The sequence below is a fragment of the Bidens hawaiensis genome, unplaced genomic scaffold, assembly GCF_021521415.1.
Source record: "Bidens hawaiensis isolate Kalapana, Puna unplaced genomic scaffold, B.hawaiensis_p1.1 tig00013347_1, whole genome shotgun sequence".
Classification (NCBI taxonomy): domain Eukaryota; kingdom Viridiplantae; phylum Streptophyta; class Magnoliopsida; order Asterales; family Asteraceae; genus Bidens; species Bidens hawaiensis.
The window spans coordinates 379,334-440,281 of NW_027492132.1; the positions used below are offsets into that span (position 1 = coordinate 379,334).

Here is a 60,948-nt window from a genome sequence, read left to right on the forward strand (position 1 = left end):
TCACTCTTCAAGTTGCACAACAATTTGTTGGAATCAATACCGTCATGTACTACAGTCCCACCATTGTGCAACTTGCAGGATTCGCTTCCAACCGGACAGCATTAGCACTGTCACTTATCACCACGGGACTCAATTCGTTTGGTACCGTGTTAAGTATGTTGTTCGTTGACAGGTTTGGAAGGCGGAAGTTGATCATTATCTCAATGGCTGGGATTATTACTTGCCTTGTGGCTTTATCAATTATGTTCTTTCAAGCTTCGGTTCATGCTCCTCATGTGGATATTATAGAGTCGAATCATTTTGGGGTTAATTATACGTGCTCGGATCTTAAAACATCATCAAATCCATCATCATGGAACTGCATGACTTGCTTAAGAGCATCCTCCAACTGTGCTTTTTGTGCCAGTAACGAAAATATTGTAAGTTTTAATCCTTTGGATATATTGTTTCATACCATTTAATACTTTATTGTCTAATAAACCAAACTGCAGTATAATCCTGGGGCATGTTTGGCTGTGGACACCATCACAAGAGACGCTTGTCGAGGACAACATCGAACATGGTACACCTACGGTTGCCCAAGCAAGTTTGGGATCCTCACGGTTCTACTCCTCGGGCTATACATCTTATGTTACGCTCCTGGGATCGGGACAGTGCCTTGGATAGTGAATTCAGAGATATATCCGTTAAGATATCGGGGCATTGGTGGGGGGATTGCAGCGGTTTCAAACTGGGTTGCAAATCTAGTTATAAGCGAAACGTTTCTAACGTTAACTGAGAAGTTGGGTTCTTCTGGTACGTTTCTGCTTTTCGCAGGGTTCTCGACCATGGGACTTGTGGCTATATTTTTTCTCGTCCCGGAGACGAAAGGGCTGCAGCTTGAGGAGGTTGAGAAGATGCTAGAGAAAGGATATCGACCGAGGTTTTGGTGCACTCAAGACAAAGATATCAAGCCTGCAGCGTCTTAGGTTTGGGTGGTGGTGCAGCTTGTTGCCCGCTTACCCATCTCTGTATTGTAGTTGTTCCTTTTGTTCAAAATATAAAGTAATAATGATATTCTTGTTATTAAAGGGAAGTAGATTAATACAAAACCGCATACAAAAATGAGAGAGTTATAATTTTATATGAACGTGATGATATCCTTGTTAAACATACTTTCAAAACTTAACATAAAGATGGATAATGCTTCAAAAACTAAACAAAAGTGCTTCCAACAAAACCTATTGTTGTTTGAGTTGTTGAGTTGAAACTCAAAACAATTTGTTTATTATGTTTTTATTATAGTTGAAACTCAAAACTCAAAATCTATTATTGGTTGAACGGTACACCGTCCCATTATAAGTGTTCACATTTCTTTTTTTATTTGTCTCATTACAAGTGTCAACTTTCAAAATTTATTAGCCAATTTTCAAGTTTACCCTTAAACACACACAACTAATATTAATAAACAATATTGATGAACTCACTTTTCAAGGGCATTATTGTCATTTGGTAATAAAAAAAGGTAATCATTTAATCCACTTTAAACTTTATGTTTTTCAAACATTAACACTTATAATGGGACAGAGGGAGTAATATGTTAAATGAAGTAGAATTTCAATGAAATGAAACACCATAACATGTCAAAGTAAATTAAAAAGATGATCACTAGTTCCCAAAAAACATGATCACTAATTTCACTTAGTGTCATCAACTTTCATTGTCAACTCAAATTTTTGTTCTTCAACTTTCTTCCTAAATGCAAGAGTGCTTGGCTTCATATCCACTGATATCCCAACAGGGCTAACTGTATATTTGAACTAATTGTCCCATGTGCAGATGCACAAACTATACATATTCACTGTCACGTATCACAATTACGTGGATAACTAACAAATTGGTATATGCATGAATTATTAACTATATTTGAAAATTAACTTTAATCTTTTTTTTAATAATAATAATAAATTTTTTTTTATAACCCAATTTTTTTATTGGCTCCTTTTATATTTCATAGAAACATCCAAACGATTTACAATGAAGTGGCAGGTAAGCGGGCAACAAGCTGCGCCGCAACCCCCTTTTGGATAGCAAACCCAATCCGACTAAAAACAAAGTTTTGATTCTTATGGGCTGATACGTTACTATACACAACTTTAATCTCATCGAACAATTTCCTCGACAAATTGTAATATACATGAATTACTAACTATTTAATACTTTTTTAATCAATCCATATAATTAATACACTAATTTCTAGTATACTACATAGATAAAGATGCATTAACCAGAACTAGATAATAATAATAATAAAAAGGAAAATTGGATTTTAATAATCCCAACTTAATGCAGTTGGCTGATAATAATCCCAACTTTGAAAGTAGCTGTCACTGGTCCCAACTTTCACACTATTTATTTTCATTGGACATCCGTTAAAAAAACTTAACGACGTTATGTTTTTTCCAAATTTCAAACTGATATTTTAGGGCTTTTGATCGGAATGAGAATACGAGTCGATTGATGTAAAACATACTTCCAAACAGTGGTCCAAACGACTAAAGAAAGCTTCAATTTCGGTGTTTAAACTTTTAATTAACAAAAATCAAGCTGTTTGAAGCGTCGTTTCGAGTTAAGTTTTACATCAATCGACTCGTATTCTCATTCCGATCAAAAGCCCTAAAATATCAGTTTGAAATTTGGAAAAAAACATAACGTCGTTAAGTTTTTTTAACGGAGGTCCAATGAAAATAAATAGTGTGAAAGTTGGGACCAGTGACAGCTACTTTCAAAGTTGGGATTATTATTAGTCAATTGCATTAAGTTGGGATTATTAAAATCCAATTTTCCTAATAAAAATATATTTCTTGGCCGACCAGATTTGTTTTTGAGAGTCCAATTTAATAAAAATCTAAAAGAGAAACCACTTGCCAGCGAAAAGAACCAACAAACAAAACACTATAAAGGAAAGAACAAGTTGAACATACACTATTTTCCCAATCTAAACCCACATATACGAGGAAAAGAAAAGAAACAACAAACAAAATACAAACTATAAAGGAAAGACAAAAAAGTTGAACCTACACTATGTCCATCCTTAACAAAGATTTATCCACAAAAATCCAATTAGTGACCATACAATACTACTACTCAATGCTACCAATTATTGTTGTTAAAAAAAATGTTGCTAATTATTCTTAGTACAAAGCTTTAATAGACCTCATATGTCCTATAATAATTGGCATAATTTCATCTCTTACACACACTACCGAAAAATGTTATCTTAACATGGTGATGATACCAAGAGCGGATCCAATACCTCGTTGAGTTATCTTTATTTCCTTGAAACGGGTGGGTTATTAAAAAATTACATCATTATCGCCCAACATGAATTACTGATGCCATAAGTTAGTTGTACCTTTAAAATTTGAAATAGGCTACCCAAAACTCGATTTGGAAAACCCGGTTTTGATTAGGATGCTACTTTTGTTATTTTCCAGCTAATATTTGTACATTTAGTTAAAACTATAAAGGGCATGCATGTTTTATCTAGATATTTTAATTTATTTGAAATATAGGATAGATCAAGTATTTCATATATACAACTTGAGTTATACAATAGCTACCATTGTTATTTATAAAATAAAAATCTTTCTAATAAAATAAAATAGAAACATAATAATAATAATAATAATAATAATAATAATAATAATAATAACCAAGATTAAAAGATAATCGTGTCTATAAATATCAACACCCAAAGCAAATATATCACAACGTAACACAACACAACACACACTTGTCTAAAAATATCAATCATTTTTGTTTAATTTCCTATAATGCATTCCAAATCCTTTTAACAATCTCTCTCCACTCTAGCTTCAACATGTAAGTTATCTTTCTTTCTTTATCGTACATTCGAATGTTTGTGTTTCGGCTTTCAATCTTTCGAAGATTTATGGTGTACCAAGAACATAAATGGCATGCAAAAAGTTTTTTTTTTCATGCAAAGCAGTAATCTTTGAGATAAAGAAATTACCTATAAGAATTTTACTTTATTTTTACATATATTGTAGTTTTTTTAATAAAATATATTATCTAGTATTTTAAAAATAATCTAATACTGCTACTACATCAACTTTTCATATATTTTCAAACTTTGAATCACTATCTTAGAATAAATATTAATCTATGAATCAAATCAGACAAAGAAAAGTGACTCATTTGTGATCATTTTTAATATGAAACTTTAAACTTTGGAATCTTAGATTGGTGTGATTGAAGTGGTTCAGACATGGCAAAGCTTTCACAATGTGTTTTCATAGTACTGTCAATGTGGTGTTGCACCGTCATTGTTGAATGTGATGCCATGAAATACAAAGACTCGACACAACCGTTAAATGTTCGGATAAAGGACTTAATGGATCGAATGACTTTGGCTGAGAAGATCGGCCAAATGGTACAGATTGAGCGACAAGTAGCTACACCTGATGTAATGCGTAACTACTTCATCGGTGAGGTCAAATTAATTACACTTTTATGTATATGTGTATATATATATATATATTTGTACTCATATATCTTAAACTGATCAACATTTTGATTTCATATATAGGGAGTTTGTTAAGCAGTGGAGCTAGTGTTCCCGCCAAAGAGGCACCACCCGAGATATGGATCAATATGGTGAATGGCTACCAAAGAGGATCATTATCGACTCGTTTAGGTATACCTATGATCTATGGGATTGATGCTGTTCATGGCAATAATAATGCTTATAATGCTACTATTTTCCCACATAATGTTGGCCTCGGAGTAACAAGCTAGTTTTGATTGAATATTTTTCGTTTAGTTAATATTTATTTAATTTCTAATTATTGGGATGTTTTTTATAGGGATCCTGAATTGGTTAAGAAAATTGGAGCTGCAACTGCTCTTGAAGTTCGAGCAACCGGGATTAACTATGCATTTGCACCTTGTGTTGCGGTAAATACTTTAAACATCCTTGTGACTGATATACCGACATTTGTAGCATGATACTTTTCTTGGCGTGACACTTTGATGCACATTAACAGATTTGTAGGGATCCAAGATGGGGACGTTGCTTCGAAAGTTTTAGCGAAGATCCTGATATTGTTCGAGAAATGACTGTGGTCATATCAGGACTTCAAGGGGATATTCCTAGTAATGGTCGAAAAGGTGTTCCGTTTGTTGATGGACAGTAAGCTTTGATACTGGTCTATATTTATTGTATAATTTTTACCATTATATAAGTAGTTGGCCAATGATACAATTTTGCAGACAAAAGGTTGCAGCTAGCGCCAAACACTTTGTTGGCGATGGTGGAACAACAAGAGGCATCAACGAAAACGACACAATCATAGATTTTCATGGTTTATTGAGCATGCATATGCCCCCTTATTTTGATGCAATTAGGAAGGGTGTTTCAACCATAATGGTTTCTTATTCTAGCTTGAATGGAGTCCGAATGCATAGAAATCGAGAACTTATAACTAGATTTCTCAAGAACACACTCAAATTCAGAGTAAAAACTAATAATTTTCTTGTTTAATCACAAGATTTTTTTATCTTATTTTACATTAGTAAAAAATGAACTTTTAAATATTTTGAAGGGATTTGTGATCTCGGATCTTCAAGGTATCGACAAGATGACAGATCCAATTCATGCTAATTACACTTGGTCAATTCTAGAAAGCATTGGTGCTGGCTTAGACATGGTTGGTTATAAACTTTAATTAAATTGCGGTGTGCTTATGAATCTTATTGTGACAAACTGTTGCAGATCATGGTTGGGAACAACTACTTTGAATTCATTGACGGGCTAACCTACCTCGTGAACAATAACTTCATCCCAATGAGTCGGATTAATGATGCAGTGAAAAGAATTTTACGGGTCAAGTTTGTGATGGGCCTGTTTGAAAATCATTTAACTGATTTAAGCATGCGGAAACACCTTGGAGTACAGGTTAGCTAAGATCTATTGTCATTTCAAAATAATATATGAAATGATATATTGACGTCGATTATCTGTTGCTGATAAAACAGGATCACCGAGATTTGGCTAGAGAGGCAGTAAGAAAATCTTTAGTGTTGCTGAAGAATGGAAAATACGTTGATCAGCCGATGCTTCCCCTGCCAAAAAAATCAACAAAAATCTTGGTAGCGGGTACTCATGCGGATAATATTGGCTATCAATGTGGTGGCTGGACTATTGAATGGCAAGGGAAAAGTGGTAATATTACTAAAGGTATGCATCATGTGTTACTAAAAACGGGCTTTTACTTTTATTTATACCATATTGGCTATTCACCTTCTATAATTGTGTTGACATGGCACAAGAATCTTGTAATCTTGTGCTGACATGGCGCAAGATTGACCTCTCTCTTGCGTTGTTGCGCTGACGTGACACAAGATATGTTTTTTTATGTGACCAGCGCAGGATGGACATATTCTCGTTTTTAGTGATAATTTTGTTTATGAAAAACTAAAAGTCAACCGCCATGATGTTAATATGATTTGGTCAAATGTATAATCTTATGATTTTCTCATAAATAAATATTTTTCTGCATGGACATTGAAAATAACTATCTTTCTTGATGTTAATAACAGTGGTAATATAGTAGCATATGAAAATAACTATCTTTGTTGATGTTAATAATAGGTACAACCATTTTATCTGCTGTGAAAAACACCGTTGACCCGACAACAGAAGTTGTATACGTAGAAAACCCGACTCCGGATTTCATCAAGTCCAACAATTTTTCATATGCCATTGTGGTGACGGGCGAGTATCCATATGCCGAGGCAAATGGAGATAACCAGAACTTAACAATCCCAGAACCCGGACCAACAACCATCATGAACGTATGCGAGTCAGTGAAATGTGTAGTTGTGCTAATGTCGGGCAGGCCTGTGGTGATCGAGCCGTATGTTGCTAGCATGGATGCATTGGTGGCTGCATGGCTTCCAGGGAGTGAAGGACAAGGTGCAACTGATGTTTTGTTTGGTGATTATGGCTTCACGGGTAAACTTGCGCATACTTGGTTCAAGACGGTTGATCAACTTCCTATGAACGTTGGCGACCCGCATTATGACCCGTTGTACCCTTTCGGATATGGGCTCACAACTGAACCTACCAAAGGATTTTAAGGAAGCTTTAGAGTTTAGTATGAACTATTAAGTCATGTGCTAAGCATTACTTGGGAGATGGCGGGACCCACCTGGGAACAAACGAGGGAAACACGATAATCGATCCCAAAGGGTTCTTCAGAATACACATGCCAGCATACTATGATGCTGTCATCAAAGGTGTGGCTACTATTATGACCTCATATTCCAGCTGGAACGGGTCAAAATGCACGCTAACCGTTTTCTTGTAACTGATTTTCTCAAGAACAGGCTTAAGTTCAAGGTAGAAATTCACATTTATCCACTTCGTCAGTTGCATTGAGTACTCCCTTAGTTACACAACACAAGCACCTAATGAAGTTTGTTTGACTTTGACTTTGACTTTGACTTTGACTTCAGGGGTTTGTTATATCAGACTGGCAAGGGATTGACCGTATCACTACTCCTGAACATGCTAACTATACATATTCGATCATAGCCGGGATGAACACCGGTATTGATATGGTATGTTTGTTTTTTTCTTGTTCTTGATTGTATACAAGTTACTAGAATTTAAAGTGCTGCGCGTGTGCAGTTCATGGTCCCATACAACTACACAGAGTTCATCAACGGTCTAACTTATCTAGTCAAGAAACGGTTCATATCAATGAGCCGTGTAGATGACGCAGTTAAAAGGATTCTAAGGGTCAAGTTCACCATGGGTTTGTTCGAGAAGCCGTTGGCTGATTACAGCATGACTAAGTACCTTGGAAGCCAGGTAACTTAACTCCTTTAACCTTTTTGTGATAAAATCTTTAGGATAAAAAGCATAAAGCCACTCAAAAATCGGTTAAAATTGACTGATCTAAAAAGAAAAATTATGTCACTCGGTTACTATTTTGTAAGCTTTTTTAAAGCGGAAACTTAAAAAAGTCACTAATTTTTTTTTTTAATTTGTGAACTCAAATATGAACAGGAGCACAGAGATCTGGCCAGGGAAGCAGTGAGGAAAACACTTGTATTATTGAAAAATGGTAAATCTATAAAGAAGCCATTGTTACCACTTCCTAAAAAGGCGTCGAAGATACTAGTTGCGGGGTCTCATGCTGATAATATTGGTTATCAATGTGGCGGATGGACAATCGAGTGGCAAGGGCTTTCAGGAGATATTACAGAAGGTATAGTTATGATCTAGCAAAATTTAAAAAATCTTGAACTATGCCCTTTGATCTTTTTAAAATTTTGAACTAAACCCTTTGATCTTTTTAAAAACCTAGAGCTATGATATTTTATAAATCTTGAATAAACCATTTGGTCCTTTAAAATCTTTTGATTTTTTTTACAGTCTTTACATTCTTGATCTAAACCGTTTAATTTTATATTTTTAAAAAAATCTTGAAGACTTGAACTAAACCATTTGACGTCGCTAAACCTCTTTGGTCTTGCAGGCACCACAATCTTATCCGCTGTGAAAAAACTGTTGACCCGAAAACTCAAGTGATCTACAATGAGAACCCGAGTGGTAACTTTGTCAAGTCCAACAAATTCGACTACGCAATTGTCGTGGTGGGCGAGCACCCATATGCCGAGACATTTGGAGACAGCGCGAATCTGACAATCCCAGAGCCGGGACCAAGCACCATCAAGAATGTATGCGGCTCAGTGAAATGCGTGGTGGTCTTGATCAGTGGCCGGCCTGTAGTAATACAACCGTATCTTAAAACCATAGACGCCCTTGTGGCTGCTTGGCTTCCAGGAACCGAGGGTCAAGGTGTCACGGATGTCCTATTTGGTGACTATGGGTTTACTGGCAAGCTTGCGCGTACTTGGTTCAAGTCTGTTGATCAACTCCCCATGAATGTTGGTGACTCACATTATGATCCGTTGTACCCGTTTGGGTTCGGGCTCACTACTAAGCCTAGGAAGAGTTTGTGAACCTGATTAGTGTGTTGATTGTTGAGTATTTTTTGTGGGAGTTTGATCTTCACACATCAAGTTTTTAGCAGCAACTCTTGTATTAATGTTGTATGAATAAAGTAATTAAATCAGTAGCTTTTGATGGCAACCTACAGATTCATTTGATTTGATATCCAATAGTCCAATATCAGTGATCATTTACACAGGCCCAATCCATTAGGTGCAATCAAAAGCCCAAAGAATCTTTGCCGTATACTCTTTTTTAACAGTATTAAAAGTGTTTTTTTTAGCTTATTATTACTTGTGTTGTTATACTGGATGCTTTTATAGTAATTAAAAAAACATCAGATATCGTAACAAAGATATACGCGGATGAAGGAGTTCACAGTTAAAACTAACTTAATTGTTTAAACCCAAGCAAGTCAGTTGATTTGTCGGTTCTGAAATATATATTGTTCGGTTCACTAAAGAATATTCAATTAGTATATGTGTTATACTCACTAGCCATCGTCGTCATTTTCAAAAACTAATGAAAGTTCACACTTTTGGAAAAAATGAATAATACTGGTCCACAACCTGCCAATCCCGCAAACCCAACCAACCTAGTTGGTTTGGCTTTATGTTGCTTGAAAATGGAAATCATAGTTAGCTGTTTGGTCTAGAATTTTAATCATAACAATGAATCCTAGGCCATCATTTTTTTTCAACTTCTTTTGAACTAAACTCTACTTGGCTTTACATGAGTAATCCAATTTGTTCCAATGTAACAAACATTTAACATTTTCTTTAAAAGAGAATACACGTAAGTGATCAACTTAATGTAAGTACACAACTGATTAAAATTCATAAGTATAAACAATGCCTCCTGAAATAAGTATCCATTGTCGTCCAGCGGTTAGGATATCTGGCTTTCACCCAGGAGACCCGGGTTCGATTCCCGGCAATGGAACTTTTTTTATTATATTTATTTGTTTTTACTTTTTTGTTCATATATTCATAGTTAAATCATCAATAAGTTGTTGCTCTGTGATGGTTGTTTAATTTATTCAGTAAGTAATAACAATTAACAAATCATTAGTTGAATGAAGGAATCCTAATAGAACTTCTCCTAACCCATAACTCATACATCACCATATAAAACGTATCGAAATCTACCGGCACTTCATGCCATTGAAAATGCTTCTGCACCTTCACCACATTCTTCTGCAGTTTCATATACTCATCAGAATCAGCAATCTTGTTCAGTATCTTCTTCAAGAACGCAATATCTTCCGTTGAAACAACAACCGAGAAGCTGTTCCAGTTCAAGACATCCCCAAATGGCAGATCATAATGGTCGGCCAAAACAACGGGGACACAACCATAGTAGATTGCATCACCTATACGAGCCGTGTTTACTTCAAACCCTTTTGCATGGATGCAAAACTTGCTTCCAAGAAGTGACTCTGAGTATGGTGTTTTCAGACGGTCTTGGTGGACTCTAATCTCTGAATCGTTCATCCATGTCTGAACCAATGACTCACGCACACGTGAGTTCATTGCTCCTGCATAAAATGCAAGCGTTTCCCTGCAACATCCAGGTAAAAGTAAAAACAAACGTACTTAGCAAAACCTTACTCATAGCAGGTTATTGGTAGGGTCTAGAGATGGTGAGATAAGTGCAAATAATTCCTCTATCCCAGTGTAAAATCTGTTAAATATATATAAATTATTAGTATTAAGATTTAGTTTTGTTTAGCCCCCGGCCGAGTTAGGTTTCTCTAGGTCTTTTTCTAGTTTGTTACATATATACTGAGTGTTACCCTATATTATAATTACATAATTCATTTAAAATATAGTCTGCTACTTTTTATAAAAGTAAAACTATGAATAATCATATAATCACTTCTTAGAACACAAACCAAAAGTTGTAAAAGTTGGGAAACCTTTTAGATGGGTGACGGGTGGGGCGGACTCCGGGTCTTGGCCATATTTGTGGTATAGATGAATCTTTATGCGCGGTGTACCCTTGCAAGAAATAACTTGAAGAACAAACAACTTGAATTGCATTGATCCTAACTTCGGGTGCTTTCTCCATTGCGGTCCTCCCAATAGAATGACACGCGGCATAGAAATGATCAGCACCACCAGTGCGGTTCCAAAATGGGTATTTGTGACTTATGTTAAAAATATAGTCTTTGATGAAGTTTTTTATGCCACCTACTCCAATTCTCTTATCATGTCTCATACTTGCAATAGAAAATGGCAAGAAAAATAGGTCTGCTTTAGATGGGTCTTGTGTGACAAAATGGCTCATTGAGAGTGCAATTTTGAAGTAGCTTTCACTCGCATAGTTGCCTCCCGGTGAACCGTGGTTGTCGGGCAAGAAAATATTGGCAAATGGGTCGGTTTTCTTGTGCGGGTAGATGTATATTTTTAAGGTCTTGTTCATTTGTTGATAATTGTCCAAGAAAATGTCTTTTTCATGGTACAATTCTTTGACCTCAAAAGGCTTAACTGGAATTAAAAAAAGTAGCAAAAAGATATTACAAAGTTAGTTAAAGAGTGAGGCTTCACTTGAATAAAGAAAGTGGCAAAAAGATATAATCACAAAGTTTGCTAGCTTTAGGACCATATTGTAGACCCTTGAATCCCAAGTAATGGTCAACATGTGGATGCTGGTAAGGGCAAAATTGTAATTATCTCACAAGAAAAACATGTTATGGTCTTGAAGGTGGCTGGATATAATGGACATAGACAACACATGACATTGACAATTCTGTTAAAGCATTTCTACTTTCTACTTTAGGAACTTGGCATTTATATATCATATATGATATCATATATGATTCTTTACTTGTATCAAGTTACGTACTAATTAACATATGACAATGGCTGCGCGTGATATATATACGTCTCATAAATTTAGTGAACATAGAACGTTATGGTGATAACGAATTAACAAAAGACTTTATATCTGAAAAGATAGATACCGTAACGTATTATATACATTATATGTACTGCCATCACAATCATTCGTAGCTTGTTGCATGGTATTGACTAATTATCACAACTTGATAAATTCGACCCACTGTTTTGTTAGCAAGACCGGTCAATCGCTTGTTTTATCAATCCATTATTCAAAAACTACTTGACATCATATATAGACAATTTTAAAATTGAACACGTATATAATTAATTTAAAATCAATCTTATAACTGTTTTATCTTTTTTGTGTAAACTTTAATAAAGTAAGTTTGAATGATAAATGGAATAGTAAATAAGATTTTAAAATAAAATAAATATGAAATACAATCCCGGATATACTTAAGAGTTCAACCGGTTTGATAACCATTTTAATGAACTAAATTCTGTAAAATAAATAATATACAAATTTTCTAAATTTAAATTTCAAAGTCCTCGTTTAGATTCCTCGTTTAGATTTAGTTTGAGCAAAAAGAATTTTCAAACTTTGCTCCAATGTTGTAAAAGTAAGTTTCCAATGCCGAGTACTCGCTACAAGATATGTTGCAGAGAGGAGTTTCTTTAATTCCGCCTAGTTACTAAGAATCGATTAGAGGTGGTCAACGTCAGCCAAAATTGCATATTGTCGGTGAACTTTGGCCGATTTTGACTTAAAAAAATAAACATAACTCGTAGTTCTTTAATATTAAAGAATAAATATCATTTTTTTTACTTAATGAATTAACAATTTTTAGAATAATTTATTATTTAAAAATATTTTTCTCTTTTTTATATTGAATTTCACCTAATTTGGTATAAATATTATTAAACTTATGATATTTGACATATATATAATATCCAAAATATCCAAAAATTAATTTTCTTTATATTTACCATGTCCGGGTACTCTCTGAGTATTCCCCGAGTACTTCGAGTACACCCAACTCCCCAGCCGCCTAGAATCCGTCTAGCAACTTTTACAACTTTGTTTTGCTCTAATTTAAACTAGGCAATTAAATGAAAAGATTATTCCCATTTTTATTAGAATTATCATACTTATGATATATCTCCAAACATTAAGGAAGAACATATCCTTTCCTATTGCTCTAGAACATCTTTTAAAATTAAGGGATATTTTCTAAATAATAATGCTTTTAAATCCCTAACTGAATTGACTAAAGTAAACAAATAAGCATGTGGCCAGCGATGAGTCCAAAAACGTCGTAGTTTACCTTTTGAGAACGTAGAATCTCCGGCTAAAAGTTGACCACCCTCATGCACCACCTCCCGCAACCTTCCACCGCTATCTTCATGTGGCGGTCCAGACTTATTATCGATCAAGAGTGTATGTTCTTCATGTAATACCCGAACAGCATCCTCAAGGATCGAGACAGGAGGATTAATAAATATTTCTGAAGAACGATCAAACGGTGGATTTAGGTCAAAGTGATGATCATCATGCTCATGTGTCATCATTAGATTTGAAGGAATATATGTAACAAAAAAGAAGATAACTTTTAAAATAATCAAGGTGGCTGATGTCATGAAGAACAAGCCTTTGAATGAAGCCGGCTTTATGATCATCGCCATTCGATGCAATTCTTCGAATTGAAGTTAAACTGACTTGGAATAGTTTGTAGCTAGAAATAGGAACATATATTATTTGAAGTAATATATATGTCACACGGTAGCACCAAGAATAGAGGCAAGGGAGAATATTTGATCTTTAAAGCAAAATGGTTGTTACATATTATCTATATACAGAAAGCTAGCATAAAAGATATATTGATGAGGAGGTGTGAAGATTATTCTTGAAGGTATATGCTATATGGCCATGTGTATATGTGTATTAATAAAAAATTATGTACACATGAACACCCAAACATAAGACAGATCAAGGAGGTATATAGAAGACTTGTTGGTGGGGCTGCTGTAAAGCTATGTAGATTAATCAAGATTGTGTGCTGAGTTATACCTAGACAGGTTACTACATGAATAATTCAAATAAATTATTGGATTTTACTATTCTAGATGACAAAAGGTTGACTAAATTGCTAAATATTAAATAGAATTATAGAAGCTTCAAACTTAGTACTTTTAATTAGTTTTTGATTTTATTATAAGTTGGTGTCAGTTTAATAAAGGGAGAATGAAAGGACATGTATGATAATAAAGTGAAAAAGAACACTAATCTAATCAATGTTGATTACATGATTTCCTTTATATTTTAAATTTTATTCTATTGAAAGAGAAAGGCTTAATTTTCGTCACTGTTTTTAAAAGGCGAGTAGGTGTCCTTTCTAAACAGCAAGGCATTTCGAGTTTTCCAAATTGTCGAGTATTGGATAGCTACTTTGAGTTTATTCATTTTTTGGATCCCATGACTCGGTTTACAAAAATCATAATGTCATTCATATTGGTGGGAGATGAAGGCAAGCAAGACACCTCTCCAAGTGTTGTGCCAATTCTACTACACATCGGCCGAATAATCACACCTAAAGAATTACCACATGGTCCTCATCAACCAACTTTACTTCTTATCGAGTTGTTTGGGTGTTGGGTGGGTTGGGGAGTCGGGGGGAGCATAAAAGCATAAAAGAGTATCCAATAAATAACTACAAATTAATATAATGTAATTATTTTTAACGACAATAAATATAAAATGGTAACCTTGTTTCTTTGAATATCATAAGTGAAAAATACATTATGAAATGTAGACTAAAATGTTCGTCTTGGTGCCTTTTTTTATAACCATGTTTTAATCAAACACGTTACGCTTTTAAACTTTAGGGTATTTAAATCAAAGCTCAATAACTCAAACAAAATTGTCAAACTTGGATTTGTTCAGATCAAAATGCAATATAAAGCATTAAACCTTATACTTCAACATTCAACATACGTGAGAGTATATTTCAAACATAACATGTTATAGATGAAATGCATAATTACTTAAATACTTGTTGCACACTTGCATATGATGGTAGGTAAGATACAACGTCAGGTATAGGAAGTGTGTTTTACTCCAAAAGGCAAACATTAATTTTATCGAACATAAATCCAATACATAAAATATTATATTACTTGTGTTATTGATTTGTTTGCTTATTATTAATTGAACGGATATATAATAGTAATAATAATAACAATGTTAGAGTATAATTTTACTTAAATTTGCAATAAACTTTTGGTCCCCGCGTTTGAGGATTCATCGTGGACATCAAATTGGAATTTTTTTTATTTTTGATTTTTTAAAGGCAGCATCAAATTGGAATTAAGTTATTTTTGTAGACAAACGTAGAGTTAACGTTCAATTATTGTAGCTTACATTTGACCAAAAAAGATGCTAATAAATAGAATAATATTCATATTACACGAATAATATATAAAGTAATTTATCTATTATAAACTATTGCAAGTTTGCAACCAAACATGATCCAGTAAATACTATTTTGACTCTTCTGATATTTGAAATTCTTCTATTTGGTAATAAGCAAACGAACCACTTTTATACTGCGCTGGTACGTAACGGTGATTAAGAAAACTAAGTTATTAATTACAAAATAATTATTTTACAATACATAAAAAGGCTAAAACACAAAGATACTTCGAAGCCCCTCCCCAGTGCCACGTAACTACCGGGGGCTTTGAAGCCCCCAACCAACAATGCCCCGTTGTGGTTTAATGCCCATTGGCGCCCATATATATATATATATATATATATATATATATATACACTTGACGGGTGCCCGCGCGATGCAGCGAGAAACAAATATCTTTGTAATTATGTAGCAAGTTTATGGGTGTTTGTTGTTCGATTTGAAACCAAAAAACGTTCAAACCGGTCATTGGTTTGATTTCACCATTGATTTTTTTAATTAACTTTCGGCCGGTCGTTTACAAAAGGTTCGTTTCGGTTTCCGACGACAAAAACCGGTTACTAACGGTTTGACTCACGGTTTAATTTAAAAACCATCAAAACCAAACCAGATCGCAAATGCCCTTACGTAAAATGTTATTTTTTTTAATTTAAAAAACTGTAACAATATGATAGTCAAATTAAAGAGAAAAACATGCTCGTTTTTATGGTGTAATTTCTTTAAAAAACTATTTGGGCATGCAAAAGTTATTAATGTTTAAAAATCATGAGGGAAGTTGAGTTAAAAATGAAAATAAAAATCACAAAAGAGTAAAAGATCAAGGATCATAGTTGTAATAATTATTGTAATTTACAAAAGTTAAGTAAAGTATAGGGGTTAATATTGTAACTATTATTTAGTAACCATATTTAACTCTTGTAGTGGACAAGTTTGCCCATGTCGAAGATGTATTAATGGTTGTACCATGTGTTGAATAATTTGTAAATCCTTTAAATCTAAGGTGTCTTAATTTACCCTTCTTTCATACATTATATATAGTATAGATATACATATCACATATGTATGTGTGTGAGAGGTTGAGAGAGGAAAGTAAGGGGCCCCACCAATTTGTTCAACGGCGCCGGCCGTTCAAACGATCCCACCCTCGCCGCCCAGCCTTCAACGGCGCCCCACCGAGGTGTTTCGCGCCCTCGTCGCCCAAAAATTCCCCTCCTCGGCGCCCCATAGCGGATGGTCTTATATCTAAGAATATATTAACTTGAAAATTTACCCAACATCTGCACACGTTCTATCTCTTACGATAAGAGTTGTTATATACAAACATTTTCAAAGGAGACCTTTGATTTCGATAAACACGACTAGTTAATCACCGTGAGTCACTTAGCTAGGCCAAATCTAGACAAAAAGGATTTGCATGCAACAATTCGAAACCACGATTATTAAAACACGTTAATCATGTTCCAAACAAAACTTGAAAGATACTTCTTGTGGAACCTATGGAACAAGCTTTGAAAATATTTATTTTCCGAATATTTATTTTATTACATGTGATATTTGTTTGTGAATTAACGAGTTTAAAATTTTATTTGACATCCTGTTGTTTATTCAAAACCTACTTAAAATTATTAAAATTATGTAACAAACCATAACTGATCTAAACTAAATTAGAACTTGTGGTTTCATATATAAACCGTTTTTACTTAAAAAAGTTTTTTCTTAAATGAACTTTAATAACCAATCAATACCCTGATAGTGATACCCGCACATCTTAATTTTAAAGGATTCAAGTTGCAAGTAGTGGTGGAAAGAATCTGCGAATGAGACATCTCTCTATAGTCTATATAATGGTTCGCTCACGTATTCACGTGCTTATCTTTTCATCTTTACATTTGATTTTGATTCATGTGAATGTATCCAACTTCATTGTTATAAGGGGGTGTTTGGTAGAGGGATTTAATTGGGGAGAAATGGAATTAGAAATATTTCTTTTGTTTGTTTTCCACTTTTCATTTCTATTTCTTTTTCTATTTCTCTAAAACTAGAGAATTCCATTTCTCTTTAAAACAAAGAGAAATCCATTTCTTAGCAGCCTTCTCATAGCATGTCACCACCTCGTCTCCGGCTACCACCTCGTCTCCGACCACCACCCCGTCTCCGGCCACCACCTCGTCTCCAAGTCTCCGCCTCGTCTCCAAGTCTGCAACCGCCACCTCGTCTCCAAGTCTGCAACCGCCACCTCGTCTCCGCCGTTCGCAGTGGTGAACACAGAGATGGTAACCAGTTGTAGGTTGCAGGTGGTACGGGTGAACGGAGATTAGGGTTTCAAGTGGTGGTTCGTGGTAGGTTAGGGTTTTCAGATGGTCGGGTGATTGTGGTCGCAGGTGGGTGACAGTGGTGGTGGAAATCGGCGGTGGTCGCAGGTGGCTTCTGATTATCATCATCATCATCGCCACCACAACCACCACCACAAAATCTCCAAAGAGGCAGTGATGACAGATCTGAGCCTCCTTTTTCTATATCTTATGTTCCAAAAATTTGAATCTTTTTAATTTCTTGTGTACTGTGGTTGAAGAAGGGGATTTGGTGGCGGCAGCCGGTGGTGGTGGGCTGTGGTTGAAGAAAGGGCTGTGGTGGTGGTGCTGATGGTGTGGGGCTGTGGTGGTGGTGCTGGTGGTGGTGGGGCTGCGGTGGTGAGTGGTGTCAGGTTGGGTGGAGGTGGGGTTGGGTATGGTAGAGTTCTCTGTTTATTTTCTCGTGTACCAAACAAGAGAAATGATTCTCATTCTCCATACCAATTCTCTTTCTCTACAATTCCTTTTCCATTTCTATTTTCTCTCATTTTCCATTCTCTGTACCAAACACCCCCTAAGTTCCTTTTTTTTCAACATACATATCTACGTAATCAGGGCCGGCTTCGAAAAGTCGAAAATTTTTTTGGATAAAAGACGAAAATAATTTTGGGCCTTAGGTAAAAAAAACATTTTTTTTAAACAAATTAATTTTAAATTGGCTTACTTACTACTTATTTATGATTTGAGTTGTGTAAAAAACTTGTATATAAAAATAAACATAAAAATGTCACTACAACTAGAACCCACAACCTCTGATTAGATGTCATATCTCTTTGCCACTAGACCAAGCTAGTGGTTATGAAATTATGTTGAAACATTGGTTATACATAAAAAAATTTTATAAAAATACATAGAAAAAATATAAAAAAAAATTCGGGCCTAGCGGGGTGTCGGGCCTATGGCCGTCGACTACCCGGCCACACCCCTAGGCCGGCCCTGTACATAACTAAAAACAAATTTGATGGTTGGAATACGCACTTGAATATCGTCATTGTGGTTATGTTTGACAGGAAGCTTTCATGAGCTTTTAGGAGCCTCAAGCTTTAAGCTTTTAAGAAAAAGTTTATACTCGATTAAAAGCCTTGTTTGGATCAAGGAGCTTAAAACTTTTAGGTCAGAAGAAAAAACTTAAAGATTCTACTAGTAGCGTTTAAAAAGAGCTACAAGCTTTTTGCATTTTAATTACTTAAATAACCTTCCAAAATAAATACATTTATATTATTGTTTTTAGTTATACTCATTTTAATAATTTTATACATTTTATTAAAAGTTTCAGCTACTCTGTCAAACATATAAATATATTTAAAAAGCTACAGCTTCCAGCCACCAGCTAGCAGCTTTCAGTTACAACTACCAGCTAGTTTTGCCAAACATACACAATAATGACTTATATTTAATTGAGTATGAGTTTTTTTTTTAAAGCTTGAAACTTGAAGCTCTTAAAAACTTCTAAAAGCTTCATGCCAAACATACCTATAGTTACAAAAACAGGGTTTAGTACCATTAAAAATAACATGCTTTTAAGTTTCCTGGAAAAAAGTCATCATGATTAAAATATAATTTTGGCTAGGGATCAAGTATTGGCAATCTTAGTTTTATATTCGGTTAAAATCATAACTCATGCACAGCCTGATACTCGTCACGTATATGTAAAGTAATTACATGTGTTTGTATTGGATGTACCGTTGGGATATCCAAATATTTTTTCCTACCATCATAATCTTTAAAAACAATATTAAATAAAAATATGATAAATTACATACGTATCACCAATTATTATATCTAAAATATGTAAAATTCATGATGAATTAAAAGATAAGTTCGTACTTTCATTCCATAAAAAGATATACAAAAAATATCAGTAAATAAATATTCTGAAAGAAAAGTTCATTTTGTGCACAGTGTGGCAAAATTCTAACTAAGCGTCGATTAATACCTGATTATTCGCTAGTCCTCACTTCATTGATTAATTTTGGGTTAATCGGTCAATGGTCAAATCCGACCAAAACCGACGATTTCCGGCGAGATTATGTAAAAATGAGCGGTTTCCAGCGAGATTCCAACTAAAATTAACGGTTTCCAGCAAGATTCGATCAAAAACCAACACTTTCCGATAAGATTGAAGCAAATTTTTGCCCAAAATGTGTTTATGCATGTTGAAAATTACATATAAAAGTGTGTGTATGTATATATAAAATAAAAAATTATACATTAAATTCCGATCCGATTAATTCCGATTAATCCCGTTTAATCCCGATTAATCGCTAGTCCCCACCTCACCGCTCGACTAGCGACTAGCGATTTTTACAACACTGTTTATGCATACGTTTTGGTATATAGTCAGGTGAACGAGTCATGTATAACCTAATCCGATACGGTGATACGCATCCCATATGCACAAACCTTTGTAAAACTAATCTTATACCCAAATACTCGTCACATTACCCGTCTCGAATGTTTCGGGTATGCATGTTAGATATGGGTTTGATTGTCATGCTAACTTTTGCATATCAATGTTTTTAAACATAAAAGTCACCCAACCAAATTTTACTATTTAAAAGTCCATAAACTAGTCTAGAGTTAATATACTTGTGAAAATATTCAATACTAGTGTTTTACACAGCACAACGCATCGGGATAGGTCGATAAAATACAGGCGATGATAAACCCAAGCGTTAGAAGGCGAGTCGACGCGAATTTGAAAATTATCGGTTACACTCGTTGCGGTATAGACATTGTTGACAAACCTGAGCGTTAAAACCCAACAAAAAAATTGTCAAAGTAACATATAAAAATATTAACACATAAACAAATACAAGCGTTGTCGGTCCCAAGCATTGAATAAACCCAAAAAATCCGCCAAAGTAACATATAAATAAATACAAGCGTTGTCGATCCCATGCATTGAGGCGGTAACTCAACATGAATTCGGTCGGTTTCGGTTACTTTCGTTATGGCATCGGAGCTAAAAATACAAGGAAAATATAAAAATTGAGGTGAACCAATAGGGTGGCTTCGGTTGGTAACTCGAGCGTTGGTAAATTCCCAAGCATTGTCGGTCCCGGGTATTAAGGTTGTGGGTCTATGCAAATTCGGTCATTTTCATTATGTTCGTTACGATATCGGAATTAAAAAATAAAAGAAAATGAAAAAAATGGCATCGACCAATACGGAGCCATCAAGTGGCCCATCGACAAATAGCGGCTTCAAACTTATTAACAACTACAAAAACAACAAGTTAATAGTTATCCCTAAATTTAGTCAAAACAAAATTGTATGAATTTTTGTTAAAAACATTTCTTTGTCAAGTGTCAAACTAATCAAATTTTGAGTAATTTAATATGGAATTGGTAATTATTTTAAATATTTTTTTACCAACATGCATTATACTATTATAGACAAGTTTATAAGTTTTGATATAGTAAATTCGAGTTGAGTGACCTTTTTTTTCAAACTTAGGGATTAATTATGCCAAAAGCATATGAAACGTGAGAGGTCCTTCTCATTAGGGTAACACAATACAAGTTAATGAACAAATATTATACATCAATGAAAATAAATTGTCTAGACAAATCTTTTGACATTCATGAAATGGAAAGTCGAAGATAACATATTGTGACACGTAATCGATCGACAAAAACTCCAACCGAATGTAAGAAATATAATAAATATATATATATATTACATATTTTTCTCCTGTAACTAAAATTTTTATGAATGATTTGTATTTTGTAAAGCAAATTTAATTTCATTGATATAGTAATAGCAAAAAAAAATATTTAAGTCAAGTCAATAAGAAGAAAACAAAGACTCTTAACATTGGGCCTCTTTGGGCTAAACATGGAAGTGATGGAATTGTTCAATTTTTTTTTAAACATTAAACTTCATTCAAAAAAACGAGAGAGACCTTAAAACTAAGCCCCCCCTCAACACACCATTTACAACATGTACAAGGGGTACTTGACCCAATCAATCCAATCTATCTTATCTATATTCGATATAGCCTTTAACCATAAAAACGACATGGCTTTTACTACCGCCACAACCTCAATTACCTTCGGGTCCGAATTGTGAAAGACTTTCTTGTTTCGCTCTTTCCAAATAGCCCAACATGTCATCATAATAACACATCGAACAATCCTTTTACCTTTACCCACCACCAAGGAGAAATCTTGCCAAGTCTTCAAGTCTTCGATAGTGTTACTAGAGGCCAGAACTAGGCGGCACCAACTCCACACCTTGCTCCAAACACCGAAAGCAAAACCACACGCAACAATAATATGGTTGACTGTCTCCTCACCAACATTGCACATCGGACAATTTACACTAGGCAAATTCAATTTCCTTTTTACCAGTTCAACCCGTGTAGGGATTCTCTCTTTTTCCAGCCTCCAAACTAGCGCATTAACTTTGATTGGCACCTAGCTTTCCCATCGCATTCCTTGACCAGGATGCCCATAAGCATTTTGACGCATAGCCGTTTTAACTGCTGCCACAGAGAAGCCGTTGTGGGCGTTTTGATCCCACAACCAGCAGTCAACAACCTGAGTAATTCAAACGACCGAAAGCATGTAAGCCACATCTTGAACCTCGGAAATCCCTTCAACGGAAGCCATACCCAGCTCCAAAGATCCTTAATCGATGTCTGATCGCCTTCTGTCTTCAAACGAGCAGCAACCGTGACATTTTTGTTCCTGTCAGCTGAGAAAAGGAGCGGCCATCGTCTGTACAGAGGAGTTGAACCGAACCACACGTCCTTCCAAAAATCAATACGAGACCCATCTCCAAGCTTACAAGAAAAGAGGTCCTCAACCCTTCTACCATCAAACCGAACTTTGTTTAGTACAGACACAATTGATTTCCAAACTCCACCTAGTGACTTTTTCACAGGAACAAAAGCCCATTTATTGCGACCTCCATGGAGACTGATAATAACTTTTCGCCACATACTCTCATGCTCATTTTTGAATCTCCACGCCCACTTTACCAGTAACGCCGCATTCACCTCGGAAATCTTAGAAATACCCAACCCCCCGAAATTTTTTGGTCTCGTGACAACTTCCCAAGCAACCCAATGAACCCCTTTCCCATCCTTATTTCCAACCCATAAGAACTTTCGCATCAATCTCTCAATGATTTCTACCACAGTACTAGGCGCTCGAAATATAGATAAATAATAAACCGGTAGGCTCGCGAGCACCGATTTTATTAACGTGATCCGACCATCAATGGAGAGGACCTTCGCCTTCCAAGATTGCAACCTGCTCCTAACCTTTTCAATCACCGTATCTCAATGGGAGATACGGTTCATGTTAGCACCGATTTTAATCCCCAAGTATTGAAATGGAAATACGCCAACACTACATCCCATAGAGTCTGCCAAACTTCTAACTTCGGCTTCCGGAATACCCACACCATAAAGAAACGACTTGTGAACGTTTATTTTCATCCTGGAAACAATATAAAAGATACAGAGCAGCCTGGTAACTTGAACAATATTCTCGGGGGACCAAGAACCCATGATGAGAGCATCTTCAGCATACAACATGTGCGAGATAATAGGACCATCACCCGGAGCTGAAATATCTTCAATGTCCCCAACTGAACCGCTCTAGATAGTAAAGACGCCAAAGCCTCCATGATTATCAAGAACAAAAAAGGCGACAAGGGGTCGCCTTGTCTGAGACCTTTTTTACAATCAAACTCGAACGTCGGGGACCCGTTCACTAGAACCGCGGACCGAGCAGATTGAATAATACCTCTAACCCATGAACACCATTTATCCGAGAACCCCATTTGTTGCATGATGGAGATGAGGAACTCCTAATTCACGTTGTCATACGCCTTCTCGAAATCTAAGTTAAACAAAAACGCCTTTTTCCCCACCTTCTTCATCCAACCAACAAGTTCATTAAGGACAAGGGGACCATCAAGGATGAGTTTGCCCTTAAGAAAAGCCGACTGTGAATCGGAAATCACATCTCCCAACACTTTCTTAATCCTTCCAGCCACTACCTTCGATATCGCCTTATTTATAACCCCAACCAGGTTTATAGGCCTGTAGTCCTTTAAACCCAGAGGCGTTTTAATTTTAGCGACCAATGTGATATATGACAAATTGCACTCTTTGTTGATCATACCCGTGTCATGAAACTCGGCAAAAACCCGCATAAAATCCTCCTCTAAGTCCTCCCAAAAACATTTAATGAAACGAAAATTAAATCCATCAGGATTTGGAGTGTCACACCCCCATGTAAGGCCTAAGAGTGTGATCACTAGTTGGTATCATATTTGTAAGTAAATCAGAGTAACGATTATTAGCGGAAGACTTATAAAAACTTAAGGATCGATATTATAAATATTTACAACACAAAAAACGAGACGAAAGTCTCGTTTAGTTAACTTGTTATAAGTTTTACAAAACCACCATATTTTAATATTTACACAAAATTATCAGAACCATCGGATTCTTGAGCTCTTCGTCTTTCAAGCTCTAATCTTGATTACCTGCAAAATGTTATAAAAATACGTCAGCAACGAATGCTGATGAATATGCTGATGCAAAAAATATTTTCTTTACTTAATCACCCCTCGAGACCACGTAAGCCTCGGCCCATCTTGGCTTAGGAATAATCAAGTTAAACAATCATCATAAACTCGAGTCTCTACACTATGTCACCTCAGCAAAACACCGCAGCGTTTCGACATAACTTAGGTACCATAAATATACACATGGTCAGTCTCACTCGGACATGACTTAGGTCCGGCCCATCATGGCTGGAGGTCGTGACCAAGCGTGGTGCGATGTTCCCACCGCGTTCCACATATGCAAGGATCCAGACAAACGTATACCACAGCCTGAGGGCTAGGCTTACACTCTTATTTACAATGTTTTTAGAGACACGTAGCCTCATGTAAAGTTTTACACATAACACGTTTGTTTGTTTGAAAACAAGTTTGTAAAAGTGGGGCGTATTCACCTTTTCAATGGGATCAGCTTCCAACACCGTCCGTGAGTCTTTCTCTTGCTATCTCGCACCTATAGTACGAGTATAACTTTCGTTAGTCGGGTACACGATCCGGCTTAAGACCTTTAGTCTTATTTATCTCGATGAACCTTTAGTTCGTTATCTCCTTTTACTTTAAAATCTTTAGTTAAAAGGTAATTATTATAAACCTTTAGTTTATTTATAAAAACCCTACGTTTCTTCTTCTTTAAGAAACGTATTTCTTTCTTTATTATTTAAGTATACTCATTATACCTAAATAATATATTTTATAACAAAGAATAATCATATACATATATATATACATATATATATTTTTTATTTTTCTTTCTTTATTTTCTTTGTTATATATTTCTTCGTTTATCGAGAATAACTTCGACTTGGGGTATTAAGCCCTTATAATATTTTATTATTATTTTATTCGGGCATTATGCCTACCTTTGTCGGCTCAATAAACCCTATTCACTCGGGCAACACTTCAACTCTATTTCTTTATCAACACACACTTTGATCAATCCTTTGACATGCTTATTGAGACGCCAACTCTTCACAGCACGTACTTCGAGATGATCGTCGGAACGTCGGGGCAGCACCTCCTTCTTGATTAGAATGTTGTCGGGAAGTGGTACGTATATTGAGATAATGGGCACGGAAAATGAGGAATCGGGGCACGGTTATCGAGATGGATCGAGGTCACGAACTTCGGGGTTTATAGAGAGACTAGTGAGAGAGTAATGTGTGTGTTTTGGGATGGGATGGATCTAAATTCGTGGCTGCCTATTTATAGGCTGAAATTGGACCCCATCGCTGCGATGGGTCCCTTGGCAAGCCCATCGCGTACCGCGATGTAGGCTTGCTGAGTTAGTGTGTACTCCATGCAAAACAACGATGTTGTTTACATAAATACGCGCTAATCTATCCATTGAGTACGACTCATTGATTGGAATGAAGTGAGCAGATTTGGTTAATCTATCGACGATCACCCAAATAGCATTGTGTTGTCGAGTCGTCTTCGGGAGTTTGGTAATGAAATCCATAGTAATTAACTCTCACTTCCATACAGGAAGTTCGGGTTGCTGAAGCAATCCCGAAGGCTTTTGAGGTTCAGCCTTGACTTTCAAACATGTTAAACATTTCCCAACGTGCGAAGCGATGTCCTTTTTCATTCCATTCCACCAGTAGTTCGATTTGAGGTTTTGATACATTTTGTCACTACCGGGGTGCATCATGTATTTGGATTTATGGGCTTCATTCATGATTTTCTCACCCAAGTCTCCAATAATGGTACCCAAATTCGGTTTCCCATTCTAAGGATACCATCGTCACCTTTGACTAGCGAGTCAATGGTGCCGTTACGTTTTTCATCGGAGATCTTGTTTTCATCGGAGATCTTGTTTTCTTTGAAGTTCTAGATAAATCTTACTCCATAGAGATAGTGCCTCCATATCTTAAGTGCAAAGATTATGGCGCCTAACTCTAGATCGTGAGTTGTGTAATTCTTTTCGTGTACTTTGAGTTGACGAGAGGCGTAAGCGATTACTTTCTTTCATTGCATCAGCACACATCCCAAGCCAGAATGAGACGCATCAATAAAGACAACAAAGTCTTCGGTACCTTCTAGCAAAGCCAGTATAGGAGCTTGGGTAAGCTTTCGTTTAAGTATATCGAACGCCTCTTGTTGCTTTGTTCCCCATTCGTATTTGATGTTCTTGCGAGTTAAAGAAGTTAGGGGAACAGCGATTCGGGAGAAGTTTTCAATGAACCTACGATAATAGTCGGCCATTCCCAAGAAACTTCGAATCTCGGTTGGTGACTTAGGCATTTCCCATTTAGAGATAGCTTCAATCTTAGCGGGATCGACTTGAATACCGTTGACGTTGATAATATGACCAAGAAATTGCACCCCGTGTAACCAGAACTCGTATTTTGAGAACTTGGCGTACAACTTCTCGGTTCTAAGGATTTCAAGTAAGGTTCGAAGATGATTTTCATGATCGTCCTTAGACTTAGAATAAATGAGTATGTCGTCGATGAAGATGATAACAAATTTATCCAAGTAAAGCTTGCAGATACGATTCATCATGTCCATGAACGCGGTTGGCGCATTAGTAAGTCTAAATGGCATAACGGTGAACTCATAATGACCATACCTTGTTCGAAAGGAGGTTTTTGGAATGTCTTCAGATTGAACTTTGAGTTGGTGATAGCCGGAACGAAGATCGATTTTAGAAAAGAAGTTAGCACCTTGAAGTTGGTCGAAAAGATCATCGATTCTAGGAAGTGGATATCGATTCTTGATTGTGACTTTGTTGAGAGCTAGATAGTCGATGCACATGCACATGGATCCATCCTTCTTCTTGACGAATAGTAACGGCGCTCCCCATGGTGATAAACTCGGTCGTATAAAGCCTTTCTCGAGAATATCATCCAATTGTTTCTTTAGTTCCTTCATCTCGGTTGGCGCGAGGCGGTACGGAGCTTTGGCGATCGGGGCATTACCAGGAATAAGATCGATTCTAAATTCTACTTCACGATCGGGAGGAATGCCAGGAAGTTCGTCGGGAAAGACATCGGCATAGTCAGAAACAACAGGAATGTCTTTGATTTCTTTGGGTTTTGATTCTTCGGTGACGTAGGCCATGAATGTTAAGTATCCTTGATTTAAACATTTGTTAGCCCTTATCATGGAGATTAGGGTAACTCGGTCCGCGTCTTTATCCCCTTCAATTTGAATGGTTCGTTTATCAGGGGCTCGAAGTTCAACGGTCTTGCTATTGCAGAGGATACGAGCATGGTTGTCTGATAACCAATCCATACCCAATACAACATCAAAACCAGCAAGAGTCATAGGTAACAATTGAATAGGCAAAACGTAACCGGCCAATAAGATTGTTCCGTTTCTAGGGCTTCGGCGATTTTAACAGTTTCGCCATTAGCGGTATCGACGCTTAGAGTTTTATTTAGTTTGATTAAAGGTTCGTTTAATAGACTACAAAAGTTATAATCTATAAAACTTAAGTTGGCTCCTGAATCAAACAAGACTCTAGCATAAGTGTTGTTAACAAGGAACGTACCGGTGATGGTTTTCGGTGTGTCGGCCGCTTTCTTCATATCAAGGATGAAGACTCTTGCATTGCCCTTCTTAGGCTCATTCTTTTGACCGCTACCACCTGCACCACCAGTCGCGGACTTGTTCTTGGGACACTCGAAGCTAAGATGCCCCATCTCTTTGCAGTTGTAGCAGGTCACCTTTTTCTTCCAACAATCGGCCATTGCGTGACCGGGTCTATTACACGACTCACATACTCGAGGAGCAAAGTTGCATCTACCCCTATGATACTTCTTGCAGATTTTGCATTGAGGGATGCCGAGGTTGGAGCCAGATCTTCGTTGGTCGACTCCTTTACCCTTGAAACGGGTGTTTCCTCCTTTCCTGAGTCATGTGTTGTTACGACTTTCTTATCCTCCTTCTTATTGCGGATCATACCGCCCATCAAGTAACCAGCCAACTCCATTGCAGAGTCAGCGGTTTGTGGAAAGTGTGACCTTACCATGTCACGAATCTCTCGTGGCAGTCCCCAAATATAACGTGTGACTTTTCTGGACTCGGGGGTAACCAGCTGGGGAACCAAACGACAGTATTCGTGAAATTTTGTATTATACTCACGAAGGTTCGTTCCAACAACTTTGTGAGCCAATAATTTGGTTTGAATTTGGTCCGTTTCATGCATCGGACAGAATTTCGACATCAACAACTCTTTGAACTCGTTCCAGATTAAGTTATACATCACCTCCCCTCCTCTACTCATCATTAACGTGCTCCACCACTCTAGTGCCTCGCCTTTAAACATCAAGGCAGAGTATTGAATATTCTCTTCGTCCGAACACTTGCTTGTAATCACTATCGTCTCCATCTCTTCGAGCCACCTCACGGTTGTGATGGCTCCCTTGTCACCATGGAATTCTTTTGGCCCATAATACTTGAAATCTTTAAATGAACACCCACCAATCTTGAGTTTCTTAAATTCTTGTCTAACGCCTCCATCGGCATTCGACTCATGAACACTCTATTCCAGATGAGATGGTTTCGGACATGACTTAACAGATTTTTGAGAAGGGTGAACAGATTGGGAATATTTTGTTTGTCTAGATTGTGATCTGAATTCAGATTCTTCCCTAACAGCCTTCTTAATCATTTGCTATATTTGGTTCATATATTTATTAGGAATCGGTTCCTCTCGTTCATTTTCGGGACCTTTCCCTTTTTCTTCCCTTCTTTCAGCTTCCTTTCGGGAGGCCTCTCGATTATCACTTTGTCAGACAGACATTCTTTTCTTTCTTTTTATTCTTTTACTTTTATCTGAAATTTAACATATTTCTTTTCTTAAAATACAAGTTTATATATTTCACATACATATACATATCATAAAGTGATGTAAATTATTTTACAACCTACTTATATATCGTTTAAGCGATATATAAAGTCCTATCCTTATTACATGGTATATTACACATAACATACAAACTATTTTATTACACATAACTTCAACTCTTGAAAATATCCCATCAACACCATCATCCTCTCAGTCCTTCATGAATTTCTTCACTACCTTGGTTAGCTTGTTGCACTTTCAAAGAAGCCTGTCTCCTATCTTCTTCTTTTTCTTCTCATCCAAAGCAATTTTCTTCCTAAGGTCATCAGTTTCGTGTAAGGCTCGATCCAAATGCTCCTCTTGTGATTGTGGTATCTCGTTTGGGTATCCATACTTCGGAGGTGGGTCGCGGTAACCCATCATCACAATGTCATAATGGTTCTTCGGGTTTGGATACGGAGATGTTGTCACATCGGATGGATAGTTGAAGAATGCATTGGCAGCTTCATTTTGCTCACGAATCTCATTGGCATGTTCTTCTATGGAGGGAATCTTGTCCTAGTATGGTGGGAAACTTGATGACGCCTTACCCTTGAGTTCATGGAGAAATTGCATATACGGGTCGACCGAACCATAGCTTGGGGTTAAGTGTTGTTCTTCCTCCGGTGTGGTTACTTCATTTGGATTGTCAGGATATTCCTCCCCAGGGTCGGTTTCCTCTTCCGGTTCCTTTTCTGGTTCCTCAGTCATTGCCGGCATGTGAATCTTTTCGTATGACATTGTCATTCTCATCTTGGGCTTGTGAGATGACCCTTCTTTGTTGACACGGGAATCAGCAGAATCCATAGTTGAAATGCCAGTATGCCACCTTCGTTGATCGGAATGGCATTGCATCTAATCGTATGAAGAAGATTTTAGTTCCTCCTTGATTGGTATATTGGAGAGGAAAGCATACGAAGGATGAGGATTCGGTGGTAAGTGTGTTGATCCTCCAGATGGATAATATGGTGGAACTTCGGTTGGTTGATAAGTCGGGATCTCGGTAGGATGATATGTTGGGACCTCGGATGGTTGATACATCGGTAAACTTGTTGGATGATAGCTGGAATGCCTTGGTGCTTGGTACACTTGATGTGGAGTGTTGTCTAGATGGTAGATTAGACTTGGATTAGGGTTTTGGTTATGTTCTTCGTTGGAGTTGAAGAATGATTCAAAATAATCCTTGCTCATGATGCCTCTTGGAAACTTGTAGTACTTCCTTGCTCTACTTGCTTCATTATCATAGTATTCCATTAACTTCTCGTAAGACATCTTGATAGGTGGTTTAGATTGAGGAGAGGGAAAGAAAGGGTTACCAACCAATCTTATCCCTATTCAAATAAACAAGTAAATATCTCCTATGCTTGGATCGAAGCTTGTGTATTGTTTTATGATACCCAATTCGCTAAGATCGATGGCTCTGATACCAACCTGTCACACCCCCATCTAAGGCCTAGGAGTGTGATCACTAGTTGGTACCATATTTGTAAATAAATCAGAGTTACGGTTATTAGTGGAAGACTTATAAAAACTTAAGGATCGATATTATAAATATTTACAACACAAAAGACGAGACAAAAGTCTCGTTTAGTTTACTTTTTATAAGTTTTACAAAACCACCATATTTTAATATTTAAACAAAATTATCCGAGCCATCGAATTCTTGAGCTCTTTGTCTTTCAAGCTCTAATCTTGATTACCTGCAAAATGTTATAAAAATACGTCAGCAACGAATGCTGGTGAATATGCTGACGCTAAAAATATTTTCTTTACTTAATCACCCCTCGAGACCACGTAAGCCTCGGCCCATCTTGGCTTAGGAATAATCAAGTTAAACAATCATCATAAACTCGAGTCTCTACACTAGGTCACCTTAGCAAAACACCGCAGCATTTCGACATAACTTAGGTACCATAAATATACACATGGTCAGTCTCACTCGGACATGACTTAGGTCCGGCCCATCGTGGCTGGAGGTCGTGACCAAGCGTGGTGCGATGTTCCCACCGCGTTCCACATATGTAAGGATCCAGACAAACGTATACCACAGCCTGAGGGCTAGGCTTATACTCTTATTTATAATGTTTTTAGAGACACGTAGCCTCATGTAAAGTTTTACACATAACACGTTTGTTTGTTTGAAAACAAGTTTGTGAAAGTGGGGCGTATTCACCTTTTCAATGGGATCGGCTTCCAACACCGTCCGTGAGTCTTTCTCTTGCTATCTCGCACCTATAGTACGAGTATAACTTTCGTTAGTCGGGTACACGATCCGGCTTAAGATCTTTAGTCTTATTTATCTCGATTAATCTTTAGTTCATTATCTCTTTTTACTTTAAAACCTTTAGTTAAAAAGTAATATTTATAAACCTTTAGTTTATTTATAGAAACCCTACGTTTCATCTTCTTTAAGAAACGTATTTCTTTCTTTATTATTTAAGTATACTCATTATACCTAAATAATATATTTTATAACAAAGAATAATCATATACATATATATATTTGATATGGTCTAAAATATACATATTATTATATAAATATTTCCTACACTTTTAAGTTCTTTTAAGCCAGGTTTTTATTGAATAGTATTCTTAATTGGTTCAGATGTGGGTTTAAAGGTCTTAAAAGACAACGGGCTAAAATAGAGTATTTTTAACTAAGCATGAGACCAATGGGTAGATGGTCGAACGTATTTTATATATGTTACATGACATTATATATAATTATTATGGTTATTATTTACTCTTCTATTTAACATACACTATATAATTTAATAAATGTCTTGTTATGAAATCTAATTATTGTTTAAGAGGAAATCTGGTTTGATAGATTTTACGTTCTTTGACTTTTACCAGGGAATGCACAAAATAGTGGTGGGTCTTTATATAATTTGGTCATCACCTCACACGAAATAAGATAAAAGAAAAGTCAGTGGTTACATGGGCCTTAGGCCTATCAGTTAAAAGAAAACAATTATAAGAGGATTGAGTAAAAAGCCCATCACGTGGGGCTAGTCCATCCAAATCACCCCCATTAGGAGAAACTTGGAAAAGAAGCATGACACGAGGGATTTTATTATATAGAAGAGGGTGCGCCATATATTGTACCAGAGTCGGCTGATTGGAGAGAACCCCACATCCGTAAAGAAGAAAAGTAAGCAAAAGAGAAAGAGTCCTTTGGTTCAAGTGGAGATCGTTTTGGTTCAACACCTACTCAACCAAGCATCATCACTATTCGGTTTGAATTTATTATTTTAATTATGAGCTTGGTTGTTGAATTTAATTATTTTATTTTCTTTGATTCTAAGATGTTAGGCTAAACTTATTAGACTGCCTAGGCTTGTGATGAACCTTTGTTTGTTTTGATTTTATTTGGGATTTCTTTTCGTTATAGATTTTATGTTCTAAGTAACTGTTAAGTTTGAATTGATTGATGCGTATGATTGCTTGGGTTTATTTACTTGGATTTATTGTTCACATTGCCCTTGTTGATTGTTTCATAGGATAGGGTTTTGTTAGGTCATTTACTGTGTGTTCTTGACTAGTTTATGATTGATATCGATTAAGATCATCATCATCATCATCATCATCATCATCATCATCGTACTCAGTATATCCCACCAATAGCAATGCTATGGTAGGGTCTGAGGAGGGTAAGATGTAGACAGCCTTACCTCTATCCCATAGGGATAGAGCGGCTGCTTCCGGTGAGACCCCCGGCTCGATAGTAGTTTTGCATCAAGCCTTGGACATAAGGCACATAGCACTCAATCATCGGGACACCGGCTGATCGGTGCATGTGCCCTTGTCTTTCGGCTATCAACGCCACCACATGATGCCTGATTAACCTTCCGCCACTTTTAACGTTATTTTCACGAGATTAGTAAAATAACGTCAAAATTAGTGCAATTTTACTTTTGCCCACCCGAGGGTTCACACATATATACATTATATGCGCGCACCGCAAGCATGGCGTAATGAATAACTTCGACTTGGGGTATTAAGCCCTTATAATATTTTTCTTTCTTTATTTTCTTTGTTATATATTTCTTTGTTTATCGAGAATAACTTCGACTTGGGGTATTAAGCCCTTATAATATTTTATTATTATTTTATTCGGGCATTATGCCTACCTTTGTCGGCTCAATAAACCCTATTCATTCGGGCAGCACTTCAACTCTATTTCTTTATCAACACACACTTTGATCAATCCTTTGACATGCTTATTGAGACGCCAACTCTTCACAGCACGTACTTCGAGATGATCGTCGGAACGTCGGGGCAGCACCTCCTTCTTGATTAGAATATTGTCGGGAAGTGGTACGTATATTGAGATAATGGGCATGGAAAACGAGGAATCGGGGCACGGTTATCGAGATGGATCGAGGTCACGAACTTCGAGGTTTAGAGAGAGACTAATGAGAGAGTAATGTGTGTGTTTTGGGATGGGATGGATCTGAATTCGTGGCTGCCTATTTATAGGCTGAAATTGGACCCCATCGCCGTAGGCGATGGGTCCCTTGGCAAGCCCATCGCGTACCGCGATGTAGGCTTGCTGAGTCAGTGTGTAGACCTTCCACGTGGCGACGCGTGGCAGGCGCCGCGCCACGTGGCGGACGTGTTGCCACGTGGTGACACGTGGCGGCAAACGTTGCCACCGTGTGCCACGTGGCACACGTGTCACTGCGTGTCACCGTGATGGGGCTTTCTTTTGATCCATCACGTAGCGCGATGGGTCAGGAAATTCAGAATTTTCTGACTTAGCCTTTGTAGTTTGGAAATTGTTAGTTTTGGTCCCTTTACTTAGATTCTTGACATATTTGGCTTGATATTTACGTGATGTTACATGGAGCCTTATCCGACCCACACTCGAACACGGCGTCTTTGATCTCACCCTTCGAAAACGGCAGTCAACATACTAATATTTTCTTCGGATACTTTTTTCAAACCAGGACAAACTAAACCCGACCTGCTGACATGCTTTTCTTTAAACATCTCTCTATAAAACCGCAACACTTATCTCTTAACTAAAGAAGGTTTTGAAACCCACTCCCCATTCACCAAAACCCCTGGGATCATATTAGCCGCTTTTCTCCCATTCACACAACGATAGAAGTAAGCTGAATTATCATCACCAAAGGAGGCCCACTTCACTCTCGATTTCTGCTTCAAATCTTTATATTTCAGCATCGTTAAACTAGCCAACTCTTTCTTGCTCTCCTCCCAAATCCATAATTCTTCTTCATCAAGAGCCCCGTCTTCCATTTTATTTTCCAGCCAAGATATATCCTTCTGAAGCCGACTTATCTCCTCCCCTTCTTTGGTCGACACATATTTCCACCATTTCTTTAATTCCCTTTTTACCTCAGCAAGCTTTTTAAACAAGGAGATATCCGCATGACCCTCATAATAAGCATTGGAGAGCGTTTTTAACGACATCAAAACAATCATCCCTGTCCAACCAAGAGTCAAACCATTTGAATGGTTTGGGCCCATAGTTAGTATCAACAACTGTCAACAAAATCGGATTATGATATGATAATTCCCTGTTTAAAGCCCTTAAACAAGCCCCGTGCCATATGTTAAAAAACTCTTGACAAACTAGAAACCTGTCTATCTTGCTCATCTTGATCGAATCACCAATACTCGTCAAATAAGTGAACTTGTTTCCCTGCATATTAAATTCTTGGAGACAAGCTTCATCAATAAAATTGTTAAAATCGTGAGCCGCTCTAACATTAAACTTCGAATTTTTTCTTTCCTCCACCCATCTAACCGAATTGAAATCTCCAAACAATATCCACATACACAACTTACCCTGCATCAAACCCAAAAGGCTATCCATAACACCCTTTTCTCCCCAACCTTCTGTGACGCATAGACATTCACAATGTTAACCAAAGACCCATCTTCTATTAAGTCACCAGACACCAAAAGAAAGTGTTGCTCCTTAATAGAAGAAACTTTCTTAAACTTCCTATTGTTCCAGACAGTAGAAAGGCCACCTGATTTACCCCTGGCCCTAACTATATCAGCTTCAAAACCACTATTCCCCCAAACCGAAGCTATGTCGAAGTTACCCACATCAGCCAACATCGACTCTTGTAAACCCAAAACATCTACTTTATGATTAGACACCAATTTTTTCACCCAAGCCGGTTTCCCAACCGACCCAATGCCTCTAACATTCAAGGACAAGAAATTCATTTCAAACCTGTTTGTCTCCTTTCACCTTCAATTGATTATTTAATAAGATGTTCGAACCCTTGTAAGTTCGTCCCTAGCCGATCTCCAAATTCGATAGTTGCTTCCATTTCGCTTATCTCCAGATTCAAAGCTTCTGTTGAAGTGGTAGTTTCTAAATTGTTGTTAATCAGTTGTTCCTTATCAGTGACTTCTTCGTCTTGTTCCAAATTATCCACCAATACCTGAAATGGGTTAGTAGAGCAAATTGGCCCCCCACCTCTATTTTTAACCACATTATGGTCATGGGCTAAAATAAACGGTTCCAGCCCAAAAGGATCCTCAGTGACTTTGGACCCCTTATTGGGCCGATCGTTAATGCTCAAGTATTCACTTCCAGAAGCCTGGCCCACTTCCCTATTTTTCTTTTTGTCTTTCTTACGTTTGTTATTTCTAAAAGATACTGGTTGACTTCGGTCAAGACAATTATTTTCCAGAGAATCATTCCTTTCCAAACAATCCGGCTGTAATCTCTCCTCATAACTCCCACCATTAACTGCAGCATTAAATTCTCCTTGATCATTGGCCGAAAAATCCTCAGTTTCCAAATTATCGCTGACCGGAGGTGCCACCGGAATATCCATGTCAACTGGATTCCGGTCACAACCATCCTCTGACTGACTCATCATATCATCAGCACCTTCAACGAAACTTGAAATCCATTCTTTCCCTTCCTCATCTATCCAAATTGTATACGATTTGCCACACCATTTAAGAAAAATAAAACCCTGAATTCGATAACCCTGATCAACTAACACTCCGAGATAATGGGAGGAAGAGTCCACGTCCAGTTTATCCAGGCTTGGTTTCCTCACCACCGTACCGAAGTGTCCACCAATGTCTGTAAGGACTTGATCAGCAAGTATTCTAAGAGGAATCCCCGACACTTTCAACCAAGCGATACGTTCAAACGAAAATTCTTGCCCTTCCCACAGAGCCACGGACGAGAATTGTTCCGGTCTGCCCACGAATTCATCAATAGCCATAACCGCATGCTCCTTCTTCTTGAACGTTATCAATACCACGAAACCACCAAGGCAAGCCACCTCCCCTTCCCCTAACCCCATCTCCTTCAAAATGTTGTTAATCCTCCTAAGCACTTCAAGAGAAGAAACTTTCAATGCCACCGATCTCCCTTGTAATCAGCAAAACCGTTGGTACTATCTTCAACCACTATAGTTTTTTCTTTTGCAACCCCAGCGAATGCATCTTTGTAAGACATAGAACTTGATGCAAAGGTATTCCTGTTCCCATGCATCGGCTCCACATTCACCGGTCTCTCCTGTGTCTCCGGGATCCTACATGACGAAGGCCTTCTAGCATTGATCTCCCCTTCCTCCATCACAAACCTTGCCATATTGACTTTCAGCTTATACTCACCTAAACGAATGGAAGACAAAACTCTCTCCATCTCTCTACCATCCTTAACATCCAGTAAAGAGACAAAACCGAAACGCTTCTCTTCCTTATCTCTTTTTTTGTGGCGATATAAATGTCAAAAATAGTACCAATATTCCTGATCTCCTTTGCTAAATCATTCCCACTGCATCTATCCGGCAAATTCGTGACATAAAACTTGGTAATCCTGGTTAAAACCTCCACCAGAATGGATTTCCCATGAGATCCCATGAGTTATTTAACAGGACAGTTAAATACGTCTTGTTCTGTTGAGTTGTTCAAATGTATGGGTCATTTTAAGAGAATATTGAAATCTCAATAGAAAAAAAAATAAACCTTCTTTTTATATGCGACTACGACGTCTGTTAGATTTTATTTTCTTTGTTTTTTTGTTGTTGTAAACAATCGTTAGGATCACCATTTGAATTGTTTTTCTTTCTTATGTCCGTGCACCTAAATGTTTTTATGCATTTTGAGTAAATCACAAACAACGAAGGCAGAAACCGGAATAGTGTTACACCAATTGTTAATGAATTGCCAAATGATCGTGGCCTAATAACAAGAAACTATGACGTGGTCTACCATCTCCAATACTTCTCTACATAAAGAGCATCAATTTGGTCCTTCAATAACCTTTTCTCCATAAAGCATTTAAAGTAGTACTTCTTCCTATCTCCGCATTCCACCCAAAGAGATTGACTTTTAGAGGGACCCACTTGTTCCATTTCATTACAAAATCTAGAGGTGAAGTGTTGTGGTTTCCACAGCTCGCCTTATAACACTTTGTCGAGAACATTTCATTATCGTCCAAGCCCCATTCCCATTTATCCGTCCAGGTTGATACCCAGGAGCAGACCAAAAGCACTGTTAAAACTCCTTCGTCTCCTCGATAAAGGAAGGTTATCTCGAACACACCCATGACCAACTTTTTAATGATGAACCGTCAATCGATTTATCTCGAACTGTACATCGTTTGTTTCCCCAGCCTATGAATCAAGCCAAAAGAGAATGTTTCTACCATCACCCGCCACCCATTTAAACGAGTCATTAAATGAAAGGCTATTCTCCATGAGAACCCATTGTATTTTGGTAATATTGTTCCAAGCCTGGTTATTATAGATATGTGCTGAATAGGAGTGATACTCTGAGTACTAGACTGAAATCCCGATATTGCCCTTTGCGATAATCTCTTTGTTCGTTTTAAATCTCCATTACTATTTAGCTAGTAGACTTAGATTTATATCCCTAATAAATCCATGACCGAGCCCACCCAATATTTTATTCAACACGACTAGTTTTCAATTTACCTAATGTATTTTCTTTTCACCAGAGAAATACCTCATAAAGAATATCTTCTAATCTTTTCAGCTTTTTCAAAATGTCTCCTAATACATGATATTCAGACATAATACTTATGAATAGCAATAAAATAAAACGGTATAAAAGTATTTACTTGACTTCTTTCTATTGACTACGCATTTCTTTGTTGTTTTTTCAAATATACACATTTGAACAACTATGTATATACTAAACAACTGTAATTAATCTACATTCAAATATAAATACTTAAAGTTATCAAACTTACTAAATAATACATTTAGGAGAAGCCAGTTATTTTATTATTTTCTAAGTAAATTTTAATCTTGAAACTTGATTTATTGATTTTAGGATAAATCATTAAATCTTACGTACTTCATAGTTTATAACATATGACTAAGTCATTAGAGTCCTATTTGTAACATGTATAACCTTGATGGATGTCAATTATTAGTATTAAAGTGTTATCTACTAAATGTATTGGACAATATAAACTTTATTGGAAACATAGTTATATACAAAAGTATTGAAAGATTAAGATTGAAGAGTAAAAAAACACAGTTATGGTGTAAGTTGACTGGTATTATTAGCTTTGTTACAAATGTTCAATGCTCGTGAGACGGGGTAGTTGTGGAGATGCTTTAAAATCCAAGTTAAAACGTCACGTCACTGCTATTTAGGAAATGAGGCTTTGAAGCCCAATTCCCTTAAAGTCGTGTTGTGATTTAAAGCCCCGTTAGCGATGGGTTGGTTGATATCAAATGAAAACTGGGGTTAAAAGTACATGGTTTTGTATTGTTATGCTTCGAATATTGATATTGATACTTTGACATGGTTTTATGATTCGTAGGCCGTGGCAACATGGTTGGGAGCTACACATGGTTTTCGGGGCAAGATATGAAGAAATTTCGATCTTTGAGAGGATCATTTCATGTCACTATCCAGGAGATATTTGTTGGTACAATTTTAAAAAATCCGCTCAATGATGGTTGTTACGTGTCCTTTTTGGAACCACGCTTTTTTTCCCTTTACAAAAACTTTAATTTTTTATTTATAGTATTTGATTTTATAAATCTATCATAAAAAACATAAGTTACAAATTACAAATCAAAGTCACGAAAGGATACAATCACATACACCGCACCCTCAAACATTCCACAAACGCATGCGAATCAAAAGACCTTCATTTTCAGGTGTCACCACGCCATTGATTAAAAGACCATGTTTTACACAACAACTTACCACACCAGAACCGTGTCTCTATTCCTTCCCAAATTACCAAACTACCCTGACATATTTCCCACAATCCCGAAACTACCCTTACCTTTGGACAACACGCACACATTTTTAGGGCGTAGCAGTCACCTCTCTCTCTCTCATCATTTCTGTTTCTCTCTCTAGAATTCACCGTTGATCGGACGGTCATTCATCGCCGGAATATGACGATTGTTACTCCACAGCCACTAGATGTATGTATATATATACATATATCTCTATATCTATTTGTTATATGTTATGTGCAATTGAAATGTTATTGATTATATTGTTTGGTTATGCGATCGTGCTAGGGTTTTGAATTAATGATAGGAGTGTATTAATCTAGTTCAATTGGCAATATGAGTGTGAACTTAGGGTTTTTTAAAATATTTTTAATTGGATTTGAGTGATTGTGTATTTGATGATTTGTTTTGGTTTGATAGCAGGAAGACGAGGAGATGCTTGTGCCGCATACCGAGCCAGTGGACGGGCCGCAACCGGTGCAAGGTCCGGTTGCTTTCGATGGCACTCCGCCTATCGAAGTCCCTCAGTCTATGGAAGGTTAGGTTCTTGCTTTGCTTTATGTGATTGGTTAAATTGCATATGTATATATATGTGTGTGTGTGTACATTTATGGATTTGTTTTGAATTATATATCAAAGAGTAACGTGCGTGCATGGTGTGAGGGAACGCTTAGATATGTATATATATATATGTATGCGCGTGTACATTTATGGATTCGTTTCGAATTATATATCGAAAAGTAATGTGTGTGTGTGCGTGCGTGGTATGAGTGAACATTTGTTTGGTTATTTAACTTATCATTTTGTAATTTTGGATTCATTAGTTGTGGGGCAACCAGAAGGTGCTGGCGCGGAGAATCAAGCAGTTGAGGAGCCTCAGGCTTCTAGGTTTACTTGGACTATTGAGAATTTCTCTCGTCAGACAAACAAAAAGCTATATTCTGATGCGTTTGTGGTCGGTGGACATAAATGGTAAATAATTGTTGTGTCTGTTATGTTTTTGTTTCTTAAGGGAACAGTTGTGGACCGTTTGTCAGGATTGTGCTTGTATTTTTGTAGGCGTGTGCTTATATTTCCAAAGGGCAACAATGTGGACCATTTGTCAATGTACTTAGATGTAGCTGATTCTGCATCCTTGCCATATGGTTGGAGTAGATATGCACAATTCAGCTTGGCTGTTGTTAATCAACTGCACAGCAAATTCACTGTAAAGAAAGGTATGTTTTGTGCTTGTGCTGTTGGTAGTTGTGAAATTGTGCTTTTATGCAGTTCTGTTTTGCTACAGATCAGCATGTAGTTTTTTGCTTTTGTATTAGCAAGGTTTTCATAATATTTATTTATAATTTAGATCGTGCAATCTGTTCAATGACATTACTATTTTTTTAAATTGGTAATTTTGGATTTCAATCAAGAAATTCCAGGAGTTAGGCCATTTTGATCATCATTTAAAGGGAATATACTTTCATGTATGATACTTTTAGTGGAGTGAGAGAATTAAGATATATTATGTTCCTTTTTGACGTTCTTGATTCATTTCTAAAAATGCATTATTCAATAGGATTTGCTTAAATTAGGAAAATGAAGATATCTAACAAGAGCACAGGATACACATATTACCAATTATATTTGTATTTCCAGAACTTCTTTCTAGGCTTTTTTACTTAAGATTTTTTCAAACAAAATGGTGAAGTATACGTGCCATAATGCAAATAATATTTTACATTAAGTTACAAACCACTTTTTTAGTACCATATTACTTTCAGTTGTGACACCCATCAATTTACGGCTATGCATTTTGTTGTAAACAATTAGCCGAATCACTAGTTTACGCATTTTCACAATTGAAGAGACGGGCCATGTTTGGATAATTAAAAAATGAATTAATGCCTACTTTTAGTGAACTCATACTTTTATTTATGTAATTAACAGACACACAACACCAGTTTCATGCAAGGGAGAGTGATTGGGGATTCACATCTTTCATGCCTCTTAGTGATCTTTACGACCCGAGTAGAGGGTATCTGATAAATGATAGATGCGTTATTGAAGCTGATGTGGCTGTAAGGAAAGTAATTGACTATTGGTCATATGACTCAAAGAAGGAAAGTGGTTATGTTGGTCTTAAGAACCAAGGAGCAACATGTTACATGAACTCCCTTCTTCAAACCTTGTACCATATTCCTTACTTTAGAAAGGTACAGCTTTCTTATTTTTGTTATTATGACTCGTATTACTTAGAACTTAGACCTCATTATAACTTCCAATATCAGGCTGTTTACCATATGCCAACAACAGAAAATGATATGCCTTCAGGGAGTATTCCTCTGGCTCTTCAGAGCTTATTTTATAAGCTCCAATACAATGAAACCAGTGTTGCCACAAAAGAACTTACAAAATCATTTGGATGGGACACATATGATTCTTTCATGCAGCATGATGTTCAAGAACTCAATAGGGTTTTGTGTGAGAAACTTGAAGACAAGATGAAGGTGCCCAAAATCCTTTCCTGAATCTTATACATGGCTGTCTATGACTTTTTTTTTTCTGACTTCTGGTTGTTGTTGGCTCAGGGAACAGTTGTGGAAGGGACGATACAAAAGTTATTTGAAGGACACCATATGAACTATATTGAATGCGTCAATGTGAACTTCAAATCAACAAGAAAAGAATCATTTTATGGTACTGAATATGTATATGTATAAAGAAGCTTGAGTGTGTATATTGCTAATTATTTAATGATCCTGTTAATAATGTCTTAAAACTGGTTTACATCAGATCTTCAACTTGATGTGAAAGGCTGTCAGGATGTTTATGCTTCTTTTGATAAATAGTTGAAGTGGAACGGCTTGAGGGTGACAACAAATACCACGCTGAAGCACATGGGTTACAGGTTTTGTATTGGTTTATAAAATTGTAAAACTAATTGTTTTGGGTCATTAGGTGAAGTTTACATGTTTATTTCTGTTCAGGATGCTAAGAAGGGTGTGTTGTTTACCGATTTCCCACCCGTTCTTCAACTTCAGCTGAAGCGTTTTGAATATGATTTTACAAGGGATACTATGGTAAAGGTAAGTGTTGAAAAATTTATTCCACAATGTTCATGTCTTCTAAAAACGTTAGTTATATGAACCTATTCTGATATATTATGTAGATAAATGATCGGTATGAATTTCCACTTGAGCTCGACCTTGACAGGGAGAATGGCAAATATTTATCTCCTGATGCTGATAAGAGTGTTCGGAATCTTTATACACTTCACAGGTATCAAATCTGTTCATAATAAATTTAGCAGTGACAAATACTGGCTAGTTGCAAAAGTAGATCTTCTAAAAGATTTAATTTGTATTAATTTTCTTCATCATTATTGGTGTTCATACATTGTGTTAACTTTTCTCCACCTTGCTTCTTAACAGTGTATTGGTTCATAGTGGGGGTGTGCATGGTGGACACTATTATGCATTTATTAGGCCAACTCTGTCAGACCAGTGGTGAGTTTTATTTATTTTACACAGTTGTGTTTATTTTATAGCCCTAATAATGTGGGGTTTTTGTCATCATTACAATTTCAGGTTCAAGTTTGATGATGAAAGAGTTACTAAAGAAGATACGAAGAGGGCTTTAGAAGAGCAGTATGGCGGTGAGGAAGAGGTAATGCAATTTTTTTGGGATATCCATGCATTACTTTCTTTCGTGTGTATTATTTTTTTTTCAATACTCATTTATCTTTTTCTCTTATGCTTTAATTTCGACAGCTACCTCAAACAAATCCTGGCTAAAATAATGCTCCATTTAAATTCACAAAATACTCAAATGCGTATATGCTTGTTTACATACGAGAAAATGACAAAGATAAGATTATCTGCGACGTAGATGAGAAAGATATTGCAGAACATCTTAGGGTAAAGTAATCGCTCATACGTTTTAAGTTGATTTTCACTTTTTGTGGCATGTAAAGTCCAAAGCGTGAGCTCGTTACCATAACCATTTTCTCCAGATAAGGCTGAAGAAAGAACAAGAAGAAAAGGAAGATAAGAGAAGATATAAAGCACAGGCTCATCTGTACACTATTATTAAGGTGGTAGATGATTAGTTGCGGATATATTATCTCAATTTCCTGAATATAACTTTTTTTTTCTAGAATTTTCATTTTCATGTACTAATATTATTTGTTGACATTTATAGGTTGCTCGTGACGCAGACTTGTTAGAACAGATAGGCAAGGATATATATTTTGATCTAGTTGACCATGACAAAGTTCACAACTTTCGTATACAGAAACAAACGCATTTTAACCAATTCAAGGTACTTTTAGTGACCGACATTTTACATGATTTTAAATCATTTATTTAACTAGAGGTTATTCATGGTCTGCAGGAGGAGGTTGCTAAACAATTTGGCGTGCCTGTTCAATTTCAACGATTCTGGATATGGGCAAAGAGGCAAAATCACACATATCGTCCCAATGGTCCTTTAACCGCTCTGGAGGAAACCCAATCGGTATATTTTCTATATTTGTTAACATCTTTTAGGGGCTGTTTGGCAATCTTGTTCTGAATCATTAAGAGGCCTGACTGATTAAGAGGTAGCCTCTGAATCATTCAGCATGTCTCTGAAACATAATCATTGCTCCATGAACCACTAAGAGGTGTCTTTATAGTGAACCAAGCACACTCTACCTCTGACCGATTCAGAGGTAGCCTCTTAATGGAATCATATTCCATTTAGAGGCTACCATACCGATTATTATTATTATTATTATTGTTGTTGTTGTTGTTGATATCATTTGATAGTAATCTTTATCAGGTGTTTAGTAAATTTAATAAACAAGTTGAATTCATACTGCTCTTGTAACTGCAGGTTGGGCAATTGAGGGAAGTTTCTAATAAGAATAACAATGCTGAACTTAAATTGTTTTTGGAGATAGAGATCGGACCGGTAATATCTTCTTGTTGGTTTCATTCATTGTTGCTTGTAGCTGTTTGCTATTTCTTTATCATGTGGTTTTTTTTAATAAAATGATGTTTTGTGTTCAGGATATGCATCCTCTTCCACCACCTGACAAAAGCAAAGAAGACTTACTTCTCTTCTTCAAGCTTTATGATCCTGAGAAGGAAGAACTCCGGTATTTAAAAGATCTTTATTTATTATCTTTTGATCCTTTGATGCTTCTGGGAGTTGTTTCTCTAAAGTCCTAGATATGAATCTAGAGATTTTATGTTGATATTTGTTAGTAATATATATGACGGTGGGGTAAACAAGTAACTATATCTTTTTTTTTCTTCGTTCAGATACGTTGGTAGGTTTTTTGTGAAGAGTTCTGCTAAACCAACTGAAATTATATTAAAACTAAATGAGAGAGCTGGATTTAGTTCAGATGAAGAAATTGAACTTTATGAGGTATGTTTTCCCATTCTGTTTGCAATATTCTGTCAATTTCTGTCATATGTTGTTTCTAATTATGTTTTAAAACCTGTTAATTTTGCAGGAAATAAAATTTGAGCCATGTGTTATGTGTGAACGCCTTGACAAAAGGTCCTCATTTAGATCTAGCCAGGTATTAATGACACCTCTCAACCTTATAATGTCAAAAGGTGTTCACATAGAAAGTAATCTTTATGCTATTATTTTAGATCGAAGACGGAGACATTATTTGTTTCCAGAAACTCCCTAAAGCTGAGGATAAATATCGATATCCTGATGTCCCTTCATTTCTAGAATATGTGAAAAATCGTCAGGTATGTTATATTTCACCATTTTTACACATTCGCAACATCTCCATTAGTATGAAGTGATCCTGAATTCTTATGCCATTTTCAGATAGTTCATTTCCGATCTCTTGATAGACCCAAGGAAGATGATTTCTGTCTTGAACTGTAAGTCTGGCATTTGTACCTACATATGAACCTTGTACCCGATTATTCCAAAAGTAAAACATGCTGTTAATGTTTTACCAAATTCAACAGGTCAAAATTGCATACATATGATGATGTGGTGGAGCGAGTTGCTCAGAAACTTAATCTGGATGACCCGTCAAAAATCAGGCTCACTCCTCACAACTGTTATTCTCAACAACCCAAACCCCACCCAATAAAGTATCGTGTTGCAGAACACCTACTAGATATGCTGGTCCACTACAATCAGGTTTTTTCTATTTTCCACTTTGTTAAAGGCATATATTTTGGTATCGATGAAAAATATTAATCTTATCTTCACTTATCTGTTTGTTTCAGGTGTCTGATATTCTGTACTATGAAGTGTTGGACATCCCTCTGCCTGAATTACAATGCCTGAAAACTCTGAAAGTTTCTTTTCACCATTCAAATAAAGAAGAGGTATGTTTGGAATAATATATAATGGTTTTCCCTTGCAAGGAGTACTGGCTGGTTTCTAAAAGTTTGTTGATTTTGCAGCCTGTAATTCACAACATTAGGTTGCCTAAGCAGAGCACTGTTGGAGATGTTCTCAATGAAATAAAGTCCAAGGTATATGTTAGGATTTTAATTACACCAAACTTGTATTCTGTTTTCACTTCGTGGTCTTTTACAATGCATGTTTAAACAGGTTACACTATCTCATGAAAATGCTGAACTTAGATTGCTTGAAGTATTCTATCACAAGATTTACAAGGTATTGCATCCAATCAACGACAATTTATGTTTCAGTTTCTAGTAGAATGATCAACTACAACTTCAGCAATTTAACTTTCTGTTTTTAATTATACTTGTTTTTCTTTTCCTCACAGATCTTTCCTCTGACTGAGAAGATTGAGAATATAAATGATCAATACTGGACATTACGTGCTGAGGAAGTAAGCTGGCTTCTATCTTTTTTGCGCTACTTTTATGTCGATGTATTTCTTTCTAAATTTAAATTCCTATCTTTTGCATTAGATTCCTGAAGAAGAGAAGAATCTGGGACCCCAGGATCGGTTGGTTCATGTTTATCATTTCACCAAAGAGGCTGCACAGAACCATATTGTACACACTACACAATATAACCACTTTTTTATTCTGCCATATAACCTTTTTTAAGTATCTTTCTTAACTTTATTTTTATGCTTCTTTTATGATTTACAGCAAGTGCAGAACTTTGGGGAGCCTTTCTTTTTGATAATTCATGAAAATGAAACTTTAGCAGATGTTAAAGTCCGAATTCAAAGCAAATTAGAAGTTCCAGATGAGGAGTTCTCTAAGGTAGGTTTTTTCATTACACTTATGTTGACACAAGTTAACACGTTAACATCTGACTTACACCTGGCCTTTCTTTTTTGTATTTCAGTGGAAGTTTGCATTTTTATCTTTGGGACGCTCCGAGTATTTAGAGGATTCAGATGTTGTATCTGGCCGTTTTCAGGTTCACCGTCTTTCCCCCCTTTAAGGCTTTAAATTTCACTCATTGTGCTACTCCTTACCTTGACTACAAGTTGACGTGTATTGAATCTGGTTTGTAGAGACGAGATGTTTATGGTGCGTGGGAGCAGTACCTTGGGTTAGAACATTCAGACACCACCCCTAAAAGGTCCTTTACAGCAAATCAGGTATAACTTATATATTCTCTTTGAATTTTGAGTGGTCTATAAAAAAGGTTTTCTAATAATGTTTACTTTTTGGCTGTAAAATTGTAGAACCGTCATACATTTGAGAAGCCAGTGAAGATATACAACTAGGAGAGGGAGCGGGGTGGAGTGAAAGCTATGGTTTTTGTTTGTCGAAAGAACCTTATGATTGTTGGTGATAATTCTTTTTGGAATGGGAACGGGAAAGGTGATTTTAACTGTTATGTGGATGTGTAATTTAGCAGTAAAGGTACATAGGAGGAAATTTTGTACAAGCTGGGTGCCTAAATTATTAGTGTTTGGTGGGTGGATGGGATTGGAAACATGACTTGTGTGTAAAGTTACCTATATTTACTTGTAGGATATAAAATGTCATTTTTCCCTAATCATAAATAATCAAAGACACTTGTTTCATTCATGCTTCTACCAAACCTGGTACATTTTATTTCACAATCTGGTAGCACCTGACCTTAATATAGAGGTGCTGATTGGGGTCGGTTTTCTGTTTATTCGGGTTACTCAAATTTGAAAATTGATTTTGAATTCAAATAAGATTTGAAAAATTGGTTTCGAATTCGGTTTAAATTCAGGTCTATTTGTCAATTTGAGATTATTAAATTTGAAAATCAGTTTGAATACATGCCTGATTTTAATAACTGGAAATCGACAAATCAGTTTGAGATTATTACAGTTTTCAGTTTTCCAGTCTCGTTATAGAAATTTTAATAGAAAGTAGTACCATTGTGAATCAAAGGTTGTTCGAATCGGGTCTTCACCTAAACTGAATTTCAAATTTGGTAGACTCGTTTGAACTGAAATAAAATGAATTCAAATATTACAATTTTTTTTTCAACATTTGATTACCTTCTTTATATATAATTTGACACCCGAATTCACATCTTAATTCAGTTTCAAATCTGTCAATACAATGCAACCAAACTTATTAATGCAAATCATTTAACAGAAGGTGGAGTGGTAAATAGGATTCCGAAGTTAAGTAGTTCCGCTCCACAAAGGAGACCGCCAAGTATAGAGAGACAAACTATAGATGCAAGCTTGTTACCCGCCTTGGTTCTTGATATAGGAAACCTACTTTTTTAGGTTTCCCATATTGAAACCATGGTATGGATCAATCATAGCTTTGAAGTTCATTTTTGTCTTCCTTTGGTTAGCAGCAGAACTATTAACTTTTGGAAGCCTATTTACCGCATGCATTCCGTCATCTTATGTGGGATGATTTGAGTTTGATCTCCACTAGGTTAGTTGTATTTTGTGTAGCAAGACATTCACAAATACAGTAACGGTTCAAGACTGTCGTTAGAACATTCGGTGTGTGCGTTCATGTTTGGGCATGACGAACAATCAAAAGATTTATTCAAACTGGATTTTGCCAGAAATGTTGAGCAGAGATCGTTTTAACATGACATGTCGCATGTTCAAAACTGCTGTCAAAGAAGAAAGCTAATGCTCAAAACCAAATAAGATAACAAACCTAAAAACTGTTTTAAAAAATATCCTAATAATATTTGGAGTTCTGCTCATACATATGAAACTTGGATCAAAACATTATGATTAGAAGAGTAAGTTCAGCTGATAATGTACTGATATGCAGAAAAGAATGACACGAAAGAAATGGTTAATATTAACCTTTGATGGCTTCAAACAAAGTATCAAGATTACTCATAGTCCATCTGAAACTCTATAGGTAACAAACAATATGTGTTCATGTCACCAATAACACTTTTGCACAATTACATTTACCAAACACAGTCAATAGCATGCATCAACTTTCTCCGAGGCCCAACCGCATCAGCACCCATATCTTTCAGTTTCTTCATCGTCAAATTCACTAACTGCGTCTTTCCAACACGCTTACACCTAAAAAGCTTCACAAACTGCCCCAACCCAATAGACACCAGCCACTTGTTCATTCCACCCGCTCTCCGAAGCTTTCTCTCGAGATTCAAAGCCCTCATCTTTGGGTTCTCCAACACGTAACTCCCGCAATGTCTTCCTGCTTTTGAAGCATTGCAAATTCCAAGTGGTTTACGGTAATTCGGTTCACGGTTTTGCGGGTTTCTTGGTGTGGGCATGCCATTCAACTTTGGTGGGCTGGCAACTGTTGTGACGGGTTTTGGTGTGGTCAACGGCACGGCAACAGGTGGACATGGTTCTGGCTGTGGAGGTGTAACATAATCGACTTCTTTGGTGGCTATTGACGGTATTGTGCATTGTTCAGTTATGGGTAAAGACGGGATCAAAATTGTAACTTTTTGTTTCTTGACGACAACCCACCCGTCTTGTACACACTCCTCGATTTCAGGGTCATTTTGGGTACAACTTTTTTTAGAAGGTTGCTTAGGCTTTGATTTCATCATTTACTTGATAACCTGCTTCATACATATACCATAAATCAATAAGAAGAAAATTCACCTAATACAACAGTCAGTAAAACTCCCACTAAATAGAAAACATTCAATACATTTAACAATTCAGTTGTACTCAGAATGCGTAAATTCGATATGATGGCTAAAACGCATATTAACTATAACTCCTATTTGACACAAGAAGATAAACTCTTAATTATCAATGTCGAACCTGACGCTGTAAAGTGCAAAACCAGTGGCTATTTTGACAGCCACCGGCATCGCTTAATCAATAAATAATATCTTAAACCCATCAATGATTACATAAACCCTAACAATTTATTTACTTTTTAAGTTTCAATCATTGGTAGAGTGGTAGTTATTATAAACTTAAAAAAAAAACAGATCAATTTGCAGTAAAAAAAGACCCCTAAACTTGTTAATGATTAATAATTAAAATGGTAAATTAATGTTTCCTAATGTTTTAAACGATCACTAGAACAAGCTGTGTTAGTATAAGTGAAGCAATCGAGCTAATTACAGTCTTTGTTGCACTCGTACAATGGGATTAGTGTTGTAGACATGCATACATACCTAGATTACACAGGAAGCTGAAATTGATCGGAGAAGATGAAACCGGTGAAGGGTTTTGATTGATTGATTGATTGCAGCCTCTTTTGGAATTAAAACCCCCAGCTCGTAACTATTTAGCCGATCTATAATTTGTCAATTTTGATTCATAAAATCACTTGTCAGTTCTCAATATTAATGTTCGTTGTTGTTGTTGTTGTTGTTGTTATTATTATTATTATTATATTGTTTTAACATGTGTGGCATAGTGGAGAATCCGGTGGAGACCCAAGTTTAATTTCTACTCGTGCTATTGTTTGATGGATTATAACAATGAAGGATTGAAGGATATGAGCTAGGTCTTCTGCAAAAAGTTGTTTGTTCGAATCTTGATCACACCCGGGTTTTCGTCCCACCGTGTATCGCTAGAGAGTGACAGCTGGTGGTATGGTTTCGGGGGAACGTCCAAGCTAAACTCTGAAAGCTAGTGTAAGCTCGGTAAGACAACATAGTCTAGCCAGAATAACGCAACGAAGCTCTCCAAATTTGAAGAGTGCGGTGGCCTAACACACAAGAAAGTAGTCGTTTCAAAAAATATATATAATAAACCATAAAAATAAAAAAAAATATCAACGAGAGAATCTTTAGTTCAAAACAAAAAAAGTATAAAACTCTGTTGCAACTAATCGGAACCACAGTCTTCTCCGGCAACCATTAACTCTGATTGCTTAGCCTTTTGTTTCACGCACACGCATAAGTTATGCTTTATCTTTTAACGGTTCAAATAAAATGCTACTGTATATTTAAAATAATAAAATAAAACGGGGTCTTACATGGAAGATGTTACAATCTTCTGTGATCATGTAAGGGGGCATCATGTAATGGAGAAGCTAGCCACACGTTTTGCAATAGTTGTTTGTCTAACCAAGTCAAAGCAGCCTTAATATAATCAATGTTAGAAATCTTAACTGACAAGTGCTACCAATATTAAGTGCTACCAGTATTAGTAAAGTGATGTAAATGATAATAACTTTTAGACCCATGAGAATAGAAATGGCTAAAAAATACTTTTTGTGGACGAAGATGACAAAAGTGAGCAAACTACAGGAACGAAAAAAACAATTTACTCTATTTGTTTAAAATAGTATTTTTATCATTTCATACAAACTTAACATACTAGAACTAACAGAGTGATTTGGACCGAAAACAAGAATATAAAATCACAAGAACAAAAATGAGCAAGCTAAGAGGAAGAAAATGATAGTTTTATGCTTTTTATATATTTTGCTGACACATGATAATAATTGTTTTTTTCTTTAGAAGACGAAGATATTGTGATGTTTCTTTTTAATTAGTTTATTATAAAGTGGGTCTATTCATATGTTATATTGTTTTTCATGTAAGGTAGTTTAGTTAGTCAATTTATAAAAAGATAATCGAAAATCTAAATGTCACTAAAAATGAAATATTGCTCAACATAAAATGTTGATTCTCTGTAAATAATGACAGCTAAAGACGAAAATTATATTTTAGGAAGAAAAAAACTGTAGTTTACCTTATTTAGTTCTTCAACTAAAAAACATAATCATTTTATTTAGTTCCTCTTTTAGTTGTTTTAGTTTTAATAACCAAACATAAACAAATAACATATATATATATATATATATATATGATGGGGGAGTTAGCGTACAATAATCGCTTAACGTATATTACGTACGCAAAATACGTTCAAGCCAAATTCACAATCTTTAAACGTTCAAGGTCAAATTCACAATCTTTAAACGTTCAAGGCAAAAAAACTTAAACGTTTAAGCTTAAATCCTGATACATTCAAGGTTAAAACATATCACTCAAAATTTAAAATTGATCGATTGAAGCTTTAAATTGATGATTAATTGGATCGTTTTCAAGATTAATTGATCAATTAGGTTCAACAATTTCAATTTCAATTGCTCAATTTGACAACTGACCTGTGAGCAACGATTGATGGTTGTGTCGGAAGAAGATGGTGGTCACGGCGGTAGACGATGGTCGCGACGATGGACGGTGGACGGAATTGACGGGAGAAAAGGTGGACGGAGACCGACTCGCGTAACGTGGTTATTGAAAATCGACGTTTCTGAATGTCGCATACCTATTATACGATAAAAGATTAATATGTTGGATCCTTTATCCATATATGATAAACATTTATATTTAAAAGTAGTTTAAACTGAATATTTATAAAAGTATGTATAATAATCACATTAATAATCCAACAAATCATTAGTAACTAAAATTAAACCAAACAACAAAACAGAATAATAATCTCCATAATCCATCATTTTGCTGGAGATTTATCATTTTTGTCAAATACAATATTAAAAGAAAATAAAAATATTGCTTGGGGTTAACGCATTATTCGACACGTGCAGTGCATGGAGCCGTATCACTCACACAACCTCAAAAATATCAAAAATGTCGTCCACCTACATAGCTATCTCTATATCTAGGGTTTCCACCGCCTCCATTGACGACTAACACTCATCACCTGCAAATTACAACATGAAGTTTGGTCAGATGTTTTCCGAGTATCTTCACGATGAACAACTCAACTCTTTCGATCCCAAAAAGTTCTCTCATGTCCAGTACAAGCGCCTTAAAAAGGTTCTCAAAACATGCCGCTGTCAAGATTGCTCCGACGATCAGAATAATAATAATAATAATAATAATAATAATAATAATAATAATAATAATAATAATAATGCAGTTTCAGATGTTCGTTGCAATTATAAGTCCTGCCAACGTAAGTTTATTATAATATTTCATTATAAAGTAATGTTTATATCGTAATGAAAAGGTACACGCGCTACAAGCTGTGCATAGCCTTTTTGAACAGTAAAACTAAGTCGTTTAATTAAAGAGAACGTACCCTTCGAAGAGAATTGAATATATATGACATTGATTTTTTTTTGTTGGATATTAATATTTTAGGGTGTGATCGGATATTTTTTGGTGAGATAATGAAGGAAGCTTCAGATATAGCTTGTTGTTTTAGTTCAAGAGTGAGGCATCTTGTGCATCTTCATTGCACCACTGGTTTGCATAGATGTTTACTGCATTTCTTTCACTGTTTCAAGGATGAACAACAAGCACTTGCACACGAGGGGACAATGTTGATTGGCTATGTTATTATGAATGCTACTGCTCTTAAGAAAATTCTTAAGAAATATGATAAAGTAAGCTACTTACTAAGATATAGCACTTTGTTTTTAAATTACTAAATTTTGGATACTCATTTTGTGGGAATTTTGGATTAATTCTAGGTGGTTTTATTTTTTAAGTTGTTGTACTTCTAGGCGATGGCGAATTCGCCTAGGTGTCAAGCGAACTTCATAGAGTTTGGTGAAAAAATGTATACCGGTGAATGATGATGTGTCAAGTTCCTTTTCAAGAATTTTTAAGAATACGTTTTTTTTTAAACTGTCGTTTTTAAAAGCTACTCATTGTTATAGTTGGATATGTAAGACATCTATTGTTCAAAGCGAATTTTTATTTCTTATTTATTATTTATTATCAATTTTTTTTATCTAAATAAGGTTCTCTTCATAAAAAGGAGATATAGATATGTCAATGATCCGTGAAAATTGTATTAAAAATAACTCAAAAATTTGGTTACATACACTTAGTTTAACCAAACATTTTGGTTTGGAACTTTTAGTTCTCGTTGTTTATCAATGTTGCTTGAATAAGTTTTCTTGCAGGGTTAGTGGATCGCTCAAAAGGTGTCCAAGAACTTAAGAAAACGTCTAAAACTATTTAAATGAATGCTAAATACCTACTGATACAAATAAATCCCATGGTGTTTCTTAAATATTTTTGCTCTTTTGCTTTGGCAGGTGCACAAATCTGTGAGTGGTATGAACTTCAAGTCCAAGTTGCAGGCTGAACACTTGGAGATATCACAGTCACCATGGTTGATTGAACTGGTGGCTTTTTTTATCAACTTTAATGAATCAAACCATATGATTGACTACAAGCTTCACATACCACCATTCTCTTGTGATCTCACCATTGCAGATTCAGAACCTGTGTTGAGATTAGTGCTTCAAGGTTATGCAAATTTGGAATATAATCTCACTTGCCCGATTTGTTTGGTACGGTTATGATTCGAACTTATTAATCTTGTAGACTGAATGCATCTTTCGTTTCCATTAATATCATTTTGATGACCAGAATACTGTTTTTCATCCGTGTGCTTTGAGCTGTGGGCATATCTTTTGCAAGTCATGTGCTTGTTCGGCTGCATCGGTTTTAATATTTGAAGGGCTTAAATCTGCAAGCCCAAAAATGAAGTGCCCAGTTTGCAGAGAGGTATATGGTAAATAAATAAATAAATTGTTAGATCAATTATTCATCGGTAAGTAAGCGAGTTTATGCAATTGCAGGATGATGTATATGGTAATGCAGTGAGCATGTGTGAACTCGATTTACTTTTGAAGCGGCGGTAAGTAGTAATGTTATACTAAAGTTAAAAAAAAAACTCGTGAATGATTAGCGTTATAAGGAATCTTACATGGGATTTGCAGGTTTAAAGAACAATGGAAAGAAAGACTTGTAGAAGAACATGATGAAGTTACAAAGCAAACTAAACTGTATTGGGAGTCACAGACAAGATATTTTACAGGAATTTAATTATTGATAATCCTATATGGATCATATACACAAAAATGGAAATGGTTAGTTTACCTATCTAGGCTATCTTTTATCCAATTAGTACCTATGAGATTTGTTTTTTAGCATGGAATGAATGTTTAATTTACTGTATGAAGGATGTATTTGGTATTCTAAGTTTGGCAACAACTAAAACAAGTTTGTTCTTGTTATTTTTATGTTTTAGAGTTAATTGGAGATTGTGGGATGCGTTGGTTAGTTTGGGTATATATGTATGATTAGTGATCGCATAGCCGATGTTAAAGGCATGCATAAGTCGGTCTTGGGCTCATACTGAACCGACTACTGAGAACCAAAACTCTAGTTTGAAAACTGTCTACCTTAGGTTTTCTTCCGGTTTTACCACTTGGGCTAAAAAGAATTATTTGTGTTTGTGGGTGGTGGTGGTGGTGGTGGTGGTGGTGGGGGGGGGGGGGGTTAACATATTATATAATCTTCTTCCATCGACTCTTGACCGTGAAATTTAAGTAATCAGCTACTGCATAATCTCCACCAATCGTTTCATTTTATATTTGCTCGCTTGAATTCGTGTAGTCCTTAATTAGGGGTTTGGAGGTTCGTTTTTTTTGGTCCAGGGATTGAAGATCGTTGAACAATGCCTTTGGTGTTCTCGTTCAGTTTTATTGTTCATCCTTTAGCTACTATTTCTATATTGGTCATTCGTACTTTTGTTACACATTGTCTTTGGTCCTCGAGGTAAAGTTTGTTAACAATTAACAAGGTTTTTCCATCACAACAAAATAAAACATTATTATTTTGATAAAATAAAGTACATTGCTATTTACAAAATAAAGTACATTATTATTTATTTCTACCTGCTATGTTGATAAAATAAATTTAATTATGAAGTTGGTAAAAAACAAAATAAAGTACATTGCTATTTACAAATGAAAACATTATTATTTATTAGGATTCGATGTTAGTTGATAATTAGTAGGAATGGATCATTACAACTCTATTTAGAAATGCATAAAGTTTAGTGTGCACATTCAACAATCTGGATTCATAAAAACTGATTTATTAATATATATTTCGACTTGAAATATAACGGGTCTATTTATTTTCAAGTTAAGGAATTGTGTATTTATAGGAATTTTCAAATAGAGGAATTGTGCATTTAGGAATTTATTATGAGACTCAAGGTTTAAAGCTAGTTAGCAGATTGTTGTATCACTGTATATATGTAATGAAAAATTAGTTAATGAGTAAAACTTGATATATTTTGCATAATAATATTCACCAATAGTTAACAGTTTAAGAGGATAATAATTCAATTCTATTTAAAAATTAAACATAGTGACCAATTAAATTCTAGACCAACACAAGAGTACTTGCAAATCTTACTATACTATTAAAGCAATACATGATATCCACATGACCTTTAACTAGCATGTCCACTTAGGTTTCTAAGTCATCCGGTTTCCACCTATATAATTACCACATAATTCACTAATAATATTTTCAAGAATCATAACCCCACTAATTAATGTTTTCTATAATCACAACCAACTATTTCCTTTCAAATGATTTAAAAACCGATTTTGATACAATTAATTATTTATAATTGATTTTGTGTTTTCTTTTTTTATTATAACTATTATTTTAGTAATTCAATAATTTGCATAACAGTTTCTCACTCCATAATTTATACATATTTATCTTACATCTTGTGGTTTTGCAGAGAACTAGGTAAATAATTCTTATGATATCTATATATATATATATATACACTACTAGAAAAGGGGAAAGTTTCCTACACATTTTTTCAGTAAAATACCGACAAACTCAATTTCTCACAATTCAGCGGAAATTTTCCGACAAAAAAAAGTACAAAAAAAAACAATGATTTTTCCGACAATCATCCGATAAAATGCCTTCAAATAAAATTTTCTCGTAAATTTGTCGGTAATATTCAAATGATTCTGACATTTTACCGACAAATTTGCCATTCATTAATTTCTAAGTTAAATCTAATGGGTTACATAAGAAAAATAACAATACTTTTTCTGTTTTGTCGGAAACTTGTCGAAATTGTTAAAAGACTTCCGACAATTTTCCGACAAAGAATATAAATACTGTTATTTTATATATTATGATCATTTATAAATCTAATCTATCAACAAAATAACTGAAAAATTAAGATTTTTTTAACCTTTGTCGGAATATTGTCGGAAATATATAAGTTTCCGACAATTTTCCGACAAATATCAAAACAGTTTATTTATTTTATTAAACTTTTAACAAATCTAATCGATATTTAAAAAAAGAAAAAGAATATTATTTACTAGTAGCAATAATTTAACACTTTAGTATATAAACATATTAATTATAAGTTATAATATTTTATATAAATTTTTAAAACATAATCTATAATGATAAGTGTCTGCTATAAGTATTTATTAGTGTAGTGTTAGTGTGTGTGCTATTGTACGCATGTGTATGAGTATAGGCATATGTATGATGAGTGTCTGCTATAAGTGTATGTATATCCATATGTGTTAGCGTATGTATGTGTAGGAGTGTTTATGTGTGTATGCTTATGTGTTAGTGCATGTATCTGTACGTGTGTATTACTGTGTGTGTGTGTGCATGTGTTAGTATATGTATATGAAGGAGTATGTGTAGGAGTGTATGTGTGTGTGCGTATGCATGTGTAAGATTGTCTATGTGTGTATGCGTATGTGTGAGTGTATGTATGTGCACATTTGCGTGTGTGTTAGTATGTGTATGCAAAATCACAGAGTTATAGCGATAAACATAACAATTAGCAAAATCATGGTATTAGAATGAGTTTATGATATACTTAATAGGCTAATAGCTAACTAAGGATTTATGAACCTCTCATAACATTTTCAATAGCGAATTGATGAATAACTCTTCGCAGTTTATGCTCTCTAATGTTCCGTTCTCGATAGCTATCAACGGTTGTCGATCGAAAATAAGATTTCAGTAACTATAATTTCGAAAAACTCTTTCTGCATATTCATTTTGATGTTATCCTGCCTATGCGTTTCTTTTATTTATTTAGTTATTTAATTTATATTGATTAATTAAAAGCACTTGGTCTTTTTCAAATTTTAGTGACCTATATGTCATTGGGTAATCTAAAAAAGTGGTTATAAAAGGTGTTTGAGTATTATAAAACAATGAGATTATAAACATTCGGGTACTCTACATTTATAACATCAATAATTTTTCAAAAAAATTATGGCCTAAAAAAAAGTGCTACGGCTGGTCGCTCATTTGGCACACCCTAAGAGTCGCCACTGACTATTATACGTATTTGTATGAGTATAGGCGCCCCGACGTGTATAAGTGCGTGAGTTTCATATATATTTTTCGTATAGTTTATATAATTCTATAGCTTGTTTGCTAAATATATTTATCTTTTTCTATATTTTTGTAGGACTTCCGTCAAATATGGACAAGCTCCTTTCATTTTGTAATTGTTAATATATATTTTTATTTATGTTGTCGGAAAGTATTCGGAAAATATGAAGATTTCCGATATAATAACAATAACATTGTTTTTCTAAAAAAACGTCCAAGGTGGGTTTCGAACTAGCATCTACTCCAACAACTTAGACAAAGCTTACCACTTGAACCACAACTCCATTTGTTGTGATTTGTATAATAATATTTATAAAGGTAACTGGTGAAAAACTTAAAACTCTGGACATCCCAACACAAAAACCAGTTGGCGCTAACTTTTCCCCCAAATCAAAACCCTTGGCGCTAAAGTCTCTCCCAAAATTAAAACCCTGGAGTCTTCAAGTCAGTTCACAAAACCCTTGCCGCCTCTTCCTACCATCGAACCCCTATCTCGCTGCACTGTATTGTGGACATCGTTTGAGGTTTTCTTGTGGCATAATCCTTTTCGAGGTACGTCTCTTGGTTGTGTTCATCAAGTAGCCGAATAACTTGTTAATAACAGATTTCTAAGTTTCTTGTGAATAAGCTATGTAGGGTTGAATTCTACAGTAGCTTAGTCTGGATATGTTGATTTTGTGCCTTCTTTTTTGAACAATTAAGATTAATTATGCCGTAGCAATTTTATTTTATTGATATTTTGCAGAAATTAAACTATAAAAAAATATTTGCTTCATTTGTTTTATTTGGTGCACAGTTACCTTTTAATATATAAACCATAGGAGCTCCCATTAGGTAAAACTATATAAACAAATCCTAAAAGGTACCAGGCCAGGTTTGTAGTTTACGCAGCGTCGGTCATTAGCAGTTAGTTTATTTTTAAGGCGGTGTATTTTGAAATCACTTAACGGGTATAAAGCTATTTGTACTTTGACTATTTTACCCCTGAATTGGACTAATAACTATAACCATATAGAACTTATTTTGTTCGTTTAACTCGTATTATAATGGATAATTAATGTTGAAAAAAGTTATAAAAACGGTTAACGTGGCAGGCACAAAGTTTTAACCAGCACGAGCACTACAGGGCTAAGATATGGCTGTATATATTTAATGTTAGGTTAGTAACTATATGTTGAAAAAAGTCAAATTGGCAACATACAGGCCTATGTATGTCTATATAGATATGGTTAACATGTTTTATTTGTATATATTTAATGTTAGGTTAGTACATATATGTATGTATATATTGTTAGGTTAGTATGTATATGTATTCTTATTTTTAAGTTCTAACAGTTAGTGGAATTATAGTTAATAGGTAAAAGTAAATGAGTTTGAAAAGAGAATGGATGTATACAATGAGAACCAATACAAATGGTTCTTTCAATCTGAGATTTCAACAAGTAGTCTCTTATTTCTTGGATTTTGCATACAAAAATGCAACCAACATAGAAAATGGAAAAATTAGGTGTCCGTGCAGAAAATGCAAAAATCGCTACTACAAAACGAGAGTTGATGTTCAAGTTCATCTATTTGCCAAAGGATTCATGAAAGACTATCAGTTATGGCACGCGCATGGTGAAAGGTATCCCGATGAAGCTATGGACATCGACGAATGTTCAAACCCCGTACTATCTCAACATGTGGGTGATGATGCCGATGAATATCTTGGTGAATATACCGGATACGATGAAATGGTTATGGAAGGCATGCATCAGAATCATGATTCTTATTATCAGCAAGGATCACAAGATCCAAATCAAAAAGCAGAAGCCTTCTATAAAATGTTTGAGCAAACCAACGAGCCTTTATGGGAGGGGGCTAAACAGGCTAGCACACTCTCTGTCACCACGAGATTATTGAATTGGAAATCAGATTTTAATGTTTCCGACTCAACATTTGATAAACTACTCCCGATTATCAAAGAAATTTTGCCTGATGGTAACAAGCTATCTACCAACTTTTATGAGACCAAGAAGATGTTGAAGCCACTAGAGTTACCATCACAACAAATTCATGCATGCCAAAACCATTGCATGCTATTTAATGGACAGTATGCTGATCTTGATCGTTGTAAAGTGTGTAAAGAAGAAAGGTATAAGGAAAAGGGGAAGAAGGTTCCTAAGTTTGCGATGACCTACATGCCAATTGGACCAAGGCTTCAAAGACTGTTCTATTCAAAAAAGACGGCTCAACACTTGACTTGGCACGCAAATCGTAATCCATCAGAAAAGATGAGTCATCCTAGTGATGGTCGAGCGTGGCATCATTTTAACTCGGTCTTTTCTGATTTTGCAAAAGAGACACGCAATGTTCGTCTTGGGTTGTGTACTGATGGGTTTAGCCCAAATAATACAAGTGGGAGCCCATATTCATGTTGGCCGGTGTTTATCTCGGTTTACAACCTACCTCCTTGGTTGGCCTTAAAAGAACAATACTTACAAATTCCTGTGATCATTCCTGGTCCGAAGAGTCCCGGACAAAATATTGATGTTTGTCTACAACCTTTGGTAGACGAGCTGAAACATTTGTTCAACCATGGTATTGAAACTTATGATGCCCATCAACGCACCAATTTCCAAATGAGAGCAGTACTTCTATGGACAGTTAGTGACTTCCCTGCTTATGCAATGTTGTCTGGGTGGAGCACACATGGTAAATTAGCTTGCCCATATTGCTCGAGTGAATCAGGATCATTCCAGCTTCAGTTTGGAGGGAAACCTTGTTGGTTTGACTGTCATAGACAACATCTTCCTGCTCGGCATAGTTTTTTGAAAGATAAGGTTAACTTTTTAAAAGACAAAACAATTTCGAGTGTAAGATGTATCCACAGCCAACCGGAGAGGAAAAATGGCAGATTGTAAAAGATTTGCCCATTGTTTATAAGGGTGAACCTCATAATAGTGAATTTTATACAAAACCACCTGGTTTTGGGATTACACATAATTGGGTAAAGAGAAGCATCTTTTGGGAGCTCCCGTATTGGGATAAGTTGTTGATTCGACACAACCTCGACGTGATGCATATAG

At 35.8% G+C, this 60,948-nt stretch overlaps 4 protein-coding genes, 1 non-coding gene and 4 pseudogenes across 9 annotated transcripts in view; 6 read left to right on the top strand and 3 right to left on the bottom strand.

Moving 5' to 3' along the window:
• Positions 1–968, top strand: part of LOC143543917 (inositol transporter 4-like) — a 2,656-nt pseudogene extending 1,688 nt beyond the window's left edge. The window contains exons 5-6 of the transcript XR_013137167.1: positions 1–419; positions 492–968. The exon at positions 1–419 is cut by the window's left edge and continues 193 nt beyond it. The product of XR_013137167.1 is annotated as an inositol transporter 4-like (transcript). The remainder of the gene's footprint in view (positions 420–491) is intronic.
• A 3,302-nt stretch (positions 969–4,270) lies between these two features.
• Positions 4,271–7,172, top strand: LOC143543905 (uncharacterized; annotated as a pseudogene). Its single transcript, XR_013137165.1, has 9 exons — positions 4,271–4,490; positions 4,592–4,799; positions 4,869–4,959; positions 5,049–5,194; positions 5,275–5,518; positions 5,607–5,711; positions 5,777–5,959; positions 6,040–6,241; positions 6,656–7,172. The product of XR_013137165.1 is annotated as an uncharacterized LOC143543905 (transcript).
• Positions 7,173–7,178: 6 nt separating this feature from the next.
• LOC143543918 (uncharacterized) lies at positions 7,179–9,289 on the top strand (annotated as a pseudogene). The gene is made up of 5 exons (XR_013137168.1): positions 7,179–7,405; positions 7,522–7,626; positions 7,697–7,879; positions 8,078–8,279; positions 8,550–9,289. The product of XR_013137168.1 is annotated as an uncharacterized LOC143543918 (transcript).
• A 539-nt stretch (positions 9,290–9,828) lies between these two features.
• LOC143543885 (putative glycosyltransferase At5g03795) lies at positions 9,829–13,804 on the bottom strand. The gene is made up of 3 exons (XM_077036104.1): positions 13,194–13,804; positions 10,944–11,514; positions 9,829–10,585 (listed from the first exon to the last, which is right to left on the bottom strand). Exons 1-3 carry the CDS (start codon positions 13,549–13,551, stop codon positions 10,093–10,095), a joined length of 1,422 nt encoding a protein of 473 aa, XP_076892219.1. The 5' UTR covers positions 13,552–13,804; the 3' UTR covers positions 9,829–10,092.
• On the top strand, positions 9,896–9,967 carry TRNAE-UUC (transfer RNA glutamic acid (anticodon UUC)). Its single transcript has one exon. It is a non-coding gene; the product is annotated as a tRNA-Glu (tRNA).
• A 7,823-nt stretch (positions 13,805–21,627) lies between the features above and the next one.
• LOC143543919 (uncharacterized) lies at positions 21,628–22,002 on the bottom strand. Its single transcript, XM_077036134.1, has one exon. It carries the CDS (start codon positions 22,000–22,002, stop codon positions 21,628–21,630), a length of 375 nt encoding a protein of 124 aa, XP_076892249.1.
• A 17,406-nt stretch (positions 22,003–39,408) lies between these two features.
• On the top strand, positions 39,409–47,421 carry LOC143543906 (ubiquitin C-terminal hydrolase 12-like; annotated as a pseudogene). The gene is made up of 32 exons (XR_013137166.1): positions 39,409–39,535; positions 39,767–39,884; positions 40,171–40,318; positions 40,406–40,563; positions 41,276–41,541; positions 41,617–41,835; positions 41,917–42,025; positions 42,122–42,236; positions 42,316–42,414; positions 42,498–42,607; positions 42,760–42,834; positions 42,916–42,994; positions 43,099–43,245; positions 43,341–43,421; positions 43,529–43,648; positions 43,721–43,843; positions 44,204–44,281; positions 44,380–44,468; positions 44,635–44,743; positions 44,832–44,900; positions 44,977–45,081; positions 45,164–45,219; positions 45,310–45,487; positions 45,577–45,678; positions 45,757–45,828; positions 45,908–45,973; positions 46,089–46,154; positions 46,237–46,323; positions 46,423–46,539; positions 46,625–46,699; positions 46,797–46,883; positions 46,971–47,421. The product of XR_013137166.1 is annotated as a ubiquitin C-terminal hydrolase 12-like (transcript).
• Positions 47,422–48,389: 968 nt separating this feature from the next.
• LOC143543887 (uncharacterized) lies at positions 48,390–50,022 on the bottom strand. The gene is made up of 2 exons (XM_077036105.1): positions 49,862–50,022; positions 48,390–49,291 (listed from the first exon to the last, which is right to left on the bottom strand). The coding sequence occupies exon 2, from the start codon at positions 49,277–49,279 to the stop codon at positions 48,659–48,661; it is 621 nt and encodes a 206-aa protein (XP_076892220.1). The 5' UTR covers positions 49,280–49,291; positions 49,862–50,022; the 3' UTR covers positions 48,390–48,658.
• A 2,241-nt stretch (positions 50,023–52,263) lies between these two features.
• On the top strand, positions 52,264–54,868 carry LOC143543888 (putative E3 ubiquitin-protein ligase BAH1-like). The gene is made up of 6 exons (XM_077036106.1): positions 52,264–52,622; positions 52,811–53,055; positions 53,716–53,973; positions 54,053–54,190; positions 54,265–54,323; positions 54,406–54,868. The coding sequence occupies exons 1-6, from the start codon at positions 52,382–52,384 to the stop codon at positions 54,509–54,511; spliced, it is 1,047 nt and encodes a 348-aa protein (XP_076892221.1). The 5' UTR covers positions 52,264–52,381; the 3' UTR covers positions 54,512–54,868.
• Positions 54,869–60,948: the final 6,080 nt, after the last annotated feature.

What these genes read in the sequence shown, in the direction of transcription:
- LOC143543885 (XM_077036104.1), bottom strand. Translation starts at nt 13,551, where the DNA reads ATGGCGATGATCATAAAGCCGGCTTCATTCAAAGGCTTGTTCTTCATG. An exon ending in AGATTCTACGTTCTCAAAAG is followed by an intron (nt 11,515 to 13,193) that starts GTAAACTACGAC and finishes TTTTAATTCCAG; the next exon opens with TTAAGCCTTTTGAGGTCAAA. An exon ending in ACCCGTCACCCATCTAAAAG is followed by an intron (nt 10,586 to 10,943) that starts GTTTCCCAACTT and finishes TGGATGTTGCAG; the next exon opens with GGAAACGCTTGCATTTTATG.
- LOC143543888 (XM_077036106.1), top strand. Translation starts at nt 52,382, where the DNA reads ATGAAGTTTGGTCAGATGTTTTCCGAGTATCTTCACGATGAACAACTC. An exon ending in CAATTATAAGTCCTGCCAAC is followed by an intron (nt 52,623 to 52,810) that starts GTAAGTTTATTA and finishes TTAATATTTTAG; the next exon opens with GGTGTGATCGGATATTTTTT. An exon ending in TTCTTAAGAAATATGATAAA is followed by an intron (nt 53,056 to 53,715) that starts GTAAGCTACTTA and finishes TTGCTTTGGCAG; the next exon opens with GTGCACAAATCTGTGAGTGG.
- LOC143543887 (XM_077036105.1), bottom strand. Translation starts at nt 49,279, where the DNA reads ATGATGAAATCAAAGCCTAAGCAACCTTCTAAAAAAAGTTGTACCCAA.
- LOC143543919 (XM_077036134.1), bottom strand. Translation starts at nt 22,002, where the DNA reads ATGTGCAATGTTGGTGAGGAGACAGTCAACCATATTATTGTTGCGTGT.